The 72,089-nt window shown below is 33.4% G+C and overlaps 3 protein-coding genes and 2 long non-coding RNA genes across 9 annotated transcripts in view; 2 read left to right on the top strand and 3 right to left on the bottom strand.

Moving 5' to 3' along the window:
* Positions 1–9,928: 9,928 nt before the first annotated feature.
* LOC111639528 lies at positions 9,929–10,574 on the top strand. The gene is made up of 2 exons (XR_002759091.1): positions 9,929–10,131; positions 10,203–10,574. It is a non-coding gene; the product is annotated as an uncharacterized LOC111639528 (long non-coding RNA).
* Positions 10,575–12,341: 1,767 nt separating this feature from the next.
* LOC111639523 lies at positions 12,342–12,802 on the bottom strand. Its single transcript, XR_002759086.1, has 2 exons — positions 12,665–12,802; positions 12,342–12,596 (listed from the first exon to the last, which is right to left on the bottom strand). It is a non-coding gene; the product is annotated as an uncharacterized LOC111639523 (long non-coding RNA).
* Positions 12,803–19,859: 7,057 nt separating this feature from the next.
* On the bottom strand, positions 19,860–35,485 carry LOC111639537. The gene is made up of 4 exons (XM_023385423.1): positions 35,457–35,485; positions 28,883–28,948; positions 28,666–28,813; positions 19,860–20,365 (listed from the first exon to the last, which is right to left on the bottom strand). The coding sequence occupies exons 3-4, from the start codon at positions 28,736–28,738 to the stop codon at positions 19,938–19,940; spliced, it is 501 nt and encodes a 166-aa protein (XP_023241191.1). The 5' UTR covers positions 28,739–28,813; positions 28,883–28,948; positions 35,457–35,485; the 3' UTR covers positions 19,860–19,937.
* Positions 35,486–47,201: 11,716 nt separating this feature from the next.
* On the bottom strand, positions 47,202–49,243 carry LOC111639541. 2 transcript variants are annotated; one of them, XM_023385427.1, is made up of 2 exons: positions 49,152–49,243; positions 47,202–47,712 (listed from the first exon to the last, which is right to left on the bottom strand). In XM_023385427.1, exons 1-2 carry the CDS (start codon positions 49,222–49,224, stop codon positions 47,279–47,281), a joined length of 507 nt encoding a protein of 168 aa, XP_023241195.1. In that variant the 5' UTR covers positions 49,225–49,243; the 3' UTR covers positions 47,202–47,278. The 2 variants fall into 2 exon arrangements, with proteins under 2 accessions (XP_023241195.1, XP_023241196.1); XM_023385428.1 differs by having other exon boundaries at positions 47,202–47,692; positions 49,152–49,199.
* A 9,354-nt stretch (positions 49,244–58,597) lies between these two features.
* Positions 58,598–72,089, top strand: part of LOC111639534 — a 25,781-nt gene continuing 12,289 nt past the window's right edge. For 2 of the 4 annotated variants that reach the window (XM_023385420.1, XM_023385419.1), the window contains exon 1: positions 71,609–72,089. This exon is cut by the window's right edge and continues 58 nt beyond it. In XM_023385420.1, coding sequence (XP_023241188.1) covers positions 71,644–72,089 — 446 coding nt within the window. In that variant the 5' untranslated portion in view covers positions 71,609–71,643. Of the gene's footprint in view, positions 58,734–58,870; positions 58,958–69,990; positions 70,315–70,450; positions 70,601–71,608 lie in introns of those variants that run through there. The other 2 variants (XM_023385421.1, XR_002759093.1) reach the window with 2 other exon arrangements.

The raw sequence follows: 72,089 nt of genomic DNA, 5'->3' as shown, positions 1-72,089 counted from the left end.
TAGGATTTTTGGATCGGTCTGAGAATCGTCTGAGAATCGTCCATTTTCTTGATGTCGATTGAACTGTGAATAATCGAATGCATGGAGCTTCCTGCTCGGCCAGTGACATTTCGGTAAATGATTTGGCCGAAAGTCAATATTCGGCTTTTAGCGAATAGCGAATGTGTGGATGCATAAATAATTGTTTCTGCTGAAAAGTTACGCAACTCGTGACTGGATTTGTATTTTACTGTCATATATTGTGTTCTTGTTTATTCTAATCGTGCGATTTTATATTGTCTTCTTATCTGGTTTTTTTATAACGTTACCTGTATTAATTAACAAATAATTATTTCGAAAAATAGAAAGAAATGAGCTTTAGCTACGAAATAGGTCTTAATATCATATCATTTATTACAAGATAATGCTTTTGAATATAGTATATAAGAAAGAATATTAAAAATACTGTATTTTAAAATAAATTTTTTATTTACATAAATGCATTAAAAATTAAAAAAATTAAATTTCTTAAGGTCAAGACGCATCTCAGACTATTGGAACAGCGCCAATATAATATCATCCATAAGAAAGACAGCAAAGAGGATAATAAAAATTATACACCCATAAGCTTACTCCCAATCATATACAGTATATTTGCGAAGATTATCAACAACAGATTACAAAACACATTAGATGATGCACAACCGTAGAAAAAAGGTTGGCTTTAGAAATGGTTTCAGTACAATGGATCATATATAAACATAGAGAGAATTATTAAATGAATATATAATACTATTGGCCCTGGCCTTCACCGACATTGAACGGCTTTCGATTCCATATATTACAGAGCAATAACAGAGGCTTTAACCATACATAGAATCTGTAGCCAACATATATAGAGAAACAAAAGCTAAAGTCAGAATATATGATGACACTCCAGAATTTCCCACTACCAAAGGTATTTGATAAGAAGAGTCAATATTCTCCAAGCCCTTCACGGTAACCCTAGAAAATGTATTGTGTAAAATAGACTGGAAGAACAAAGGCCTATCTACAGATAAAGAACACCTCAACCATCTAAGATTCGCTGACGATATCGTCTTGATAGCTAAAGATCCTGCAGAAAAAACTATTTACTAACGTCAGCGTCATTTGTTACTGCGTTGGTTTCCTTTGGATTCTTACATACATTTGTATTGAATTGTTAGACATATTTATTACAGACATAAAGGAAAAAATACAAAGAAAAGAAGTTAATAGCAAGACATCGATACTGGAACTGTCGTCGATTGTATATTTTATTAAAAGTATCGATAAAATATTCAAAACTATTCATGCTCTGATCATAACTGTTTTCATTCCCATAATCAGCATCGTAATTATATATATGGTACTTTACGTATCGTTTACAATAGAATATCTGTTGATATGCTTTGCAATCTTTTGGCTGTGGACTGTTATAGTAATATATTTTCTTTACTTGACAAGAATTCCTTCGAACGTAAGTTACTTTCATTTTACAGAAAATTTGTGAATTCTTTGTCTCCCAACCTTATAGATTGTTTAACGAGAATTATATAATTAATACATTTCAGATGGAACGGTTTTTCACTTGCATAATGGACATTTATTTCCTTGACGATGACAATAACAAAATCGTAAGTATTCTTTTACAATTTATAAACTGAATTTTTTACTTCGATTTTCATTAAAATATGCCTGATTTTTATTATATTTTAAATCAAAAGTCGCGTAACGACAGTACAATGAAATGTGTTTTCTTTGTTCTCAGACGGAAGTATTAATGTCCATAGCGAGAGCCGAAGTGGGTTTTAGAAGCAAGAATTTCTTTTTCTTCGACAAACAAGCGGTTTTAAGTGTAAGTTTATTATCTCATTTACTATATTATTATTCAATATAGGATTTATTGTTTCTACTATTATTTATATATATATTGTAGAATGTATACAAGCATTCTTTATATAAAAAATCATGTATTTTGTTTCAGTATACTTTGGAATTCATCACACAATTAATTGGATTTATTATAATAAGAAGTAAATCTTTCATAAATTAGTACGTATCCCACCGAATATTTTACTGATTCTTTTTTCTTTTCACTTTGTAAATGAAAAATTCTGTTCGATGCTTATTGTTAAACTCAATTCATATTGGAGATTTTGAAATTAGACGTGTCGTNGAGAGGGAGCGGATTTAAGCTTAACCGGAAAAACGGCTTCTACTGTACTATTTTAGATGCGATTTTTTGTTTTCAACTACGTTTAGTCTTCATTGAGTACTTAGGTGTATTAAATTAATGACATTTCAGACATTTCGATTTTAAAAATGTTCGATCCGTTTTAAATTCGAATTTGTTATTGCATATTGGTTCGATTATAGAACAATTGTAAACGTTCCAAAAAATTAATCAAATTAGAGATAGTTCGTTTGATTCTCGGCAATTCTCTTCAGCGGTAGGTGTTATATGACAATTACTATGGTTATTGAAATATTGAATGTAAATGGGGTTTGCTTGCAAAACCTCCGCGGACAAAGTTGCGGGTAACAGCTAGTATATATATATTGAATTAGATATAGATATAGATATAGATATTGTAACATTATACAGCATTCTTTATATAAAAAATCATGTATTTTGTTTCAGTATACTTTGGAATTCATCACACAATTAATTGGATTTATTATAATAAGAAGTAAATCTTTCATAAATTAGTACGTATCCCACCGAATATTTTACTGATTCTTTTTTCTTTTCACTTTGTAAATGAAAAATTCTGTTCGATGCTTATTGTTAAACTCAATTCATATTGGAGATTTTGAAATTAGACGTGTCGTTCATATTTTCAAATAAACAGTGACTTTACGTCACCATATTCAATGCCCGTTTCTCGAGAGAGTTGAGGCTGGAATAGATTTTCAGCGGCTTCGATCTACGGCAACGGAATTCAAACGTTAAATTAATTGTAAGAAAGTTTTTTTTTATTATTTTTGATTCGCCAAAATGCAAAGATGCATTTTACTGTAAAAGAAGAAACGGGTGTGTTCTTATGATATACGATAACGCAATTGTTTCGTGTATTTAGAATCTATTTTAACCTCACACACGACGAACAATGGTCAGTTATTGAAAATGACTGTTCGAGACAATTGAAAAAGAAAGCAGAAAACCATATCTTTTCATAGCAGGAACAAGTTGGCAGAAATTCACAGCCATATCGACTGGAACTGATGAAATATTGGGTAGAAGAGTTAAGAAAACTGTTTAATATATTTTAAAGCGATTCGTTTATAAGCATTAATGTGGAGTATGAAACAAATGCGATGTTATTGTTCTTATTTGTTCGCCAGCGGATAAAAAACTGTACATAAACTTTGCACTATTTGAAAAGCGTGCGACCGATAGAAGTCTTTTGCACCATTCGGTGCAAAATTGTTGTTCTCAGCCCACAGAACAGAGAAATTGTTTCCGCATCTGCTAAACATGTATGCAAATTTGTTGATCCGTGATAGAAATTTCAAAATTGTAAAAAAGTGAAAGACGAACTCTACTTATTGCACTTTTGTGCTCGGAAGAGAAATGAACAACATCCACGTATCATTATTGTGATTTTTTAAATACAGAAGATGATAAATAGATGAAGATTTTTACAACTTCAATTACTTTAAAAATTACTTTCTGTAATGGGAAACAACAATTTTACTTTTTGATTGTTTATTAGTCTACAACTCGTGTAGTACCTATGTAAGTTTTAACACAAATAACAGATAAGAAAAAAAACATAGATAATAAATAGTACAGTAATATACTTTATGTATAATTAAGAAAAAACAGATAATAGTGAGATACAATTAGAAAGAGCGAAGGCACGTAGTACTGGGATATCAGTTATTAAAGATACTTTAATAGATATGAGAGTAGTCTTTTTAAGTACATGTAATTAGTGTAATAATGTACATACGAGTATAAGCGTTATTATTGTTAAAATACAGTAGATCCCCCTATAAAAGCGTTTCCTATAGTTATGATTCCTATAAAAATTGTGGCATTATCCGTAAACAACGGTAAAAATAACTCCTATAATACGTAAAACGTCATCGGGCAGCCGAACTACTTACCCGCCGTCCGTAGCGCCACGCTACGGAGAGATTTCTATCGTCTGGACAGTATTATATAAATTATATATAAATTAGGTACTGTACATATAATTATATATTAATTATATATAAATTAGGTACTGTATATATAATTATATATTAACTTAATTTATTGTAACTTTATTATAATTAAATATATATTTTTCGCCGTCTAGCGTCACGCTACGGCGAGTTAGGCGACCTATCGTCTGTTTAGTACTGTAATTTTATACATTTCTTGTGAAAGAAACATTTCTTATTTAACGGCCATAAAAATTATTTATATTAATAATGTCTCCAAAGGTCAACGAAGTTTTCGCAGAAAAATAATATCAGAAATCGCGGCCGCAATTTGATGCGCTGTTCCGCGACGAAACCAAGCTTTAGCAACGAGCGTAGTCAAAGGGTACACACTCGGTAAGTAATCCTACAATTTTTTGTTTATAACGTAGTTTATACGGATTATTTTAAAAAAAATATACGTATTTTGGAAATGTTGAGTCGAATTAGTCTAGAATCGATTAATTTTATGAAAGAAAACCTTTCAAACAGCCGTAGTCCGTAAACTATGATTCCTACAAAATTGATTCATAAAGAACGGAACGTATCTACCGTCTTATAGGGGGATCTACTGTATTGTGTTAAAAAATAATGAATATCTTGTCTCATTACAAAACTGTATTTTAGTGTATTATCTTTAGAGTCCCTGAAATAAATCAGGAAGAGACGTCTGTAAATATCGTTTACAGAAATTATATAAAAGGAAAATTTTATATCTTAATCCTATGGATGTATTCTTTACGTAAGCCGTGTACAAATACAAAGTTTATAGTAATGTTGTCGGGTTTAAAATAATCGGGTTGTAAACGGCAATATACCCTATATCTAACAAACATTTCTTAATAATGTTAATATAAAGTACCATGCTGCGACATCCGACAGTTCAAGCTAAGAATGTTTTTCTTCGTTGACTCTGTATACAATATTTTCGGATTATTTTTTACGGTTTTTTAAGACAATATTTGATGCTGAATATTTTGTATTTATGATATATTAATAGTAAAGATTATTAAAAATATAATTAATATATCCTTAATAATCCTTACTATTAGGGGAGACCGGGGCAACTTCGGCATACGGGGCAAGTTTGTCAAGCGCTTTTTTTAAAAAACAAATTAAAAGGAGACTTTGGTTATAGGTTAGGAAGTTGAGTTTTATTGGTGGCTTGTTGAGTGTAGTGTTTTTATTGTTCTCCAACAAGCGTAGTTGAATTATCAAGCAAATTTTCATTTTCGTTCAATTCCATATAATATTTTTTTTCCATTTATATTGAATTGGCAGGTTTTGTTATAATTCCATGATAACGAAAGTTACTTTTCCTGTTAGAAGGATGTAACTTCAACTTATTCACGTGGCCAGATCGTGGCTTGGCATTCTGTTCTCAGGGTTGTACTTAATGTTTCGAAATCATGACTAGCGGGGTAAGATCGGCAACATAAAGCCACATTAGAAGCAAAGGATAAAAATCAAACAGATGATAAATGAAAACATGTTTGCATTTGTTATTCATGTATATATGTCTTTGAACTTGCATTTCGTTGTAATAATATTAAATGGGTGTTGGATTTGTATTTCTTTGTTTTAATAGTGAATTCCAACTTATACATTGTTAATAACATAATTTTATATACGTGCCTATCTTGCCCCATTACTGTTGCCCCTATACCAGGGGCAACTTTAATAAAAATAATTAAAATAATTACAACTTTACAAAAAGAGAGAAGTTGCCGATCTTGCCCCTATACCCGGGGCAACTTCGTCAATTTCTCTCTTCTTGTAAAGTTGTAATTATTTTAATTATTTTTATTTCCAAACTGATTTTAACCAGTTCTATAGTAAGGTAACATTCCAATAGACAATATGCAAAGCTTTTTTTCAGTTTACAGCAGTATTTATTACACAAAATTTAAGTAAAGCTTAACATGCCGATCTTGCCCCGGTCTCCCCTATATATCTATATCTATAAATGAAATGTTTGTTCGTCATACATTTCTATACCGTTCGACCAACTGCTAGATAATGGCGTTACTCATTACTCATTGAATGTCTATATATCAATTAACTTCCGTTTACATTGTATTTGCTAGATTTACATATAGGTCCGTCTGTTGACAAAACAATAAATAAATGGTAATTCTTACCTCGTTAATAACACATTGGCGGTTTTCGGATTGCTGGACTGTAATTTGAAAACATTCTAGACACATAGATTTCCACTGTTGTCTGATTCTGTCTCTCCTTCCTTAATCTATTAAAATTTATTTAAATTGAGTATTAATCATACGGTGTTGCTGCAGGGATGGAATTAAGATCTGCGATACTGTAAGTGAAATGGAGTTCTGCACACATATCTCAGGTGATATTATGTTGCGCGTGTCTGTCTTGCGTGCAGTTTGCTTGTGGCACGGATCCCTACGATGCGGCAACTGTAAATACAAGTAAAAATCTTTCAGTACTTGTTGTTTGTCGATCGTTGTACATTCAGTGATATTCTATATGCGATGGTGTTCCGGCACCGCAACACCATATATTTAAAAATCAAATGTGTGCAACAGGCTTTACATTTACTTAAAAAATATAATTTTTTGTTACTAATAGATGATATTCTTTTTGCAGTTTTTTAATAAATTCAACGTTCTTTATGACACGGGTCGAAGAACGAGAACGTTATTCTTTTAGTCTCGAATATAAAAGAAAATTCGTTATTGCTATTATTTATAAAATACGCTCTTCATGTAAATATTCGAGATAAAATTTTGAAATAATTAAATTTTATCATTTTACTTTCTGGTTTCTTGATTAGTATTCAGTAGTATTATCCGCTCGGCATATAGAAATGTTCAATATTAATTTTTTGTTTTGTCAATTACTACAAACACATTTGTACAGTGTAGAAAAGTGTACATCTGTGTTCGTAGACGTACTCAAATGGCCGGAAGGCCGAGCAGCTAAGGTATCAGCTTACTACTCTGTGAGCCTCGCAATATGATTTGAAAGTGTCGAAAAACTGCAGGAGTTTTTCGGGAGTGTCCATCCGGATACGTGATACTGTTGCACACTTGAAAACCCGGGTATTCGCCACGAGTTAATAGTCATTAGATAGGCAGTTAATTAAAAGTCAAAAAATGCATTTAGCACTCATATCGTTTCTCTTCAATTGTTATACAGTTGTCACATATTAAACTGTAGAAAACAAAAGTACAAATAAATTCCCGATATCAACAATAAAGTTATTAAAATTCTTGCTGATAATCCTGGCGTTGCTCAGGCAAAAAGTAACGATAGCGAAGATTAAGATTATTACATTACAGCCTATCTTACCTGTTTTCACAGAATGCAAGAATTAGGTCCCCCTGTTTCCAGACTGATTAAAAAAATTTTAGATGGATCTAAATACACGTAAGTCTTGCACGTTTCTTTCTCTTAACATTTCCATTGTTATTACTTCAATTGTTACTTACACTTTCGTCGTTAACAATTTAGTTGTTAACACTTCCATTGTTGAAGCCTTAATCCTGTCTCTCTCTCGGGTGGGGGGGGGGAATTTCGTATCAAATTAAAAGAAATTTAATTGTTTCCATTGTTAACACTTCCCTTGTTAAGGAATACACTTCTTTCATTTCTTGTGTACCCTACTAAATGTGGCAGCCTAGTAAAACGCAGTTAAAAACGCAAAAAAACCGCATCTAAACTAGTACAATAGAAGCCGAGTTCTTCAGTGTAAGCCTTAATCTTCTCCCTCTCTCCCGTGGGGGAATTTCGAAAAAGCGCTAGAACAAATCCTTCCTCTCGTTTCTCCAGTATTATCCGATTGACCGAGAACGCAAATTTTACTGAATTTCGTAATCTTTCGTTTATCTGACGCCATTTTAAGAACGCTTATTCAACGTCATCGGTTATATTAAATATGCGTGTTACAGTTTAGTTACGTAAACGTTAATTAGTATATTAAATAAGCAAATTTTATGAATTCACTTGACCGATAGAAAATATCATGTATGTATTTTACACGAAACAATCAAATATAGATCTTTCTATATTCAAACTGAGGAAAAGATCGTTTATTTCAAGAAATGTAACTGTTTTTATATAAAAAAAAATCTACCAAATAGCATATATATATATATATATATTATATACCGAATAGTATTATATAACTTTTTCTATGCCAAATATTAATATAAATTCAAATTGTATTTGAACTATTACAACATTATACATAGACAATGATAAAACAAAAGAACAATTAGAAGTTACATTTATTTATACTTACGATATCTACATCAACCTGTAAGAACCATGGTATTAACGATTTATTTTCAATTACTTTTGTCTTATTGTATATTTTACAGTAAGACATACTTGAACCTTTGCACTGAAACATTTAAAAACTGCAGTGAATTACTACACCTGGCTTGTATAAAGAAAGACAAAATAATAGGAAAAACAGCTTGATTGTATAAAGGGGCCCATACACCTTAAGTAAATCTTTTGAGGATTTATCGTGCATGCCAGACCTTGAGTAATTCCTGTTAGTGTGTGGGGGGAAATTTAACAGTTTTGGCGGAATGTACCGACCACCGGAGTAGAATAGAAAAGTCATTTGATTTTCCTGGCACAGTGTCAGACTGCACAGGCGGCCTTAACGTGTGTGTCGTTCAGTTGTAAGACCGCTGAGTAGTTAGAACGATGTCTCGTGAATGTTTGGAAGAATTATTTTCTATAACCTTATTAACTTTTATTATTTATAACCTAAAAAATTAATTTTTCAGGTTATAAATTATTTTCGGATTAAAAATTTCTCGAGCAAATTAAAATTATAAATATTTTTAATAATTAGAAAACTTCTCAATTCATTTCTTCCGTTATCATGAAACATCTCGATACTTTATATCATTTTCTTTTACATTTTAAAAAATTTATCGTTTTAATATCCAAGTAAATTAAAACACGACAACTTAAAATAAGGCAAAGTTTAATAAATTCTTTTTAATTATTAAATTATTAAATTAATTTGCGATAATAATGTTTACAATTTGTACTAATATCGGATGTACTTGAGAATTATTAATATATATATATTCATCTATAAAATTTAATCCATGAATTTTTTTGGTAGTAAAATCGACTTGCCATTGATCTTTCGCTGATATTGATAATTGATGCTTTTTAACAGAATCCATAGCCCAAGATTTCTCTTGAAAAATTACTTTTGTGATCTGAAATAATTCCATTAAAAATTATTCGTATGAAAAATTAATTTTGTGATCAGTGCTACCCAAACCTGCTACTACTATTTACACCATACACGTCTACGCATATGTTTTTTCCCGCGAGTTTTAATAGAATTTGTTTCCAAAAAATATCCAAGAACAGCCAGTATGTCATCAGATGCCATGCCGACTGACTGACAATGAAGTGACCTCTAAACCAACACTTGGCAAGTGAGAAGGGGTAAACACCCGAAACACAAATGTAGCACGGCGTACTAACTAAATAAAGATGGAAAACTTGCCATGTGTTGGTTAAGAGGTCACTTCATTGTGCCAGTATACAATATATAAATAACAACACGATTTCGACAGCAACAAGTAATATTAGAAAATAGAAACGGCAGTTGACATTGAAATAATTACAATTAAAAACATGATTAATTAAACTACTACAAACTTCTACTTTATTTCAGATGGTTAACGTCGAAGAGTCATTTGAAACATAATTGGATATACAGAAACATTATCTTTCAATAATTTGATAATGAAAAAAGACCCAATCATTAAGTGTCATATCTCTGTTTTCACAGTCAAATCCGATCAGCGATTTATATAAATTGCGTGCAATAACTTTTGTTTGTAGTCAGTTTCTTATTTTGTTGCAAGTTGTCTAACATGGAGAAAACGAAGATCCTGCTGTTGATCTGTCTGATTTACTTCAATGGTAAGTTTGTATGACGTTAATGTTCGATTTATGTAAAATAGTAGACCGAATCTGACACGCCTCATTCGTAGAATTTCCTTCCGTAACCAGTCAACAGATGTGTACTCGAGCCGAAGTGAGGAATGAATGCCATAATGATTGCATAATATTTAGAAGACCCATCTGTATAAAAATTCCTCGATGTGCCTGTCCGAATCTTCCTACCAAGGGAGGTTTACACAAGGAAAGACAATAAATGAACTCTACAATTCCTCCCCATATCAATTTCTTGTTCGCATTCGTTTTCCAATTGTTGTACTCCGCAATCGAATTTGATCTTTTTCTGTTTTAATTTAAGATTTAACTTTTTTGCTTCTTTAATTTTGTGTAAATATATTCCTTGCCGGAAGGCATGGCAGTGCAACAATTCTTATTAAATAAATAAACGAAATTTCTTTTTAAAAGTTCTAAACTTACTTGCGATTAACACGAAACTGTTTAATTGCATTAAATTGTTCTTTAACAAACACTTTTTTACGTATTTTCACTCATCATTTTAAGGAGAATTTGAATAAACGAAGGTTCTGCCAATAAGCTCTGATATATGTAAATATGATTTCATGCCATTACTAGACTCCTATAGAAACTAGTCAATTAGCATATAAGGAATAAGAAAGCAGTAAGATAAAATCTTGCATTACCGAAATTAACAGCTAATAAAAAGGTTTTACATATGATTGAAGCGATGTAAAAGTAATATATTCACGAACTCTGTTACTTCATTCATATGTCAGGCCCGAACCTCTAGTTTTTATTGTATTCTCTTTATCCTAATAAAACATCGATGTAAAAACTATTTCGTTTGTTTCGAAAGCGCAAAAACAGAGAAACTGTGTTGTTGAGAAAAAGACAATTCGGTATGTCGAATGTGTGAAATAAAGAAATCGTAAATAAGAAATCTCGACAGGAAAAAATTATAGCGACAAATTGCAGAGTGAAACCTGTTAGTCACAGTTGCATGCTTCACATCTTTCCCCTAATTACGGGTTACCACTCTAGGAGAAACCGCAATTAAGCACTTTAGAGAGTAACAGATCACATGGAAGTAAAGGAAGATGTCCATCTTTTCTGATCCAAATTCAAACCCTAGCAACCCCTAACCTAACCTAATCTATAGAAACAGAGCAGAAACCAATAGACTGAATCAATAAAATATTGGTTTGGGATCAGCAATAGTTTAAAAAAAACGTTTTTCCAACTGCAAATCCTCGTTGTTGCAAATCCATCACCATCCGAATAACACGGAAGAACGTTTTGAGAAGCTTTTAAAATCACTCTTCGGGAGCGTCAGTTCTGTCCATATTAGTCGTTGTCCTAGTCCATTATTCTTGTAATAGTTAAAAGTTAGTGTTTTCGATTAGTACTATGTTTTGTTATTCTGTGCTGTATTTACTCTTTCCTTTCTTAGGTTATTCATTTTCGGTTAGGGCTTGCTAGCTTAGGTTTGTATTTAATTTTATTAATTGGCCACTATTAACAGCCACTTGGCATACCTCTACTTCTACTAGCTTTTACGTGACTGCACTATAAATTGGTGTATACCACAACTCGGGTATTTTTTATACTGTGCGGTGGACTACGACCTTCCAGCCTGAAAATTTCACGCCAACATTAAACGTAGAAAGAGCAGTAACGCCATTCAGAGGCATCATTTTTTTTCTCTTCCACCTCCCTTCTTTCTTTACTCTTTTCCCCTTTTATTCTGCCGGCTAAGTACTTTGTCATTCGTAACGTATGATTCTCTTTCAGTACCACTGGTATCTTACCGGTACATCTGGGGAAAATGCACATTTTCCTTTAATCACAGAAAACAAGGTAATCGATACAGCTATCATTGGACTTCGTATTTGTTTGTTCAGTGGAAAGAGTTTCTACTAGGCTATCGACCTTTATTATACAATAAACAAGAATAAAAATGTAATTTTATAATGTTTTTTTAAATAACGAAATTAGATAACTGGTATGATATTAAAATGTGTTATTGTATAAAAGTAATATAAATAACGCGACAGACTCGTGACACTATAAATAACTTTGTGTTTACAACTCATCAATAAATCGATAATGCTTTAAATTGAAGAAAAGAAAAGAGTTTATTGCATGAATTTAAATATATCAGTTATAATATTAAAAATACTTAAATGTTATTACAGTATATCAAATACAAATTAAAATTAATGCAAGATTTTGTCGCAGAACGATGTTTATTCACTATTCATCGATTGAGAATGTCGTGTATTCGTTTGAAAGAATTACAGTTTGTCATACTTTAGTTTCTTGAACATTAACAAATTTAACAGGACAACGACAAGGCGGATTTACACTTCTACAAATTGGTACTTTACTATCCAAGCAATACGGTCTGCAAATTCCACGTACTTCTGCATCCGTACACTTTCTATAATCACTGATAACGATCGGAAGAACTAAAAAATAAATGAATTCAGTCGATAAGAGATTAGTTGAAGTAATTACAGTAATAAATGACACTCACCTGCGATACAAATCAAGTGGATCAACAGCAAAACCTTTGTCTTCTGCATATTATAACTTCACTGAAGCGACTGGCAGAGAGATTAATTAATGACTGACGATGTGTACTAAAATATTTTATCTGTCCTTTTATACTTTTTTCCGAGTTAAAAATATTTAGATTATTTAAAAAACGAAATACTAGACTATATTATTTGCATTAGAAAACATGTAATTAGAATCTTGCAAAACATTTTAAAGGTTAATTACTAAAGTAGTTAAATTTCAGGATATTAATTGATACGATGAAAACAATTTGATTCGAAATAATGTAATTATACTCTAAATTTGTTTTTCTCGGCTCTTTTATCCGTCGATATTACTGTTTGTTTTTACTCGGGTACGGCAAGTTTATGGTGGGGTCGACCGGATTTACTTCGGAAATTCTTAACGAATTCTATTGCTAAGACAACTTTGTGAGATTTCGAGATCCTTAGAATATATATCCATGTAATATATTGCTTATTTGCAAATTGGCAAATAAATATTAGGGGAAATTCGGATAAATATCGTATGGTAACTTTACTCTATTAGGCTACTTTCGTGGAAATTATTTCGTTGCTTAGAAGCGTAAATGCAAAAAACTTATAGATTTAAATACCATTAATGTCATATTTGTGACTATAGAGACATTTTATATTTGAATTATAAGTCACTTAATGTAATATGGAAGAATACGTTATTAAAGCTGCAAACAATATCTACTTAGAAGCATCAGTGGCACACCATCCATTTCTGCCGAATAGTCTGCCATTAATGCCGAATGGTCTGCCATTATTTCACTTATGAATAAGTAAAATACGCCGTACGTAAAACCCATTTATACGCTTTTAACATTTGTATTCACGTGACCTTCGTTAGTAAAATATTAGGAGGATTTTGCTTCAAAATTTTATTAAAAACATGGCTCTACTAAAAGCTCTTCATCCTACTTTAGAGTATTGAGAATTATGGAAATTTACATCCACCGACAAACTAATGTCTTATGGTTATGGAGGACAATGTTATTATTGTACGGATATTTTTTATTTACGACAATAATTTTATTGTTTATTCCCATCGAAGCGACGAAATACTTCACTAAATTTTATTAAATCCGGGAATTCGAAATTGCAGAATTTTACAAACAGTAAAGTGTTGTTTGGTGTTTGTCGTTCATTTTCTATTTTTACCGCGTGCATGAACTATGGCCCGGTTCTTATTAACAGCATCAAAAGAATCGACGATAAAATCAAACGCGCGAAGAATATGATGACAGATTTCCTCAGTTACGTCGATCTGATATTTCCTTTGTTAATTTGGGGATGATTTTGTGTTTTGTCGTTGCTTACAAAGGTCTCACAGGAACAAAGGAACATAAGTAAAGAACACCTCAACCATCTCAGATTCGCTAACGATATCGTCCTGATATCTAAAGATTCTGAGGAACTACAAGAAGTAATTTGTGATTTAAACGCAGATAGTAATGAAATTGGCCTTAAAATGAACTTGGCGATAATAAAAATTAAATTCAAAAACGAGTAGACAATCAAGACATAATAATAAATGACACTACACTAAAAACAATAGATGAGTATATATATCTGGGAGAAGTAATACAGTAGAACCTCGAAAACTCGGCCTAATGTGGACCGAAGGGTGGCCGAGTTTGTGAAAATGCCGGGTTATCGGGAATGGGGTTAAAAAAAATAAGTACGAGTGTTTCCTCAGAAAATACTGTACTGTACTTGTATGTATTGTTTACTTGAGAATATAACAGAGAATAAACTGCCCAAATACCCTTAAACAAAGGAAAAGTACGTCCTTTATGAAGGCATAGAGCCTTTACTACATGAAAATGAAAATTAATGAATACACTGTGTACAGTAATTTACCTGATAAGACAGACCTCAGAAAAATACTTTATGAGAGCTTTTATACTTTTATAAAGCTGTCTATAATGAAAATTAATTAACTAAGGATTTTTTTGCCCTGCCAGGGTGTGGCCGAGTTATCCGGAGTGCCGGGTTATCGAGAGCCGAGTTTTCGAGGTTCTACTGTACCCAAATCTGGCTCACTACTTCCAGAAGTCAACAGGACAATGAAACTGGTATGGTCTAATATGCTAGTTTACCGTAATCTTCAAGTTTGAATGCCAATCCACCTGAAGAAGTTTACAATTTATCATTTTAAATTATGTTTCCGAATCTTTATGCTAATCTGGGGATATTGAAAGAAACTACGCTAACACATAGACACACATATCCACGGAATTTTTCTCGTTCTTTTATCATCATGAGTTCGGGAGGTCTCAAAACATAGAGATTTGTGTGAGAAGCCAGAGACGTAGAACTATGTCTATTCCGCTTACTTGACACGCGATCGCAAGATCGGCTCACTAAAACTTTTTCTAGGAGGGCTTTATATAATGTTAAAAGAAGGATCTAGCGGATGAATCCTAGATCTCGTTAGGATCCTTGACACCAGTTAATCAGTTATTTTACACGCGGATTAACACGAGTTATCCTTAACTTGTGAATAGGAGGAGCGAAGGAAATCTAAATACAATTGAATATGAATAACCAATATTAACAGTTTAATTGAAATGTAGCCTAGCTTTTGGTTCTTTGATATATTTGTTTCTATTTTGTATTGTACTTGTTCTGCTTATGATTTTTTTATATTCCACACTGAATATGTTTTCCTTTATATATTGTGGAGTACAAGTTGACCCCCCTATAATACTGTTGATAATTTCGTTTTATAAGAATTCCATGTTGTACGAATCACTTAGATTTTTCAAATACGTGTGCCGAGCTGTGAATGGCTCAGGTATTTGTAAATTCTATGTGACTCGTACAACATGGAATTCTTATAAAACGGAATTATCAACAGTGTTATAGGGGGGGTCGACTTGTATTTGAATTGTAGTTTATTACTTTTTGGATTTTGCTTGGTTTTTGATATTGTTTAAATTCTAGTATTTCTTTTCTTCGTTTTATCACTATATCAAGGTAGTTTGTTTCTGTATTTGTTTCGTTTTCTATCTTAAATTTAGTTTCTTTATTTAGTTTATTTATCTTGTATTCTATTTCCTCTATTCTTACCATTGTTTTGTCGTATAAAGTAATTATGTCGTCTACATATCTTTTATAAAATTTTATGCCTGTGATATTGATTTCTTGGTCTATGACTTTATGTATATCATGACAAGCTCTGCCAATTTCGGACCTATAACTGATCCCATGCTAATTCCTACTTTTTGTGTATCAAATTTACCATTTGTGATGAAATAATTACTCCTGTTAGCGAATTCTATTAGGNTGGATTCAATACAAGAAATGCCATTTATTTTATGTTTAATAATATTATTTGCAATGTTGTCTAAAATTAACGCTATCAATATACTACAAGTATTTCAAGCGAAAATAATTATTCTTGACTCAGCTTTTAAAACACTGTAATTGATACTGTTATTGTACAAATAGAAGATAGATTTAAAAATATACCAAATATTATTACTGATTTCAAATTAATCACTGATATAAAAACATTAGAAAAACATGAATTAGAAAAATGTTCCAAAAGCTTTGTAAAGTTTTATAACAAAGATGTAGATGAAAACTTAATCCAGGGATTTGATTTTGAATGAAAGGGATGTAAATAACGCGCAAGACATAATGCAATACATTCTAAATAATAATTATAATGAGTTATTTCTAAATGTATTAACTGTGTTAAAACTTTTCTTCACGTTGCCAGTTACTATAGCAAGTGCTGAGCGCTCTTTCAGAAAATTAAAATTAATAAAGAATTATCTTCGATCAAGCAAAAACAAAATCACGCTTTATATAAACACGCATTAGTAATATATGTTATTCATTAGATCTTCAAGTTATATTTCAATCATCAAATTAACAACAATCTATTCACATACAGTATATACTCTATACTATAGAGTATATAATCTGTATGTAACACGTAGACGACATTCGTGTTAAAACTTGTCAATTTAAAAATATATATTACATTTACTTAGTTGTTGCGATAATGATATAGCGCATCTATTTTACACTATATCAGTACTGAGGCAGGTAGTACAGTACAGTACAGTAGATAGCGCTTGCGTGGAATCGAAAGTGTTACTCTGTGAAAAGTCTATACAAGTAAGTAAGTATACAAGTATGTATTTTCCACATCTACCAACTCGTGTTTTCTTTCATTTCTGAATGGTAGTTCTAATAAATGTTCTTCAGTAACCGAGTTAATAAAATCACTAAACTCTGGTAGTTCGTGTGTCATGGGATTCGGCATGGCCAATGGTTACTAACTTCACATGGCCAGCCCGGCCACGTAGAGTTTTTTGAGTTTCCTTCACGTTAGTAACATCTAGAATCCAGCTTTCCATAAAAGTCTTCCGGGGATGTATCTCCCTCGGCAGATCGCTCATGTGTCGCGTTGCCCTAACCAAATAAACTAAATTAATTCTAACCAGCGATTATTTGTTGTGACATCGTAACAATGCCGGGCTACAACTTTTCGTCACAATGTTTTCAATTCTTTTAGTGGTTGTCATGCCCCTCTACATTATACTTCTCCTTTAACAATAGAGTCGTGCCGGTTATCTGACTCTATTTAGAGGGAAAATTTGGAATTGAAGTAACGTGACTTCCGATTTTCATTGGAATGCTCCTAAGTGTTCCATATTTGGTCTCGACTTTTATCTATCTAAGTCCTTTCTCGAGATTAAGGAAGGACAGAAAGACACACAGTGGACGACAGTCGGAATTTATAGGTCTACAATTTTGCATTCCAATAATTTTTCTATAAATGCAATATTTACTACAGTATACTTACCACGTAGTTTATACAATTTGTTGCAAAAATTTAAACACTTTATTATCACATAAAAGTGTGAGAGTCGAATTTAGGGAATAAATTGTTAAATAAATTTTTTGTTCAGGGAGGAAAAGTTTAAAGAAATAAACAACAAACCGATATAAAAAAAGAACATAAAAATCTTTTCCCACAAACTTAGTTCCTTGTCAAGTATGATACATCGAATGTGTCACCCGAAATCTCGAAAAGACTATTGGTCAATGGTGAAAAAACAGTCCTAATAAGGCAGTGGAAAAAACCCAACGAGACCCCCTTTATAAAAAGGAGGGGTCGATGCGTAAGAGTCAGACTCTAGGAGTTTGGTGCACTGTGAATCTTATGTGAACGGATTAGCCGCTACCCGGAACTAATCAATCGCCGCTGTTCGGAAGGACTACGCCTAAACCGACTAACAACGTTCGAAAGAACTTTGTGAAGTCTAGAGACTCGAGGACGAAATGACTAATCGACAATTTATAACAAGGTATTTATCCTCGCGCGAAATATGTGAGCTCTCTCTCTCTCAGGAATACGGGTAACCGAGAAGAAAATAGATATTTTAATTGAATCGATTGTATATAGCTTAATTCGAACAATAAACGGGCATTATGTATAGATTATGTAGAGTGTAATTCTTGTGATTCTCTCTACGCCTTCATCCCGGAACTAAAAGTCCACAAACGCAACCGTTCGCGTAACCAAATAAACGGCCGATAAATTTTTCCTGTGTCTGTTACAGGACATAGTGGTGTCATCATGACAGGGTGCCAAAGAGGTGCCGACTCTGCAGTCACAAAAGGAATTATTCTAAATTTTTAAAAGATTTTTTTTATTGTACTGCAATTTGAAAAAATTGTAGACCTATAATTTCCCAGTGTTATTCGTCAGTCTGTCTTTTCTTAATCTGGAGAATGGAATCAGATAGATGTAAACATATATGGAAACCTTAGGGGCAATAAGCCCCGATATTAATACTGGTATACTTGAAAAGTGATCCGTGTTGGACAGGTTGTAATGGCCTTAAGTTGTAAGTTGCTAAAAAACTTCATAAAAAATTGTTTAAAGAAGCAATTATTTATTGTGACATCATCACAATATCGGGCAGTAATTTTTAATCTTATTTTTAATATATTTAATTTAAAATATATGCATTCCGCCTCAAATTAGCAATGGCTTGCTCCTGTACAGTACAGTACAACATACTTTTCCTTTAACAATAGAGTTTTGCCGATCATGTATTAACTGCTTTCAGGGGAAAGTTTTGAACTAAAATAACGTGACTTACGGTTTGCATCGAAAGTTAGTTAATTAGTAGGTCTAGTCGTTGGCCATCCTCTCTTCCGAAAGAAGGTCAACCCCTTCCGCAACAGTCCCTTCTTTCTATCGGAGCAGTGTTATGGTAGCATACGAATAAGAAAATTACGAGGCTATTTTCGAGGATGCCGAGTTTAAATATTTGGTTCGTTTTTCGCTAAATTTGATTGGTTGGCCGGTTACAGTTTGATACTCGGCAGTGAGTGAAACAGTTTCTTAGAGTTAACATCTTCGATTTTTTTAAGATATCGTGTTTTCAATTGGTGTCTAATAGACCAATAAATTCGGCCATTTCGCACAGTATCGCATTAAACGTGGCAATGGTAGGCTGAAATTACCCAACTCTTTATATGATTTCGTTTCAATGTTCCTTATGTTATAGCATTTGATTTAGGCTATATAACTACAAAGGTTATCTTACGTAACGGTTTATCGCACCGAGTGACCAATTTAACACATTTTAAATTAAAAATTGTTGGAATAATTGGTTCATCAATAAAATATAATGCATCAAAACTGTCGCAAATGGGTACTATACCTATACTGTACAGTACAGTACATGTCTATTCCCGTATGTGTGATTCATTTGATTCAGCGACAGTCACGTCGCAGCAAAAATAAGACCGATTGAAATTTTTTAATAGCTGCGATTGTTTAGTCACACTTGTATTAGAAACAATGAGTTTTATTTTTGCGACTGGAAAATCGCGCGACAAGAAATCACAAGTGGAGGCCTAGCCTTATGTAAGATAACCTTTATAGTTATATAAATCAAATACTATAATATAATATAATAGAAAAATTAGAAGTACGAAATAATCTTAATGTTTGTTTTTATATTTTGCCCGAGAAACGTCGGCCTCATCTGCTAGCTATTTGTAAGCCAGTATAGATAATTGTTAATTTCTTGTTACTAAATGGCATATAAATAATTTCTAAACGCGAAATAAAATATAAAATAACAAAACTTACAAAAGTTATGCCTTTAATATATCAGTAACACTAGTTACATCATATTTTAAGTAACTGAACATTGCTTTATAAAAAACGATGAAAGTGACTTTTTATTCCACTTTTGCAGATGTTGATGGATTCTCGAGATCGTCTTTGGATTCAGAGATTAAACTTTGACATTTTTCTTTCGATTTCACAAAGTTATTATATTTTCGTCTGTAATTTTTTAGCTTATATTTCATTTCTAAGTTTCTGAGCTTCCGTTGAAGTTCATTACATAAATCCTTCGGCATAGTTGAAAATAATTTCAAATGTGATAATAGAACTGAACAACATTTCTTTTTCTCCTCTACTGTATCATCCGAATTTTCTGGCTGTAAACACTCGGATTTCAGATTTTCAAAATTTTTTATTAATTCGTCGTAATCCAACCCGTCTTCTCTGGGTATTGGAGTTGAACATAGAAGAGGGGGTGATGCTGGTTCAGTTAGACTCAACACATCTAATTTTCCTTCTGACTGAAGTGTAGAAACGTCAACTGAAAAGCAAATACTCCACTTTAATTGTTTGAGAATTGTTTCATATTATTATTTATATTGTTATTATTAATTTCGTTATAAATGTCTAGCTATTGTTATATTTTATTCTACTTTTGTTCTAAAATAAAATTTGAAGTATAAATAAAACAAAATCATTTGTGTTCGTTTTTATAAGAGAGAAAAAGAATGGCGATCGATAGGTTAAAATAAAATCTGGTAACAGATGGCGCTCACTCAATTTTAATTTTTTGCAGGGAAAGTTATACAACTCGTTGCTAGATTTTTATTCCTTCCAAAAAGTAGGTTTCTGGAATTTACGAGTTATTGAAGCGAGACCATCGGTGTTATCAATGCCCATTTTAACGAAGGTTAACGAAATTACTGTATATTTTACGTTCATCGTTAACTGTGTACAGTACAGTACATATACTTTAAACATGGGCATATGTCAGGACAGTTGTCCCTTCTTCTGCCACTCGTACGCACATAAACTTACATGTAAGAGATATGCATATATGTGTACAATACATAGATTATACTGTACTTAAAAGCATTTTAGCTAAAGTCGTATAGAAACTACGACACGTTCGTCTCGCTAATCCTAATTCCGTTTAATTGAAACCAACTCTGTGTTTATTCTAATGTCTCAATCAAAAATGTGGTTCCAACGTTTAGTATGCCGAAAATCATACATTAATTATATAAAAGTATACACCTAAATATAAAAAAATACATCGTTCGAACTCTGCAACGTTCGAAGTATGAGATACTGTACGCCTGTCTTTGTCATTAGTTTTTTCGATTTCTTTCGCTTTATATATAAAACTTCTAATCTAAACTAAAATTGTAAATATGATCATTATTCCATACAGCATTGCAATACCTTTACTGTATTGCTGTGTAGCAAAAGTAAAAGATATTCAGTATGATAAGAAAAAATAAGACAGAGATAGGAAGTAAATCACAATCGGAAAAATCGTTGTCCTTAATTGCAGTGAAAGTCAATAAACTGACTAATAAAAAATGTCACTAGTACACTATAACAAAAAAATTTATTAACAAAAAGAAAACGTCGCACAAAGGCATATAACAGTAAGAATTATGAAATTAAATTGTGCTGATTGAAGGTATTTAAAAAAATCAATGTTAATAAATAATTTTCTCGCATTTTATGCTGTCAGAGTTTTTCTACCAACGTCCCAGCTATTCCCCATTCAAAAGGAAGACAAGTATGTATTGTCCGTTATACAACAAAAGAAACAAAGAAAACGACAAAGAACCAAAATGGTTTTACAACTAGATTTAAGTGAACGGAAGATCGATCGAGCCAAGTAAAGTACACATGGTAATCAATCGCTCGATCACTGGCATACGAACAAGTTTTGTACAGAATAAATTATTATTAGATACTTTTACTTACAACTATCATCGTCGTCACTTAATAACATCGAGTGTGCTGTAAGGAATGCGGTATCACTATCTTCGGTCATCATTTCGGCGATTTTTCGGTCTTCAGTTTTTCCTCTCTCTGCTATTGTTATTTTGACAAGAAATGGTAGCGCTTCCTCTATTTAAAGCAATTGGTTAGTACCGACGTCACTGGTAAAGATGCGTCAAAACAGACACATTGTTTATCTTAGATTACACAACGCTGGTTTTGGGCGCCACAGTTTGAAAAGCATCGTTCTCCTGTCTGATGACCTTTCAGAAAGGTCAGAAGTCACCAGAAAGAAAAGTGAGATATAAATTTTATGATTAATGTTGCGAAATGACGAATATTTATCATTTAGTCACACATTTAAGCAAAGATTATTCATCCGATTTTTCATAGCCAAGTGACTTAGGTAAGTGACTAACGTGAACTTTTAAAAATGAGATTCGAATAACAGTTGCTCTCTTTGTCTCCTCGAAAATGCATTTTTAAAAATTGTATTTTTAAAAATATTATTAACGAGTTACGTAACTTTTCCTGCAACAGTTAAAACTAAGTGTGGCGCCGTCTGTTACGATATTTTGCTTAAAAACTTTTTATATTATTAATTATTATAAAATGACAAAAAGCTTAATTTCGAGGGTAGCGACGAGTTTTATAATTTTTGTTCTTTTTAATTTTCCAATGCTAATGACCAGGAAAATCTTCGTCAAGTCCGACTCCACTCGAGATACACACACGACTCTATATTTCCAAGCCCTTCGAACTTTAACCATCAAAATTTAACAGCATCGATCCCTCTAATATATACAAATCTCTTTGCAAAATTGCAGAAATTGTCGAGAAAATACACGAGAGTTATTAAGCTTCAAATCGGCATCAAATATATAGGAAAAAACCCATTGTTTGGCATTTCTCGACGTTTCGAGGTGCTCCGAGTCTAAAAATGTATGAATCTTGGAGGGTTATTTTTTGATCGATCGCCATACTTTCTCTGTTACATTCACTGAATTGATAAAACTGCTTGTATCGTAGAGTACACTACAGTACACTTCGTTTAGTAAACAATAGAAGAAATCCATACGTTGAAACTACTTTATATAAGAGCAAATGATCAAGTTACACTTTATTAAGTTAAAAATATTTTAATATGATATTAAAAGCACTTTAGGTAATGATGTTTATCTTATCGGATGTAATTTTATACTGTATGTCGTTATCACATCGGAAATGAAACTCCCTTCCTTCAATTTAAATATAACAACGGAATTAATCGGTTGTGTATAAAGTTAAATCGTTAATCCGGCATTTTTTTTCTGCCTACAAAACTTCTAATTTTGGCAATTTGACGTCATTAAAGCCCTTTCGAGTTAATTCTTTTTAAACTTTTGTACGAACGGAAAAATCGTCTCTTCGTCCAAATGCCTCCTTGATAGACAGATCCGATGTTTAGAGGATTCAGAAGTACCCCGTGCTCGATTAATGCTTGACCTTTGACGTCCAGAAAGACCTTAAATTTATCGAAAAATGTGGAAGACTCCGCATTTTTCTTTGTCTTCTTTGTCGAGTGGCAAGAAAAAGTGTATTTATTATCTTAGAGCTTTTATGGAACCCGAGGGTAGAAGGAGCCTCCTCTCTCCTCGGAGGGCCCCTTTGCCATACTTTTGCATTTAGATTTCTTTATTAATTAAAAAATCCTCATATATTGTAAGTAAAAATTACAATATATGAGGCTTAAATCTAAATACAAATGAATATGAGTAACTAATGTTAACCAAAACATTTTGATCTGATAAACAAAGCATTTAATAAATCAAAATATACAAGTATACAAAAGAATGAACCTAAACCTAAACTACGACTTAACCTAAACTTATTCTAAAGCTGGCACGTGAGAGACAATTCACATCAATCTATCTCTGATCATATTATCTTCACGAGGTCCTTGGAATATTTCATTGAATGAGGGTCCTCTTCAACTCTGGTTATTCTTCTTCTAACAGTTTCTTTGGAAATGTCCCTTTTATTTGCTCTCTAGTAACGTGTACAAAACTCATGCGACTGATCATGACTGGGCATGGGAAAGGAAATCAACTTCTTTTCAAAATCGAAAGTTTCTTCCGCATTTTTTGTAATTATGTTTATAAGAAAATAATCAGTTTTCAATGCGGAGAGATGGCGTGATCCTAATACTGCTTTTAGAAAATTGCTAAGAATAATATCGATTTTGTTAATGACGGTCTATAGCAATAACTATAATGCACTACCTGTACAGCACTTTGATTATTACATGCTTTGAGTCATTCACATTCTTTAAAAGTTTTAAAATTTACCGTCCAAAATGATAAATACAGTAAAACCTCGATTATCCGGACAAATTGGGGATGAAGGTAGTCCGGATAAGGAAAAATCCGGATAATCGAAACAAACATTTTAATTTGTCTTTTAATGATAATACAATACGTTTTTTTTTTTTTCGATGACATATCGGTAATATTAAAAGTAAATACTGTATTTAAATAGTGATCAAATTTTCAAGAAACAAACGTTCGTATTCAATTTGGACTAATACTGACCAACGCTAACAGGAAACAAAAAGAAATCTTAATTTTATTCTTTTGACGCAACCATTCAGTATTAATTTATTAATTCTTCATGGAATATTCTAATTTGGATGCAATTCGTCCTTATCTGAACGTTTTACGCGTCGTTGGTGTATTTATACCCAAGCGCCAGGATTATTTATGGGTTAAAGCGCTTCTATTTGATACATACTTTATAACAATAATTTCTATTTTCGTCTTTTATCCGGATCAATTATCAAAGATTTTTATAAATTTGCATATTGATGATTTTTGTGGCATTCCCGTTTTATGGGATATCTACGGAACGCATTTACGCTTCGCATTATTCGGTGCACTTTTAATGTCCGTTTCATTTATTTACCTGCTTAATACAAATGCATTTCACATAATAAAGGCGATCAAAATCCTGGACAAAAACGTAAAATGCGCAAAGAAAATTCACCAAAAATTATTGCTTTATCAAGACGCGATTTTACTTTATTTCAGCCTTGTCTATTGCGCGTTTGTTAGTTGGTACTTTGTACGTGTATTACAGGAACGTTTACAAATACTCAAAATTACTGTGGCAAGAAAGTTTCTGTACCTTTCATGTTTTATTTGGCGTTTTTATCAACGTCAGCGTAAGTTGTTTTAGAGGGGGGATTCATTTTGATTCTTACTTACATCTCTATTCAATTGTAGACACATTTATTATATACATAAAGGAAAAAATACAAAGGGACGAAGTAGATAGCAAAACATCGCTACTGGAACTGTCGTCGATTGTATATTTTATTAAAAGTATCGATAAAATATGCAAAACTGTTCACGTTTTGATGATAACAGTTTTCCTTCCCATAATGAGCATCGTAAGTATATATGTGGTACTTTACGTATCGTTTACAATAGAATATCTGTTGACATGCTTTATAATCTTTTCGACGTGGATTGCTTTTAAAATATGTTTTCTTTACTTGACAAGAATTCCTCCGAACGTAAGTTACTTTTATTTTATAGAAATTTTATAAATTGTATGTCTCCTATCCACGTGAATTGTTTAAGAAAAATTATGTAATTAATACATTTCAGATGGAACGGTTTTTCACTTGCATAATGGATATTTATTTCCGCGACGATGACAATAAAAAAAATTGTAAATAATCTTTCATAATTTATAAATTAACTTTTTTCGTCGACTTGCATGATGTTTGAATTTTATTATATTTTAAGTCAAAACTCGCGTAACGACAGTACAATGAAATTTGTTTTCTTTGTTTTCAGACGGAAGTATTAATGTCCATAGCGATTGCCGAAGTGGTATTCAGAAGCAACAACTTCTTTTTCTTCGACAAGCAAACGGTTTGAAATGTAAGTTTAATATATCACATATTATATTATAACAACGTATAGATTGCTTTTATTATTATTATTATTGTTATTATTATTATTATTATTATTATTATTATTATATACTAGCTGCAAGGACCCGCTTCGCTGGGTTTTTATTTGTGGGCAAAAAGTAACGATAGTGAAGATTAAGATAATTACATTATAGCGAATCTTACCCGTTTTCACAGACTGCATGAATTAGGTTTTCCGTTTACAGACTAATTAGAGAACTTTTACGTCCAGTCACACGAACTATTTTCAATTTGATCAATTTTCTGGAACGTTTACAATCGTTCTATAATCGAACCAATTCGAATTCGAACAAATTTGAAAAAATTCGAACAAAACATTCGAAATAGAAAACCACTTTTAACCACTTTCAGCCCCATATCTCCCGCACCCTTATAGCTATCGAGACGCTACCACCATAGTGCACGAATGGAGACTTGCGGCTACCAACACATACAAACAGCATTCATGTGCAATGTGTAGTTTTGGCGGAAAAGTGAAATAAAATATAGGGACACACACGTCCATTTTTATATATAGATATAGATATAGATATTGTAATATATATACAAGCATTTTTATATAAAAAATCGTATATTTTGTTTCAGTATACTGTGGAATTCATCACACAATTAATTAGATTTATTATAACAAGTAGAAAATCTATTATAAATTAATACGTATCTTACCGAATATTTTACTGATTTTGTTGACTTCGTAAACAAAAATTATGTTTGATGCCAAGTGTATGCAATTGTATTAAATCAAGTAATATAATTTAACATAATATAATAGAAAGTTTAGAAGTACGAAATAATTTTAATGTTTGTTTTTATATTTTGCCCGAGGAACGTCGACCTAATCTGCTAGCTATTTAATAAGCCAGTATAGATAATTGTTCATTTCTTGTTACTAAATGGCATATAAATAATTTCTAAGCACGAAATAAAATACAAAATAACAAAACTTATAAAAGTTATACCTTTAATATATCAGTAACACTAGTTACAACATATTTTAAGTAACTGAACATTGCTTTATAAAGAACGATGAAAGTGACTTTTTATTCCACTTTTGCAGATGTTGATGGATTCTCGAGATCGTCTTTGGATTCAGAGATTACACTTTGACGTCTTTCTTTCGATTTCACAAAGTTATTATATTTTCGTCTGTAATTTTTCAACTTATATTTCATTTCTAAGTTTCTGAGCTTGCGTTGGAGTTCATGACATAAATCCATCGGCATAGTTGAAAATAATTTTAAATGTGATAATAGAACCGAACAACGTTTCTTTTTCTCCTCTACTGTATCATCCGAATTTTCTGGGTGTAAACACTCGGATTTCAGATCTTCAAAATTTTGTATGACTTCGTCGAAATCCAACCCGTCTTCTCTGGGTATTGGGGTTGAACATAGAGTAGGAGGTGATGCTGGTTCAGTTAGACTCAACACTTCCAATTTTCCTTCTGACTGAAGTATAGAAACGTCAACTGAAAAGCAAATACTCCACTTTAATTGTTTGAAAATTGTTTCATATTATTATTTATATTGTTATTATTAATTTTGCTATAAATTTCTAGCCATTGTTATATTTTATTCTACTTTTGTTCTAAAATAAAATTTGAAGTATAAATAAATAAAATCATTTGTGTTAGTTTTTTTTAACAGAGGGAAAAAATGGCGATCGATCGATTAAAATTAAATCTTGTAACAGATGGCGCACGCTCAATTTTAATTTTTTGCTGGGAAAGTTATACAATTCGTTGCTAGATTTTTCTTCCTTCTAAAAGTAGGTATCTGGAATTTACGAGTTATTCAAACGAGACCATCGGTGTTATTAATATCCATTTTAACGAAGGTTAACGAAATTACTGTATATTTTAAGTTCATCGTTAACTGTGTACAGTACAGTGCGTATGCTTTAAACATGGGCATATGTCAGGACAGTTGTCCCTTCTTCTGCCACTCGTACGCAAACTTACATGTAAGAAATATGTATATATGTGTACAACACATAGATTATACTGTTCTTAAAAGCATTTTAGCTAAAGTCGTATAGAAACTATTACACGTTCGTCTCGCTAATCCGAACTACGCTTAATTGAAACCAACTCTGTGTTTATTTTAATGTCTCAATCAAAAATGTGGTTCGAACATTTAGTATGCCGAAAATCATACATTAATTAAATAAAAGTATACACCTAAACATAAAAAATACATCGTTCGAACTCTGCAACGTTCGAAGAATGAGATACTGTACGCCTGTCTTTGTCATTACTTTTTTCGATTTCTTTCGCTTTATATATAACTTCTAATCTAAACTGAAATTGTAAAATAGATGATTTTTCCATACAGCATTGCAATACTTTCCCTGTATTGCTGTGTAGCAAAAGTAAAAGATATTCAGTATAATAAGAAAAAATATGACAGAGAGAAGAAGTAAATCACAACCGAAAAAATCATTGTCCTTAATTGCAGTGAAAATCAATACACTGACTAATAGAAAATGTCACTAGTACACTATAACAAAAGAAATTATTAACAAAGAGAAAACGTCGCACAAAGGCATATAACAGGAAGAATTATGAAATTAAATTGTGCTTATTGAAGGTATTTAAAAAAATCAATGTTAATGAATAATTTTCTCGCATTTTATGCTGTCAGAGTTTTTCTACCAACGTCTCAGCTATTCCCTATTCAAAAGGTTGACAAGAATGTATTGTCCCTTATACAATTAAAAGAATCAAAGAAAACGAGAACGAATCAGAATTGTTTTACCACTAGATTTAAGTTAACGGAAGATCGATCGAGCCAAGTAAAGTACACATGATGATCAATCGCTCGATCACTGGCATACGAACAAGTTTTGTACAGAATAAATTATTATTAGATACTTTTACTTACAACTTTCATCGTCGTCACTTAATAACATCGAGTGTGCTGTAAGGAATGCGGTATCACTTTCTTCGGTCATCATTTCGGCGATTTTTCGATCTTCAGTTTTTTCTTCTCTCTTCTATTGTTATTTTGACAAGAAACGGTAGCGTTTCCTCTATTTAAAGCAATTGGTTAGTACCGACGTCACTGGTAAAGATGCGTCAAAAAATGACACATTGTTTACCTTAGATTACACAACGCTGGTTTTGCGGGCCACAGTTTGAATAGCATCGTTCCCCTGTCTGATGACCTTTCAAAAAGGTCAGAATTCACCAGAAAAAAAATGTGAAGTATAAATTTTATGATTGATGTTGCGAAATGACGAATATTTATCATTTAGTCACATATTTAAGCAAAGATTATTCATCCGATTGTTCATAGCCAAGTGACTTAGGTAAGTGACTAACGTAAACTTTTAAAATTGAGATTCGAATAACAGTTGCTCTCTTTGTCTCCTCAAAAATGCATTTTTTTTAAATTGTATTTTTAAAAAAATTTAGTAACAAGTTGCGTAACTTTCCGGCAACAGTTAAAACTGAGTGTGGCGTATTTTGCTTAAAAACTTTTTATATTATTAATTATTATAAAATGACAAAAAGCTTAATTTCGAGGGTAGCGACGAGTTTTATTATTTTTGTTCTTTTTAATTTTCCAATGCTAATAACGAGTAAAATTTTCGTCAAGTCCGACTCCACTCGAGATACACACACGACTCTATATTTCCAAGCCCTTCGAACTTTAACCATCAAAATTTAACAGCATCGATTCCTCTAATATATACAAATCTTTCTGCAAAATTGCAGAAATTGTCGACAAAAGACACGAGAGTTATTAAGCTTCAAAGCGGCATCAAATATACAGGAAAAAACCCATTGTTTGGCATTTCTCGACGTTTCGAGGTGCTCCGAGTCTAAAAATGTAAAAGTCTTGGAGGATTATTTTTTGATCGATCGCCATAGTTTCTCTGTTACATTAACTGATTTGATAAAACTGCTTGTATAGTACAGTACACTACAGTACACTTCGTTTAGTAAACAATAGAAGAAATCCATACGTTGAAACTACTATATATAAGAGCAAATGGTCAAATTACACTTTATTAAGTTAAAAATATTTTAATGTGATATTAAAAGCATTTTAGGTAATGATGTTTACCATAGCGGATGTAATTTTGTACTGTATGTCATTATCACACCGGAAATGAAACTCCCTTCTTTCAATTTAAATATAACAAACGGAAGAAATCGGTTGTGTATAAAATTAAATCGTTAATACGGCATTTCTTCTCTTTTCTGCCTACAATTTTATGTCATTAAAGCCTTTTCGTGTTAATTATTTTTAAACTTTTGTACGAACGGAAAAATCGTCCCAATGCCTCTTTGATAGACAGATCCGGTGTTTAGAGGACTCAGAAGGACTCCGTGCTCGATTAATGCTTGATCTTTGACGTCCAGAAAGGCCTTGAATTTATCGAAAAATGTGGAGTCTACTTTGTCGAGTGGCAAGAAAAAGTATATTTATTATCCGAGAGCTTTTATGGAACCCGCGGGTAGAAGGAGCCTCCTCTCTCCTCGGAGGGCCCCTTTTTCATATTTTTGCATTTAGATTTCTTTATTAATTAAAAAAGGTCTTTAAATATTTTTCGTTTGTAAAAATTACAATATATGAGGCTTTAAAAATAGAGTTTATAGGTTAAGGAAATCTAAATACAAATCAATATGAATAACTAATATTAACCAAAACATTTTTATATGATAAACAAAACATTTAATAAATCAAAATACAGTGGTACCTCAGGATACGAAATTAATCCGTTCCGAAACTGAGATCGTATCGTGAAAATGTCGTAAGGTAAGTCATTTTTCCCCATACGATTACATGTAAAACCAAATAATTCGTTTCAACACTCAAATTAAAGCTAAGTAGTACAGTACATTAAAACAAAATAACTATAGTAAGGAAAACACTGAAAAATGCATTTTGTAATCGTAAATGTATAAATAACCATAATAGAATAATAATTGATAAAAAAAATGTAGTTTTATTTGCACTTTACCTTTGAGGATAGACGACGGTGGAGGTGTAAACTGGTGGCGGAAGAGAGGGAGAAACTTAACTACTAAAACTTAACGTATATAACATAATGTAACAATAACTTAAAAATATCTTAGAAAAGATTTTAAAAAAAAGTTATTGTAGTTTTATATATATTTTTTTTTTAATTTTTATTCACTGATTTTTGCTTTCTTTCCTTCACTTCCACCAGCACTTTCACTGGATAGAGGTCGCTTAGTAAAATATCTATCCAAAGATGTTTGGCTTTGCCTACTTTTTAAAATGTTTCTTAGGCAAATGTCATTACTCCGTGCAGCAATAAGGCCAGTGTGAACGTTTTCGGGATGTTTCTTTTCAATAAAATCAGTCACTTTCTGATAATACCTCAAGATTTCCTTTATCGAGCGAGATCCTTCCACGACGAAGAAAACGCGCAGACTGAGACCAATGAACAGAGGTGAATAAAAATGGCGCTGCGAACTAATGTAACGTCGTATGGTGAGTTTTTGTTCGTATTGTGGAGCAAAAATATGTTCGAATTTCATGTCGTATCTTGAAAATTTCGGATGTTGGGACATTCGTATCCTGAGGTACTGTACCACTGTATAAAAGTATACAAAAGAATGAACCTAAACTTAAACCTGAACTACGACTTAACCTAAACTTATTCTAAACCTGACACATGAGAGAGAGAGTTCACATCTATCTATCTCTGATCATATTACCTTCACCAGGTCTTTTGAATATTTCTCTGAATGAAAGTCCTCTTCTACTCTGGGTATTCTTCTTCTAACATTTTATTGTTATATATTAATAACTTTCATTTAACTGATTCGTATAACGGGCATGTATGACGTACACTTTGTACGACGATTGACTTTATCTTAAGGCAACCTCTTTTTGACGAACTGCCCCGAATAGGGGGAAAACGTCCCTTTTATTTGCTCTCTAGTAACGTGTACAAAACTCATGCCACTCATCATAAGCGGGCCTGGGAAAGGAAATCAACTTCCTTTCAAAATCGAAAGTATTATCCGTTTTTTGTAATTATGTTTATAAAAAAATAATCAGTTTTCAATGCGGAGAGATGGCGTGATCCTAATACTGCTTTTAGAAAATTGCTAAGGATAATATCGATTTTGTTAATGACGGTCTATAGCAATAACTATAATGCACAACCTGTACAGCACTTTAATTATTACATACTTTTAGTCATTCACATTCAATAAGGTTTTAAAATTTACTGTCCAAAATGATAAATATAACCTAATGCTTTGGATTCTGATAAAACCGTGTTGTCGTTTACAAAATCAAATGAAATTATTCGTATAGAAACGGCAGTTAGCATCGAAAAAAAAAATATGTGTACAGTTCAATATCAAGACAGAAAATACAGAGAGAAAATACAAAATGAGATAGACAGACTGTTAGCCAACTGAATAAAAAGATGAATAATCTGCCAAGTGTTTGAAACAAGTCACTTTATTGTGTCTGTATGAAGCAATAACTTAATGCATTTTGAAATTAGACTACCATTTAATTTCCATTATGTCAATCAATATTCGCATATTTCTATCGTAGCTAATGAAATTAAACAGGAAGCAAGGGAATACGTATTAACTTCACGTGGATAATAAACACGTAGAACATCGACGAAACGAAGAGAAATTTTAATTTTATTCTTTTGAGGCTACCATTCAGTATTAATTATTCATGGAATATTATATTTTGGATGCAATTCGTCCTTATCTGAACGTTTTACGCGTCGTTGGTGTATTTATTCCCAAGCGCCAGGATTATTTATGGGTTAAAGCGCTTCTATTTGATACATACTTTATAACAATAATTTCTATTTTCGTCATTTATCCGGATTATTTATCAAAGCTTTTTATAAATTTGCATATTGACGAATTCTGTGGCATTCCCGTTTTATGGAATATCTACGGAACGCATTTACGCTTCGCATTATTCGGTGCACTTTTACAGTCCGTTTCATTTATTTACCTGCTTAATACAAATGCATTTCACATAATAAAGGCGATCAAAATCTTGGACGAAAAGGTAAAATGCGCAAAGAAAATTCAGCAAAAATTATTGCATTATCAAGACGTGATTGTAATGTATTTGAGCTTTGTCCATGTATTTGCGTGTTTGTTATTTGGCACTTTGTACGTGTATTACAGGAACGCTAACGGTTACTCAAAATTACTGTGGCAAGAAAGTTTCTGTACCTTTCATGTTTTATTTGGCGTTTTTACCAACGTCAGCGTCATTTGTTATAGCACGGGTTTCCTTTGGATTGTTACTTACATTTCTATTCAATTGTTAGACACATTTATTATAGACATAAAGGAAAAAATACAAAGAAAAGAAGTTAATAGCAAGACATCGATACTGGAACTGTCATCGATTGTATATTTTATTAAAAGCATCGATAAAATATGCAAAACTTTTCATGTTTTGATGATAACAGTTTTCATTCCCATAATCAGCATCGTAATTATATATATGGTACTTTACGTAACGATTACAATCGATTCTCTGTTGATATGCTTTTCAATATTTTGGATATGAACTGTTACAGTAATATATTTTCTTTCCTTGACAAGAATTCCTTCGAACGTAAGATACTTTCATTTTACAGAAATTCTGTAAATTGTATGTCTCCTAACCACATGAATTGTTTAAGAAGAATTATGTAATTAATACATTTCAGATGAAACGGTTTTTCACTTGCATAATGGATATTTATTTCCACTACGATGACAATAAAAAAATCGTAAATATTTTTTCATAATTTATAAATTAACTTTTTTCGTCGACTTGCATGAAAATATGTTTGAATTTTATTATATTTTAAATCAAAACTCGCGTAACGACGGTACAATGAAATTTGTTTTCTTTGTTTTCAGACGGAAGTATTAATGTCCATAGCGAGCGCCGAAGTGGGATTCAGAAGCAACAATTTCTTTTTCTTCGACAAGCAAACGGTTTTAAATGTAAGTTTATATATCATATATTATATTGTAACAACGTATAGATTGTTTCTACTATTATTATTATTTATATAAATATATTGTAACATGTATACAAGCATTTTTATATAAAAATCATGTATTTTGTTTCAGTATACTGTCGAATTCATCACACAATTAATTTCATTTTTGATAATAAGAAGTAAATCTATTATAAATTAATACGTATCCCACCGAATGTTTCACTGATTTGTGACTTCGTAAACGAAAAATTCTGTTCGATGCTCATTGCCAATCTCAATTAATATTGGAGATTTTGAAATTAGACGTGACGTTTATATTGTCAAATCTACGGTGACGTTACGTCTTATTATTCGATACGTGTATCTCGAGAGAGTTGGTGCTGGAGTAGGTTTTCGCCGGATTTGATCTACTGCAACGAAATTCAAACGTTAAGTTGATTTTAAGAAAGTTGTTCGTTAATTATTTTGGATTCACCGAAATGCAAAGATGCATTTTACTATCAAAGAAGAAACGGGAGTGTACTTATGTGTTATGACAACGCAATTGTTTCGTGTATTTAGAATCCACTCTAACTTCACACAAGAAGAACAATGCTCAGTTATAGAATTGTCAAATTTCTATATTTTTTCATTTCAAATTTCTATATTTTTTCGAAATTTCAAAATTGTAACAAAGTGAAAGTCGAACTCTACTTATCGCACTTTTGTTCTCGGAAGCAAAATGTACAAGATCCACGTATCATCATTGTGAATTGTATGATACACAGGATGATAAATAGATAAAGATTATACTACTTTAATTAAAGAAGATCCTTGTACCTTGGGACACCTTGTACTTTGGGACAAGCTCGTCATTTGAAAAATAATACATTGAGTAGTAGTAAGTAGCGATATCTAGTAGCTATTTCATTACAACATTCAGAATGCATGGTAAAGTCGGCCATTTTGACTCGTTTTACCGCTGTGATACGTCGTGTGATTTTTATAGGTGTTTGTTTTTTACAATCCATTTAGATCTTGGTTTTAATCGAAATATTTTCAGGTGAATAATTTAATTAAGGTACAGTTAGTTGATAATTACATTCGTAACTACTTATTTTAATAAATAACATTGGATTTCTGTAATTCAAAAATTATAACCATACTTTGTTATAAACGAGAGAAAATTGTACCTTAAGACAATGGATTTTTTATACCTTGGTACAGTCCCAAGACACAAGGCATTGCTTCTCTCAACTATTTATTTAATATTATTTTTACTTTTGTTATTATGTTTCTGTTGGCCGCGAAAAAAAATGAAGTGAATAAAAATGCTAAATCTGTTAAAAAGCGAGTTTTTAAGAAGAAAAAAGTTGAAGTCAGTAGCTATGAGGATGTAACTTCTGCGATCTTAGAGAGTGGCGATTCATGTGATGAAGTTCAAGAGGAAAATAATTGTGTGGGGTGCGATGAAAATTATTTTACTACTTCGAACACAGAAGGCTGGATTCAATGAGTTACCTTTCGATTCTGGGTGCACGAAGATTGCACCTTTTTTGAAAATTACTGTCAGAAATGCGATATTAATTGAAAAAAAATTAGTAAGTAGTAATGTTTGTGACCGATATTTGTAATAACTATTGTTTTTCTTAAAACAAAAATAAGATTATCTTTAGTTTTCAATAATTTAAATGCCTTCTATAGAACAATTAAGCATTATACTTACCTGCATTTCCAGCATATGAAACATTTTTGTTAACTGATAAAGCTAATATTGTTATAAAGGGAGCGACTTGGAAAAACGATGTTTTCTTCATCAGGCGGAAGTTAAGATTTACAAAAACGTTAGAATTGGTTTAAAGATACAAACATTGGTGTCCCGATATACAATAATGGATTGTACCTAAAGACAAATATCTGTAAGTAATTATTTGACATTTTCTCATAAATTAAATAGCATAGGGTCACGTGTTTCGCCATAAATAGTGATGTTATCAATTACTAATAGAAATATTCAACAGTCATAGCTAAAAATCAATTTGAACTTAAATTATGAAAGTTTAAAAAAAAGTGTTCCAAAGCACAAGGATCGCCCCTATATATTGTTGTGAATAATCGGTCCATTATTAACATATAATGACCAGAACAAGACTGTATACTGCATCAAAACTGTCGCAAGTGGGTACTAAACATGTCAATTCCCGTCTGTGTGATTTATTTTTTCAGCGACAGTCGCGTCGCAGCGAAAATAAGACCGATTGCAATTTTTTAATAGCTGCAATTACTTAGTCGCGAGTGTATGCACTTGTATTAAATCAAATAATATAATATAATATAATATAATAGAAAGGTTAGAAGCACGAAATAATCTTAATGTTTGTTTTTATATTTTGCCCGACAAACGTCGGCCTCATCTGCTACCTATTTAATAAGCCAGTATAGATAATTGTTCATTTCTTGTTACTAAATGGCATATAAATAATTTCTAAGCACGAAATAAAATATAAAATAACAAAACTTACAAAAGTTATACCTTTAATATATCAGTAACACTAGTTACAACATATCTTAAATAGCCGAACATTGCCTCATAAAGAACGATAAAAGTGACTTTTTATTCCACTTTTGCAGATGTTGATGGATTCTCGAGATCGTCTTTGGATTCAGAGATTAAAGTTTGACGTCTTTCTTTCGATTTCACAAAGTTATTATATTTTCGTCTGTAATTTTTCAACTTAAATTTCATTTCTAAGTTTCTGAGCTTGCGTTGGAGTTCATTACATAAATCCTTCGGCATAGTTGAAAGTAATTTCAAATGTGATAATAGAACAGAACAATGTTTCTTTTTCTCCACTTCTGTATCATCCGAATTTTCTGGGTGTAAACACTCGGATTTCAGATCTTCAAAATTTTGTATGAGTTCGTCGAAATCCAACCCGTCTTCTCTGGGTAATGCGGTTGAACAAAGAGTAGGAGGTGATGCTGGTTCAGTTAGACTCAACACTTCCAATTTTCCTTCTGACTGAAGTATAGAAACGTCAACTGAAAAGCAAATACTCCACTTTAATTGTTTGAAAATTGTTTCATATTATTATTTATATTGTTATTATTAATTTTGCTATAAATTTCTAGCCATTGTTATATTTTATTCTACTTTTGTTCTAAAATAAAATTTAAAGTATAAATAAATAAAATCATTTGTGTTAGTTTTTTTAACAGAGGGAAAAAATGGCGATCGATCGATTAAAATAAAATCTTGTAACAGATGGCGCATGCTCAATTTTAATTTTTGCTGAGAAAGTTATACAACTCGTTATTAGATTTTTATTCCTTCCAAAAAGTAGGTTTCTGGAATTTACGAGTTATTGAAGCGAGACCATCGGTGTTATCAATGTCCATTTTAACGAAGGTTAACGAAATTACTGTATATTTTAAGTTCACCGTTAACTGTGTACGGTACAGTGCAAATGCTTTAAACATGGGCATATATGAGGACAATTATCTGTTCTTCTGCCACTCGTACGCACATGAACTTACATGTAAGAGATATGTATATATGTGTACAACACATAGAGTATACTGTAGTTAAAAGCGTTTTCGCTGAAGTCGTATAGGAAGTATTACACGTTCGTCTCGCTAATTCTAACTCCGTTTAATTGAAACCAACTTTGTGTTTATTCTAATGTCTCGATCGAAAATTTGGTCGGAACACTTATTATGCCGAAAATCATACATTAATTATATAAAAGTATACACCTAAATATAAAAAATACATCGTTCAAACTCTGGAACGTTTGAAGTATGATATACTGTACGCCTGTCTTTGTCATTAGTTGTTTCGATTTCTTTTGCTTTATATATAACTTCTAATCTAAACTGAAATTGTAAAATAGATGATTTTTCCACACAGCATTGCAATACCTTCATCACTGTATTGCTGCGTAGCAAAAGTAAAAGATATTCAGTATGATAAAGAAATAAGACAGAGATCAATAAACTGATTATAGAAAATGTCACTAGTACACTATAACAAAAAAAAAATTATTAACAAAAGGAAATGTCGCACAAAGACATATAACAAGAAAAATTATAAAATTAAATTCTGCTTATTAAAGGTATTTAACAGAAGCGTTGCGCAATATCAATGTTAATAAATAATTTTCTCGCATTTTATGCTGTCAGAGTCTTTCTACCAACGTCTCAGCTATTCCCGATTCAAAAGGTTGGCAAATATGCATTGTCCCTTATACAATAAAAACAAACAAAGAAAACGATAACAAATAGGAATTTAATCGATCATAAATAAAATGTTATAACTACATTTAAGTAAACGAAAGATCGATCGAGCCAAGTAAAGTACACATGGTGATCAATCGTTCGATCACTGGCATACGAACAAGTTTTGTACAGAATAAATTATTATTTGATACTTTTACTTTCAACTTTCATCGTCGTCACTTAATAACATCGAGTGTGCTGTAAGGAATGCGGTATCACTTTCTTCGGTCATCATTTCGGCGATTTTCCGATCTTCAGTTTTTTCCTCTCTCTGCTATTGTTATTTTGACAAGAAATGCTTCCTCTAAATCGCTTTCTCTATTTAAAGCAGTTGGTTAGTACCGACATCACTGGTAAAGATACGTCAAAGAATAACACATTGTTTATCTTAGATTACACAACGCTGGTTTTGCGGGTCACAGTTTGAATAGCATCGTTCTCCTGTCTGATGACCTTTTAGAAAGGTCAGAAGTCACTAGAAAGAAAATGTGAAGTATAAAATTTTTTATTGACGTTGCGAAATGACGAATATTTATCATTTAGTCACACATTTAAGCAAAGATTATTCATCCGATTTTTCATAGCCAAGTGACTTAGGTAAGTGACTAACGTGAACTTTTAAAAGTGAGATTCGAATAACAGTTGCTCTTTTTGTCTCCTCAAAAATGCATTTTTTTAAATTGCATTTTTAAAAAAATTTAGTGACGAGTTGCGTAACTTTTCCGGCAACAGTTAAAACTGAATGTGACGTATTTTGCTTAAAAACTTTTTATATTATTAATTATTATAAAATGACAAAAAGCTTAATTTCGAGGGTAGCGACGAGTTTTATTATTTTTGTTCTTTTTAATTTTCCAATGCTAATAACGAGTAAAATTTTCGTCAAGTCCGACTCCACTCGAGATACACACACGACTCTATCTTTCCAAGCCCTTCGAACTTTAACCATCAAAATTTAACAGCATCGATCCCTCTAATATATACAAATCTCTCTGCAAAATTGCAGAAATTGTCGACAAAAGACACGAGAGTTATTAAACTTCAAAGCGCCATCAAATATACAGAAAAAACCATATTGTTTGGCATTTCTCGAGGTTTCGAGGTGCTCCGAGTCTAAAAATGTAAAAGTCTTGGAGGGTTATTTTTTGATCGATCGCCATACTTTCTCTGTTACATTCACTGAATTGATAAAACTGCTTGTATTGTAGAGTACACTACAGTACACTTCGTTTAGTAAACAATAGAAGAAATCCATACGTTGACACTACTTTATATTAGAGCAAATGGTCAAATTACACTTTATTAAGTTAAAAATGTTTTAATATGATATTCAAAGCATTTTAGGTAATGATGTTTACTAGTGTTGTAACGAATAGTATATTCGGCTTGAGGCCGAATACCGAATATTCGGCTATTCGGCCAAACTATTCGGCTTGATTAACGCACGTACGAAAATTGGCGCGCAAATTGCATTATAGCAAAGATCCTGCTCTCTATTGGCCCGCTGTCACTACGCTTCGCCAATCGCGTTAATTCTAAGCAGTTGTAGCGGACAGACAAGAGCTTCACGGCAGTATGTGATAAATGATGATATCAAATGTGGATAACAACGAAATGATCTACACGTGTATATAACGGAAAAAGAAGAGAGAAGGATTGCGAAGTGAAAATGTGAAAATAAATATGAAATTGAGTTAACATAATCGAACAATTCGAGGCAGCTTATTGGCGCGAAATTCGCGGCGTCAATGCCATACAATTGTTGTCATAGACTTCGGAAAGCTAAACGCTTGTAATGAAAGTCATTTATCGTGCACGGGCGAAAGCCTGGGGCCGTTCGGGCTACCAAGCTGTCTGGAATCTGTGAAATCATAACCGTGACTTATATCGACGTTCTATTTGTCTCTTTTTTCCGTTATCACCAGGCTATGAGTCACGTAATTGTAAAATGGAAACTCTACGACGGAAAAGTGACGAATCGAAAGTATCGTGAGCGTGTATTATGATGTATGCACAGGCATACGTGGATTAGAGCGATAGAGGAAAGAGAAAGGGAAGAGAAAAGACGAGCGCTTAAAAAAAAGGATAGGCAGGGTCAGACCCTCAGATGTGCGAGGATTCTCCAACGATAGACGTGTACAGTACTGTACGTGTGCTGATCTTTGTAATTACAAATTGTGAATACATGTGACTAATATTATTTTCTTTTTTATTTTGTGCATGTTACAAGTTATAAATAAATATAAACAAACAACACTAACTCGATAAAATTAAATCTAAATACCAAAACGATTAATTTACTGTGTTTTTGTTATTTATTACCCCTGTTTTTAGGTATTCGATATTCGGCCGAATAGTGAAAAATAGGCCGAATAGGCCGAATACCGAATAAGAACCGAATATTCGTTACATCACTAATGTTTACCATAGCAGATGTAATTTTTGTACTGTATGTCATTACTCCCTTCTTTCAATTTAAATATAACAAACGAAATTAATCGGTTGTGTATAAAATTAAATCGTTAATACGACATTTCTTTTTTTTCTGCCTACAAAACTTCTAATTTTGGCAATTTGACGTCATTTGAACACCCTTTCAAGTTAATTCTTTTTAAACTTTTGTACGAACGGAAAAATCGTCTCTTCCTCCAAATGCCTTCTCGATAGACAGACCCGGTGTTTAGAGAACTCAGAAGGACCCCGTGCACGATTAATGCTTCACCTTTGACGTCCAGAAAGGTCTTGAATTTATCGAAAAATGTGGTCTTCTATCTCGAGTGGCAAGAAAAAGTTAATTTATAAAAAAGTATGTTTATTATCCGAGAGCTTTTATGGAACCCGAGGGTAGAAGGAGCCTCCTCTCTCCTCGGAGGGCTTCTTCGCCATACTTTTGCATTTAAATTTCTTTATTAATTAAAAAAAGTCTTTAAAAGTCTTTAATAATAGAGTTTATAGGTTAAGGAAATCTAAATACAAATGAATATGAATAACCAATAATTACCAAACCATTTTTATATGATAAACATAACATTTAATAAATTAAAATATAAAATTATACAAAAGAATGAACCTAAACCTAAACCTGAACTACGACTTAACCTAAACTTATTCTTAACCTGACACGTGACAGAGAGAGTTCACATCAATCTATCTCTGAACATATTACCTTCACCAGGTCTTTGGAATATTTCTCTGAATGAGGGTCCTAACTCTGGGTATTCTTCTTCTAATAGTTTCTTTGGAAACGTCCCTTTTATTTGCTCTCTAGTAATGTGTACAAAACTCATGCCACTCATCATGAGCGGGCCTGGGAAAGGAAATCAACTTCCTTTCGAAATCGAAAGTTTCATCCGTTTTTTGTAATTATGTTTATAAAAAATAATCAGTTTTTAATGCGGAGAGATGGCATGATCCTAATACTGCTTTTAGAAAATTGCTAAGAATAATATCGATTTTGTTAATGATGGTCTATAGCAATAACTATAATGCACAACCTGTACAGCACTTTAATTATTACATGCTTTTAGTCATTCACATTCTTTAAAAGTTTTAAAATTTACTGTCCAAAATGTTAAATATAATTTAATGCATTCGATTCTGATGAAACCGTGTTGTAATTTACAAAACCAAATAAAATTATTTGAATAGAAACGGCAGTTAGCATCGAAAAAAGAAAATATGTGTACAGTTCAATATCAAGAGAGAAAATACAGAGAAAAGATACAAAATGAGATAGACAGACTGTTAGCCAACTGAATAAAAAGATGAATAATCTGCCAAGTGTTTGAAAAAAGTCACTTTATTGTGTCTGTATGAAGCAATAACTTAATGCATTTTGAAATTAGACTACCATAAAATTTCCATTATGTCAATCAATATTTGCATATTTTTATCGTAGCTAATGAAAGTAAACAGTTGGCAAGGGAATACGTATTAACTTCGAGTGGATAATAGACACGTAGAACATCGAGGGAACGAAGAGAAATTTTAATTTTATTCTTTTGAGGCTACCATTCAGTATTAATTATTCATGGAATATTCTATTTTGGATGCAATTCGTCCTTATCTTAACGTTTTACGCGTCATTGGTGTATTTATACCCAAGCGCCAGAATTATTTTTGGGTTAAAGCGCTTCTATTTGATATATACTTTATAACAATAATTTCTATTTTCGTCATTTATCCGGGTCATTTATCCGGATTATTTATTAAAGCTTTTTTTTATCAATGCAGACCCATATTTCAAACATTTTGTGTTCACGGATGGTTCGAATATTGAGGACAATGTAGGAGCATCTGTAGTTTACTCAATTCATGGAAATTCGAACTTTAAACATCATTTGGGCTTCAAACTTGCCAACTATTGCACGATACCAGAAGCAGAGCTATACGCAATCTATCGTGCACTCACCTATATTCAGAAGTCAAATACGATTAAAGGCAACATTCGTATATGTACAGACAGTCAGACTGCCTTGAACAGAATCAACCGCAATTACACCAAGTGTCAGACAACCAAATTAATTCACGAATTAATTCATAATCTTACAAATGTAAACATTTCCTTTTCCTGGGTCAGAGGACATAGTGGCGTTCAAGGGAACGAAGAAGCAGATAGGATTGCAAAGCTCTATGCCAACTCTTCAGAAAATAAAATTTACACAAGTATAACGAAAACGAATATAAAAAATCTTGTGGAACAGACTGCAAAACAACTGTGGCAGATGGAGTGGATCAGCAGTGACACAGGAAGATTGACATTTGGCTTTCTTCCTGATATTCAGGAACGTTTAGCCATGAAACACTTGCGCATCAACTACTTTTCCAGCCAAATTTTAACAGTTCACGGTAATTTTAGACAATATTTACACAGATTTGGTTTCAGTGAAGTGGACACATGTGATTGTAATAACTCTTCGACTCAAAATGTGGAACATTTTATTTTCAACTGCGAGAAGTTTAAACAAAAACGTAAAAGGCTAATGTACAGTGCTTTACATCATGGGTTTAACTGGCCTTGTCCCCTCTCCAAACTGATTTTTAATCGAGGGATTTTTAAAGAGCTGATGAAATTCGTCATAGAGACAAAAGCTCACAACGTGAGTTTCAGCAGGACATAATTCTCCAGGCAAGCCAAATCATACTCTTATATACGTAAAAGTTTCGAAGACTTTTCTTCATCATTGTATACATATGTGTTTCAAGTGTTTAGTGTTTAATGTCTGTGCAAACTTTAAATGCCAAAAATTATGGACATCCTGCAACGTAACCTCTGCAATGTGCCAACATGTACATAATTGTAAACTTTTATGTTTTTCGAAAGTTAATTTTGATGTTATTTTATTTTTGATTGACAGAATTTTTATTTAATTACAATTTTTATCTACTTGTCTGCATTTTTCAAACTGATATAATTATGTATTGCTTTTTGCAACTTCCTGTAAGCTTCAGGAAGACTCATTGTACATATGTTTTATCTTTCTGTAGTTATTTATTTTGTAAATAAATGCCGGTGCAGATGCCATGGCCTCCCCTTTCATCTCTTTTCTTATCTCACTTTTTTTTCACCTTCGCCTCTTCTCTTAAACTCTTTTCTATCTTGTCTTCACCCCCAGGCAATACCTATGAGTAGTCCTGGGTCTTCATCCCCTATGCTACAAAATATATACAAAATATAACGCTATGTAAACTTGACGAGTTAACTCGTCAATGGGTTAAGAGCGATATACTAATNCCCCTTTCTTATCTCACTTTTTTTTCACCTTCACCTCTTCTCTTAAACTCTTTTCTATCTTGTCTTCACCCCCAGGCAATACCTATGAGTAGTCCTGGGTCTTCATCCCCTATGCTACAAAATATATACAAAATATATCAAAGCTTTTTATAAAATCGCAAGTTGGTGATTTTCGTGGCATTCCCGTTTTATGGGATATCAACGGAACGCATTTACGCTTCGTATTATTCGGTGCACTTTTAATGTCTGTTTTATTTATTTACCTGCTTAATACAAATGCAATACACATAATAAAGGCAATCAAAATCCTAAACGAAAACGTAATATGCGCAAAAAAAATTCACCAAAAATTACTGCTTTATCAAGACCTGATTGAACTCTATTTCAGCCTTGTCTATTGCGTGTTTATTAGTTGGCACTTTGTACGTGTATTACAGGAACGCTTCCGGTTACTCAAAATTACTGTGGCAAGAAAGTTTCTGTACCTTTCATGTTTTATTTGGCGTTTCTATCAATGTCAGCGTAAATTGTTTTAGCGGGGGATTCATTTTGATTCTTACTTATTGATTACTTATTACTTGATTACTTTGATTATTATTCACTCTATTCAATTGTTACACACATTTATTATGGACATAAAAGAAAAAATACAAAGGGGCGAATTCGATAGCAAGACATCGCTACAGAAACTGTCGTCGATTGTATATTTTATTAAAAGTATTGATAAAATATGCAAAACTATTCATGTTTTGATAATAACAGTTTTCATTCCCAAAATCAGAATCGTAAGTATATGTGTGGTACTTTACGTATCGTTTACAATAGAATATCTGTTGATATGCTTTTCAATATTTTGGATATAAACTGTTATAGTAACATGTTTTTTTCATTTACTATTGAACACAAGACTGTGTTATTATTATAACACTTGGCGTTTATCCACTTTATTCAGTTGATACGGGCACTTTTACACGTTTTGGGCGTATAGACCCTCATCAGTCAACTGATAAGAAGAAACATTTACATTAGATTATTACATTTTGTAAAAATTATATAACGATTCTAAAACATGTAACTTTCAAGACATACCATTAAAAATGCAATGACACTCGTACAGCACAAGTTATTATTCACTGCTGTTAGGATAAGTTGATAACATTGATAACATAAATCTACATATATTAAATTAAAAAATAAAACGCTGTATAATTATACACGCTTATACTGATAACGCACAGAACTATACTAATTTTTGTTTACTCTTGTTTCTTACTGTTAAATAGCCGTGACACATCCTTTATCTTCTTACTAAAGTTGATAAATATATAGGCAGAATCCTTTTTAATGATTAATGAATATATTTGTTGGTTTCTCACAACATTTCATTTGCACATAAAAAAATCAGATAAACCTCACTTTGCATATTATAACAATTTCGTTTCCTGGGCATTACACGCCAAGTGTTTTAATAATAACACAGTCTTGTGTTCAATAGTAAATAAATACGAAAACACGGTTTCAAAAAACGAATGTTTTTTTTACTTGACAAGAATTCTTTCGAACGTAAGTTACTTTTATTCTATAGAAATTCTGTGAATTGTATGTCTCCTAACCACGTGAATTGTTTAAGAAGAATTATGTAATTAATACATTTCAGATGGAACGGTTTTTCACTTGTATAATGGACATTTCCTTGACGATGACAATAAAAAAATTGTAAATATTCTTTTATAATTTATAAATTATGTTTCTTCGCCGATTTGCATGAAAATATGTTTGAATTTTATTATATTTTAAGTCAAAACTCGCGTAACGACAGTACAATGAAATGTGTTTTCTTTGTTTTCTGCCGGAAGTATTAATGTTCATATCGAGAGCCGAAGTGGGATTCAGAAGCAACAACTTCTTTTTCTTCGACAAGCAAACGGTTTTAAATGTAAGTTTAATATCTCATATATTATATTATAACAACGTATAGATTGTTTCTATTATTATTATTATTATATATACTAGCTGCAAGGACCCGCTTCGCTGGGCAAAAAGTAACGATAGTGAAGATTAAGATAATTACATTATAGCCAATCTTACCCGTTTTCACAGAATGCAAGAATTAGGTCCCCCGTTTCCAGACTAATTAGAGAACTTTTACCTCCAGTCAAACGAACTATTTTCAATTTGATCAATTTTCTGGAACGTTTACAATCGTTCTATAATCGAACCAATTCGAATTCGAATTCGAACAAATTTGAAAAAATTCGAACATAACATTCGAAATAGAAAACCACTTTCAACCACTTTAGGCCCCATATCCCCCGCACCCTTGTAGCTATCGAGACGCAACCCCCATAGTGCACGAATGGAGACTTGCGGCTACCAACATATACAAACAGCATTCATGTGCGATGTATAGTTTTGGCGGAAAAGTGAAATATAGGGAGACACATGTCCATATATATATATATATCTAAATATATAAAATTGCTTGTCCTGACAGACTGACTCACTCATTCACTGACTGAGTGATTCATTATCGCCCAGAGCAAACCGCTTAATTTAGAGAGGTGAAATTTGGTAGATAGTTAGAATACGTCATGGAAACGCACACTAAGAAGGGATTTTTCGAAATTCCCCCGCGGGGGGAAAAAGAGAGAATTAAGGGTTAACCGGAAAAACGGCTTCTACTGTACTATTTTAGATGCGATTTTTTGTTTTCAACTACGTTTAGTCTTCATTGAGTACTTAGGTGTATTAAATTAATGACATTTCAGACATTTCGATTTTAAAAATGTTCGATCCGTTTTAAATTCGAATTTGTTATTGCATATTGGTTCGATTATAGAACAATTGTAAACGTTCCAAAAAATTAATCAAATTAGAGATAGTTCGTTTGATTCTCGGCAATTCTCTTCAGCGGTAGGTGTTATATGACAATTACTATGGTTATTGAAATATTAAATGTAAAGGGGGTTTGCTTGCAAAACCTCCGCGGACAAAGTTGCGGGTAACAGCTAGTATATATATATTGAATTAGATATAGATATAGATATAGATATTGTAACATTATACAAGCATTTTTATATAAAAAAATTATGTATTTTGTTTCAGTATACTGTGGAATTCATCACACAATTAATTGGATTTATTCTAATAAGAAGAAAATCTATTATAAATTAATACGTATCTTACCGAATATTTCACTAATTTTGTTGACTTCGTAAACAAAAATTATGTCTGATGCCAAGTGTATGCAATTGTATTAAATTAAATAATATAATTTAATATAATAGAAAGATTAGAAGCATGAAATAATCTTAATGTTTGTTTTTATATTTTGCCCGAGGAACGTCGACCTAATCTGCTAGCTATTTAATAAGCCAGTATAGATAATTGTTCATTTCTTGTTACTAAATGGCATATAAATAATTTCTAAGCACGAAATAAAATATAAAATAACAAAACTTACAAAAGTTATGCCTTTAATATATCAGTAACATTAGTTACAACATTGCCTTATAAAGAACGATGAAAGTAACTTTTTATTCTACTTTTGCAGATGTTGATGGCTTCTCGAGATCGTCTTTGGATTCAGAGATTAAACTTTGACGTCTTTCTTTCGATTTCACAAAGTTATTATATTTTCGTCTGTAACTTTTCAGCTTATATTTCATTTCTAAGTTTCTGAGCTTGCGTTGGAGTTCATTACATAAATCCTTCGGCATAGTTGAAAGTAATTTCAAATGTGATAATAGAACCGAACAACGTTTTTTTTTCTCTACTTCTGTATCATCCGAATTTTCTGAGTGTAAACACTCGGATTTCTGATCTTCAAAATGTTTTATGAATTCGTCGTAATCGAACGAAAATGAATCTTCTCTGTGTATTGGTGTTGGACATAAAGTAGGAGGTGATTCTGGTTCAGTTAGACTCAACACATCTAATTTTCCTTCTGCCTGAAGTATAGAAACGTCAACTGAAAAGCAAATACTCCACATTAATTGTTTGAGAATTGTTTCATATTATTATTTATATTGTTATTATTAATTTCGTTATAAATGTCTAGCTATTCTTATATTTTATTCTACTTTTGTTCTAAAATAATATTTGAAGTATAAATAATATCATTTGTGTTAGTTTTTTAAGAGAGGGAAAGAATGGCGATCGATCGATTAAAATAAAATCTGGCTACAGATAACGCACACTCAATTTTAATTTTTTGCTGGGAAAGTTATACAACTCGTTGCTAGATTTTTATTCCTTCCAAAAAGTAGGTTTCTGGAATTTACGAGTTATTGAAGCGAGACCATCGGTGTTATCAATGTCCATTTTAACGAAGGTTAACGAAATTACTGTATATTTTAAGTTCATCGTTAACTGTGTACGGTACAGTGCAAATGCTTTAAACATGGGCATATATGAGGACAATTATCTGTTCTTCTGCCACTCGTACGCACATGAACTTACATGTAAGAGATGTGTATATATGTGTACAACACATAGAGTATACTGTAGTTAAAAGCGTTTTCGCTGAAGTCGTATAGAAACTATTACACCTTCGTCTCGCTAATCCTAATTCCGTTTAATTGAAACCAACTCTGTGTTTATTCTAATGTCTCAATCAAAAATGTGGTTCGAACATTTAGTATGCCGAAAATCATACATTAATTAAATAAAAGTATACACCTAAATATAAAAAATACATCGTTCGAACTCTGCAACGTTCGAAGAATGAGATACTGTACGCCTGTCTTTGTCATTCGTTTTTTCGATTTCTTTTGCTTTATTCTAATTTTCTAATCTAAACTGAAATTGTAAAATACATGATTTTTTCATACAGCATTTCCATACCTTCACTGTATTGCTGTGTAGCAAAAGTAAAAGATATTCAGTATGATAAGAAAAAATAAGACAGAGATAGGAAGTAAATCACAATCGGAAAAATCATTGTCCTTAATTGCAGTGAAAGTCAATAAACTGACTAATAGAAAATGTCACTAGTACACTATAACAAAAGAAATTAACAAAGAGAAATCGTCATACAAAGACATAAAACAAGAAGAATTATAAAATTAAATTCTGCTTATTAAAGGTATTTAACAGAAGCGTTGCGCAATATCAATGTTAATAAATAATTTTCTCGCATTTTATGCTGTCAGAGTTTTTATACCAACGTCCCAGCTATTCCCCATTCAAAAGGTTGACAAGTATGTATTGTCCCTTATACAATAAATAGACAAAGGAAACGAAAACGAATATGAATTAAATCGATCATCAGCGAATTGTTATAACTAGATTTAAGTGAACGAAAGATCGATCGAGCCAAGTAAAGTACACATGGTGATCAATCGTTCGATCACTGGCATACCAACAAGTTTTATACAGAATAAATTATTATTAGATACTTTTACTTACAACTATCATCGTCGTCACTTAATAACATCGAGTGTGCTGTAAGGAATGCGGTATCACTTTCTTCGGTCATCATTTTTGCGATTTTACGGTCTTCAGTTTTTTCCTCTTTCTTCTATTGTTATTTTGACAAGAAATGGTAGCGCTTCCTCTATTTAAAGCAATTGGATAGTACTGACGTCACTGGTAAAGATGCGTCAAAGAATGACACATTGTTTATCTTAGATTACAGAACGCTGGTTTTGCGGGCCACAGTTTGAATAGCATCGTTTTCCTGTCTGATGACCTTTTAGAAAGGTCAGAAGTCACTAGAAAGAAAATGTAAAGTATAAGTTATATTTCATGATTGACGTTGCGAAATGACGAATATTTATCATTTAGTCACACATTTAAGCAAAGATTATTCATCCGATTTTTCATAGCCAAGTGACTTATGTGAGTAACGTGAACTTTTAAAAGTGAGATTCGAATAACAGTTGCTCTCTTCGTCTCCTCAGAAATGCATTTTTTTAAAAATTTAGTAACGAGGTGCGTAACTTTTCCGGCAACAGTTAAAACTGCGTGTGGCGTATTTTGCTTAAAAACTTTTTATATTATTAATTATTCTAAAATGAAAAAAGCTTAATTTCGAGGGTAGCGAAGAGTTTTATTATTTTTGTTCTTTTTAATTTTCCAATGCTAATAACGAGTAAAATCTTTTTCAAGTCCGACTCCACTCGAGATACACACACGACTCTATCTTTCCAAGCCCTTCGAACTTTAACCATCAAAATTTAACAGCATCGATCCCTCTAATATATACAAATCTCTCTGCAAAATTGCAGAAATTGTCGACAAAAGACACGAGAGTTATTAAGCTTCAAATCGGCATCAAATATACAGGAAAAAACTCATTGTTTGGCATTTCTCGACGTTTCGAGGTGCTCTGAGTGTAAAAATGTAAAAATCTTGGAGGGTTATTTTTTGATCGATCGCCATACTTTCTCTGTTACATTCACTGAACTGATAAAACTGCTTGTATTGTAGAGTACACTACAGTACACTTCGTTTAGTAAACAATAGAAGAAATCCATACGTTGAAACTACTATATATAAGAGCAAATGGTTAAATTACTCTTTATTAAGTTAAAAATATTTTAATATGATATTAAAAGCATTATAAGTAATGATGTTTACCATAGCAAATGTAATATTGTACTGTATGTCATAACTTCTAACTACTGAAGCACCCATAACTTCTGACGAATTAAGATTTATTTCTCTTCTGTCGGAATTAGAGAAACTCTTCTCCATTTGTTTGTCCCTTTTTTCGGACCAAATCTATACGATTTTTCAAGAAGGACAGGGACACCTCCGACGTTTTCGTCCAGCTGAGCTCCACGCTGCCCTGAAACTGCATTTCCCCCGACCGGAATTGCTGCTAGATGTCCGCTACTTCCGTAGCGGTCTTCTAATTATTAAAACTCGGGATCACCAAGCCGCAGAGGCGGCTCTTCGTATTCCCGATATTGCCGGAATACCAGTCCGCGGCCGTCTGGCCCCGGATTGTGCCCAAACCGCTTATCTCCTTCTTGGGGTGGACCGGTCGATCACAGTCCAAGAAATTTACGAAATTCTTTCGGACTCCCACTTTCCAATCCTAGAGATACGTCGTTTTACACGACGGAACGGGGATAGCATCGAGTTTAGCTTTACGGTTTACTTCTCAGTGGCCAGTGCTTCCCCGTTGGAATCCGTTACTATCCATTACCAACGATACTACTGTGAGCGATATATTCCTCGCCCACGCCAATGCAGGCGATGCCTCAATTTTGGCCACTCGTCCACGACATGCCGCGGCCGCCGCAAATGTATTACTTGCGGGGCTGACCATGACACAGTCACATGTACTGCCGCTGCTGCCGGCTGTGTGCGTTGCGGAGGAGAACACTCTGCGGATTCTCCCCGCTGCCCAGCCTATCAGCAAGAGGCATGCCTGCTAAAATTCAGCGCCATCCAGCGCTGTTCTTATCTAGAAGCCAAGCGCTCGCAGAGCAACTCCCCAAAATCATACGCAAGAGTGGTCTCTAATTCACCTCAAAACCGTCCGACAGGACCCCTCGTTGTGAAAAACAGCCAGCTCTTTCTACTATTGGATAGACAGGAGACATTTTGACCCTAACCAATCGTATTTCCCAATTGGAATCCGTTGTGGAGAAGTTATGCGCAAAAGTTAAGTCTTCTTTGCTCGATCATTCAGCCTACCCCGCTCAACCCAACTCAGGGTTCTCTCCGTGAGCCGAGTCTGGACAAGGAACTGACCGTGTCTACGTCAAATAAGCGCTCTTCCTATCCGGCAGGCCCTTTGACTCCTGCCAAACTCCAAAAAAGAAGAAAGGACCTAAACCTCGTCCCACCGATCCATTAATGGCATCCGACTCAGAAGGTCAAAATTCGGACATGGACCACACGTACTCCACGGTGTCCACAAGTGTAACTCCCATAGAAGACCCCTGCTTTGCCTCCCCAGCCGAGAAGGCTAAACTTCGCCGCCACTAGCCCAATTCCCCCAAGCACAATGTCTAACCCCTCAAGCAATTTGCAAAATCTCCGCTTGATACATTGGAACGCAAGAGGTGTTCGTTCTAAACGTGATCTTCTTTTGGCGGCTTCTTGGCTACGTACCGTGGATATCATCCTGGTACAGGAGACGTGACTAACTCCTGAAGTGGTGTTTTCCATTCCAGGATTCACTCTCTTCCACCAGGATCGCACCTCTGCTCAGGGAGGGATCTTCTAACAGCGGTCTCTCACCGCCCACCCGCCAGCTGCCCCCTGGTCCCAAGATCTCCGGCATCGAATATCAAGAAACCTTGGTATACTTTTTATGGGCTCCTCTCTCTCTTGTTAATGTATATTTCCCACACGGCATCTTTTCGGCTGTTTCTCTGGACCCCCTTTGCGGAGCAGTCACCACCCTCGCATACTGTGCGGGAACTAGAACGCTCATCATCCCTATTGGAATAACGAGTGCAAACGCCCAGATATTGCGGGCCGCACCCTCTTCGATTGGTTCTCATCCGCGAACTTATGCTGTTGGAACTCTGGGGAACCAACTTATTTCCACTCAAACGGTTCATTAGCTATAGACCTGACCTTCTGCTCCCCGGACCTATTAGGTTCCGCCTTATGAAGCCCTTGCGTGGACACCCTAACCAGTGACCACGCTCCTATTTCGATCACTCTATCAATCTCGGGCACCCCTAACCCGACGTCTACCCCTCGTCTACACTTTTCAACAAACTGGAGTCGTTATTCAAATAAACTCGATCAGCTTTGGACTACCGAGGAATTAATTCCCACTTCGTATAACGCCTTTGTAGACACTATCCGTGAGACGGTCTCCTCTAATACTATAATTCGCTCCTTCCCTCCTCGGGTCAACCCCCGTGGTAGACCCCTGTATGCAGTCGCCTTAGAGCGCTTAAACGTCGCGCGTTCCGTCTAGCCTGCAGGAGGGCGTCTCACTCCTGGTGGGATAAATATAAACAATTAGGAGCGAAACTCCGTCGGAAGACCTGTCAGGCTCGTCGGGAGTGGTGGGGTCGTTTGTGTGCCTCTCCCCCTCTCCATCCACACTCTATCGTATCTTTCGTCGACTGAGATCCCCGCCGGCGATCACGGCCACCTAACATATAATCCAAACGACGGACTACCTACTCAGTACCATCCAGCAGGCTGAAGCCTTTGCATCCTTTTTTGGGCGTACCCGCCCAAGGGGCACTTTTGTTCCCCTTGATGATCTCCGGCTAGGGGCCCCAAAGTTTTACGATTCCCCCTTTCATCTCCTTGAACTCCGCCGGGCTATACACCGTCTTCAGAACACTACACTGGGCCCAGATGGAGTAAGATCACACGCCTTACGGTTTTTCCCAAAAGTGGGCCTCTCGGCCCTCCTCAATCTCTTAAACGATCTCTGGGCCTCAGGGTCCTGCCTCCCAGACTGGACCTCTTCTACCGTTGTTCCGATTATTAATTAAACCGGGTCGCCCAGCAATGATATGCGCCTCTTATAGACCGATCTCTCTTACCTCTCACGTCGCAAAACTATTTGAACGGCTAATCCTCTATCGAATCCATAAATCGACCTTTCATTCTGATATCCTCCACCAACACCACTTTGGCTTTCTCCTTTACCGAGGGGTAGAAGAGGCCCTTATTACGTTACACCACCATATAGCTGTGTCCCGAGCAAGAAAGCACTGGGTATACCTAGTCGCACTCGACGTAGAAGGGGCATATGACTCAGTGTGCCAAGAAGGACTCCTAGCTAAATTAGAATTTTTCGGTATGGGAGGGAGACTCTTGTCCTATCTTAAATCGTTCCTATTACATCGTTTTTTTCGCGTCCGTTGGCGCAGAGTGCTGTCACCTCCTCACGCCTTTATCCAAGGCGTCCCCCAGGGGAGCGTTCTTGCCCCCATTCTATTTACATTATACATGGCGGACCTTTGGACCGCTCTCCCCCCAATGTCACTGCCGTCCATTACGCGGACGATCTATACATTCTCACTTCGAGTACAAGGCCTTCTCAAGCAGCTCACAAAGCTCAATTAGCCCTGGACCACCTTGAACATTGGGCAACCACATGCAGTTTATCTTTTTCCGCCACTAGAAGCTCTCCCGTCGATTTTTCTGCCAAACTCCACTGCCCTCCACTTACTTTGTCTCTTAACTCAGGTAATATCCCTCAGCGCCCTTCTTTCCGCATCCTCGGTCTTCATTTTTTGCATAACTTCACGCCCACGAGACTTTCTTAATAACCAAAGTGACTCGTGCCCGTTCCCTCCTCAAATTTTTTGCTTCTGGTACAGTAGAACCTCGAAAACTCGTCCCTCGATAACTTAGCACTCCGGATAACTGGTCCACACCTTGGCAGGGCGAAAAAATCCTTAGTTAATTAATTTTCATTATAGACAGCTTTATAAAAGTATAAAAGCTCTCATAAAGTATTTTTCTGAGGTCTGTCTTATCAGGTAAATTACTGTACACAGTGTATTCATTAATTTTCATTTTCATGTAGTGGCTCTATGCCTTCATAAAGGACGTACTTTTCCTTTGTTTAAGGGTATTTGGGCAGTTTATTCTCTGTTATATTCTGTACAAGTAAATACTGTACAAGTACAGTACAGTATTTTCTGAGGAAATACTCGTACTTATTTTTTTTAACCCCATTCCCGATAACTCGGCATTTTCACAAACTCGGCCACCCTTCGGTCCACATTAGGTCGAGTTTTCGAGGTTCTACTGTAGTAACGGTGCCAGGAGAGTCGACCACTTCCGCTTAATCTGTACCGTCCTTAGCCCGATGGAGGAATTTGGCGCTCCTCTCCTGAAAGGGACCCCCCAACCAGTATCCGTCGCATCGAAAAACCCATTCACGAAGCCCTTCGCACAGCCTTGGGTGTGCCCAAGTCTACTCCGCTTTTATCTTTATATGCCGAGTCTGGCTATATTCCACTCCAGTCTAGACTGCGTCAGAAAGCTATATCGCACGTCATCACTCACCTCTCAAGAGGCCACTATAGCCCTCTCTACAAAATTTTCAGCACAGCCTCCAGTCTAGACTACTACCACTGGCGCCCTTTCCAGGTCCCGTATGCCTCTAGGGTTCTCTCGCTGATTCGTCAGGAAGGTCTACCCATCTCTCACCTATACCGGCAAAAACACGTACCCCGTAAACATCCAACCTATAATTCGTCTTGGCGACTTTCCAAACGCTTCCAGCCAACCGCCGGCAGCCTTGAATGCCCTTTTAAATCATTTACATTCCACAATCTGGCGGGATTGGACTCTCTTTGGGGCAGATGCCTCAAAATCACACCTACGGACGGCCTTCGGTGTTGTTTTTCCGGCTCATACGGCCAAGGAAACTTGGTCGCTACACACGAGCTGCAGCGTCTTCGGTGCGGAGGCTCTTGGCATCCAACGGACAGTTAATCTCAGCGTCCGTCTTAACACTCTGACGGCCATCGTCTCAGATGGCAAATCAGTTCTCCAGGCAGTCGCCAATGTTAATTTTTCCTCTCCAGCGGTTATTATTGACCTAGTTGCAACCATCAGCTCTCACCCAACACCTCTTGAAATCGGGTGGACCCCTGGTCACGTTGGCATCCACATAAATGAAGAGGCAGACCAAGCCGCTAGCCATGACACTCCCATCGGCTTTTGGTGGAGACCTCTCATGGCAAGTAAGCTCATACGCCAGATGCGGGAATCGATCATCCGCAACTACACCGATACCTGGTCTACCATTCTTCGGGAAAAAGGTCGCGACCATCTCCGACCTTTCGCCCCTTGGATATACCATCACGCCTCGTCTCGCCACACAGAAACCCTATTGGCTAGACTTCGAACAGATACGACTCCCCTGAACAACTTCCTCTAATCTCGACGCCAATGCGCCTCGCCAGATTGCCCCCACTGTGGCTCGCCAGAAACTTCCATACACTATTGGCTTGTCTGCCCGCAATACACCGGGCCCGCCAAGAGCTAAGCCGCTTTTTAACCTTGAACCTCACGATCGTCCGTACCTTAACTCCGATATACTGGCCTCATACCGGCCTTCCTCCTCGCCAACATATCAAAATCTTGGAGCGTTTTGTTCACCGTACCAACCGCTTTACCTAATTCAAGGCAAAGTGATTCGGAGAAAAAGCCAGTAGGCTAGAGTCTCCATATTAATAGGAAAGAAAGAAAGAAGAAAAGAAGAAGAAATCGGTTGTGTATAAAATAAAATCGTTAATACGATATTTTTCTTTTCTGCCTACAAAATTTCTAATTTTGGCAATTTAACGTCATTTGAAAGCCCTTTCAAGTTAACTCTTTTTAAACTTTTGTACGAACGGAAAAATTGTCTCTTCATCCAAATGCCTCTTTGATAGACAGATCCGGTGTTTAGAGGACTCAGAAGGACCCCGTGCTCGATTAATGCTTGACCTTTGACGTCCAGAAAGGCCTTGAATTTATCGAAAAATGTGAAGTCTTCTTTGTCGAGTGGCAAGAAGAAGTATATTTATTATCCGAGAGCTTTTATGGAATCCGAGGATAGAAGGAGCCTCCTCTCTCCTCGGAGAACCCCTTTGCCATTCTTTTGCATTTAGATTTCTTTATTAATTAAAAAAGGTCTGTAAATATTTTTTGTATGTAAAAATTACAATATATGAGGCTTTAATAATAGAGTTTATAGGTTAAGGAAATCTAAATACAAATGAATATCAATAACCAATATTAACCAAACCATTTTTATATGATAAACAAAACATTTAATAAATCAAAATATACTCTTACAAAATATACAAAATATATTTTTTTGTATACTTTCATGTATACAAAAGAATGAACCTAAACCTGAACTACGACTTAACCTAAACTTATTCTAAACCTGGCACGTGAGAGAGAGAGTTCACATCTATCTATCTCTGAGCATATTACCTTCACCAGGTCTTTTGAATATTTTGCTGAATGAGGGTCCTCTTTAACTCTGGGTATTTTTCTTCTAACAGTTTCTTCAGAAAGTCTTTTAAATAACTTCTCTTTTAACTATCTTGTCGTATACTTCGTTTATTGCTATATATTTATAACTTTCATTTAACTGATTCGAATAACGGGCATGTATGACGTACACTTTGTATGACGATTGCCTTTATTTTAAGGCAATTTCTTTTCGACGGACTGTCCTGAATGGGGGGGAAAAACGTCCCTTTTATTTGCTCTCTAGTAACGTGTACAAAACTCATGCGACTCATCATGAGTGGGCCTGGGAAAGGAAATCAACTTCCTTTCAAAATCGTAACTTTCGTCCGATTTTTGTAATTATGTTTATTAAAAAATAATTAGTTTTCAATGCGGAGAGATGGCGTGATCCTAATACTGCTTTTAGAAAATTGCTAAGAATAATATCCATTTTGTTAATGACGGTCTCTAGCAATAATTATAATGCACTACCTGTACAGCACTTTTATTATTACATGCTTTTAGTCATTCACATTCTTTAAAAGTTTTAAAATTTACTGTCCAAAATGATAAATATAATTTAATGCATTCGATTCTGATAAAACCGTGTTGTAATTTACAAAATCAAATGAAATTATTTGTATAGAAACGGCAGTTAGCATCGAAAAAGAAAATGTGTGTACAGTTCAATATAGAGAGAGAAAATACAGAGAAAAGATACAAAATAAGATAGACAGACTGTTAGCCAACTCAATAAAAAGATGAATAATCTGCCAAGTGTTTCAAAAAAATCACTTTATAGTGTCTGTATGAAGCAATAACTTAATGCATTTTGAAATTAGACTACCATTTAATTTCCATTATGTCAATCAATATTCGCATATTTTTATCGTAGCTAATGAAAGTAAACAAGAAGCAAGGGAATACGTATTAACCTCACGTGGATAATAGACACGTAGAACATCGAGGAAACAAAGAGAGATTTTAATTTTATTCTTTTGAAGCTACCATTTAGTATTAATTATTCATGGAATATTCTCTTTTGGATGTAATTCGTCCTTATCTGAACGTTTTACGCGTCGTTGGTGTATTTATTCGCAAGCGCCAAGATTATTTATGGGTTAAAGCGCTTCTATTTGATACATACTTTATAATAATAATTTCTATTTTTGTCGTTTATCCGGATCAATTATCAAAGATTTTTATAAATTCGCAAGTTAATGATTTCTGTGGCATTCCCGTTTTATGGAATATCTACGGAAAGCATTTACGCTTCGTATTATTCGGTGCACTTTTAATGTCCGTTTCATTTATTTACCTGCTTAATACAAATGCATTTCACATAATAAAGGCGATCAAAATCTTGGACGAAAACGTAAAATGCGCAAAAAAAATTTACCAAAAATTACTGTATTATCAAGACGTGATTATACTTACTTTCAGCCTTGTCCAACTGATTGCGTGTTTGTTAGTTGGCACTTTGTACGTGTATTATAGGAACGCTTACGGATACTCTAAATTATTCTGGCAAGAAAGTTTCTGTACCTTTCATGTTTTATTTGGCGTTTTTATCAACGTCGGCGTAAATAGTTTTGGCGGGGGATTCATTTTGATTCTTACTTACATATCTATTCAATTGTTAGACACATTTATTATAGACATAAAGGAAAAAATACAAAGGGACGAAGTGGATAGCAAAACATCGCTACAGGAACTGTCGTCGATTGTATATTTTATTAAAAGCATCGATAAAATATGCAAAACTTTTCATGTTTTGATGATAACAGTTTTTACTCCCATAATCAGCATGGTAATTATATATATGGCAGTTTACGTAACGATTACAATCGAATCTCTGTTGATATGCTTTGCAATATTTTGGATATGGATTGTTACAGTAATATATTTTCTTTACTTGACAAGAATTCCTTCGAATGTAAGTTACTTTTATTTTATAGAAATTCTGGAAATTGTATCTCCTAACCACATGAATTGTTTAAGAAGAATTATATAATTAATACATTTCAGATGGAACGGTTTTTCACTTGCATAATGGATATTTATTTCCACGACGATGACAATAAAAAAATTGTAAATAAATATTTTTCCATAATTTATAAATTAACTTTTTTCGTCGACTTGCATGAAAATATGTTTGAATTTTATTACATTTTAAATCAAAACTCGCGTAACGACGGTACAATGAAATTTGTTTTCTTTGTTTTCAGACGGAAGTATTAATGTCCATAGCGAGCGCCGAAGTGGGATTTAGAAGCAACAATTTCATTTTCTTCGACAAGCAAACGGTTTTAAATGTAAGTTTAATATATCATATAGGCCTATTATATTATAACAACGTATATATTGTTTTTACTATTATTATTATTATTATATATATATTGTAGCATGTACAGAAGAATTTATATATAAAAAATCATGTATTTTGTTTCAGTATACTTTGGAATTCATCACACAATTAATTGGATTTATTATAATAAGAAGTAAATCTTGTGACTTCGTAAACGAAAAATTCTGTTCGATGCTCATTGCCAATCTCAATTAATATTGGAGATTTTAAATTAGACGTGACGTTCATATTGTCAAATCTACAGTGACGTTACGTCTTCATATTCAATACCCGTATCTCGATAGATTTGAGGCTGGAGTAGATTTTCAGCGGCTTCGATCTACTGCAACGGAATTCAAACGTTAAGTTGATTGTAAGAAAGTTCTTCGTTAATTATTTGGGATTCACCGAAATGCAAAGATGCATTTCACTATCAAGGAGAAATAGGAGTGTTCTTACGTGTTACGACAAAGCAATTGTTGCGTGTATTTAGAATCCACTCTAACTTCACACACGAAGAACAATGCTCAGTTATAGAATATAACTATTCGAGACAATAGGGTTGTGGATTTGGCAGAAGCAGTCAGGAAGAATTCCACTAAGCATTATGTGAAAAAATTGAAATGGATTATTAGTAAACAAGTGAAAAGATTGAATAGAGAGAGCCCTAATACCTTCCAGGTATGGGACCAGATAGAAATACCAAAGAAAATCAAAGAAGTGCTTGAGAAAGGCCCTAACTTTGTCTCAGATGTGGTAAATAGTTGGGAAACCTCCATACAGGAAATTGAGAGAGGGATAGTTGGCATGGATCCTTTAGATAAGGAATTCTTTAGATGGAAGACTGTCATCATTAACCGGCCAAAGAAAAAAGCAACTGGTATTAGCAATAGAGACATATGGCTTACGAAGGAGTGGTTAAGAACGAATGATCTAGTGATGACCAAAGCAGACAAAACTAAACATTTAGTTGTCATGAAGAGACATACGTTTGACAAGGAATTACATGCTTACATCAGGAAAACCGAATGTGAAATAGTTGACGACAAAATAATTGGATCTCTGGACAGAAGGGTCAAGAAGTTAGAACGCTCAAGTCTCGCTGCCGTTTTGCCTTTTCTGAAGAAATGTCACAATCCAAGTTCAGGAGCTCCAAGATTGTTTGCGTTTGCTAAGACGCACAAAACTGGAAATGAATTAAGACCAGTGGTAGAGAAGTGTAGGGGGCTCACCTTTATCTTAGAAAAAAGGCTACATGAATATTTATCCTCACAGATAGAAGACGATGGACTGGTGGCAAAAGATCCTCTTGTCGTAGTGAAGGAAATGCAAAATATTTCTTTAACGGAAGACGAAGTGGCGACCGTTTTGGATTATGAAAGTATGTATCCTTCAGTAAGGATTGAATCATGTGTGGAGGCATTATTGGATTTCATGTACAACAACAACCCTCAGTTGCTTAGTTACACTCAAGACCTAGAAGAACTCGCTAGCCTGGGATGCTATCAATCTTGTTTTACCTTTTGTGCTCGAATTTACAGGCAGAAAAGAGGGTTCCGATGGGAAGTCCCCTCTCTTGAATTCTTTGCGAGTTAGTAGTTAGAAGAGAAGTTCTACGAAATTTTAAGGAAGATGTCATACATTTCGTCAGATATGTGGATGACATTTTTATATTATGGAGAAATAATAGCAAGATACATGAATTTTTGAATAAAATCAATAATAACAAAGATGGTCTTAGATTAAAGTTAGAGCAAAAAAGTTCCTTGAGTGTGCACTTCTTGGACATTAATATCAAGTTCATGGGAGATCATTTGTCCACCAGCGTATATATTAAACCTACTCACACCCCGCTATATATACCAGCACAGTCCATGGATCCATATCGATATAAAATGGCTGCTTTTCAAACTTTGATAAGAAGAGCCTATTTGTATTGTGATAGAATCGGTGACAGGAATAAAGAAATTGACAGAATATTGCAAGTAGCTCAGACCCTAGGCTACAAGAAAAGCACCATTGTAAGATTACTCAGAAAATATGAAAAGAACAATGAGAAACAAAGCTTAAATACCGCTCCCAATAGACGCTTGAAGTTTACTTATAACCGTAATTTGAACAGTATTATGAAAGAAGTTGCTAATAAGAAACAAGCAAGAATAGTTTTAAAAAGAGCCCCAAATTTATATAAGATATTGAGAAATGATAAAGATAGAATAAAAACACAAGAAAAACCAGGTGTCTATAAAGTTCCTTATGAAAACATCCAACTAGATGTTAAGAAAGACTACATCGGCGTCACCAACAGGAGCTTAGGAGTAAGACTAAAAGAACATCGGTATAACGTAAAAAAAGGATCCAATGCCACTGTTTTGTCGCAAATGTCGCAAGTCCAAGGTTCGGTGGTGAAATGGGACGAGGCAACAATTATAAAACCAGTGTCTTCCCCCACTTTATCAATGACGGCGGAGAAGATTGAAATATATAGGAGTAGGCTACGTGAGGGATGTTTAAATGCGAGAGATGCTGAGAGCCTGTCGTCGGCGTGGAAATACATGATTAAAAAGTTCACTGAAAACTCAAGCTAGAATTAGTTTATTGGAAGATTTATTATTTTTTTTATTTTTTAGTTTATTTTGTGTTATTTTTATATATTCTCTTGTATATTTTAATTTTATTTTGTGTTATTTTTATATTTTCTTCCGTTTCTCTTGTATATTTTTAAAATTTTTGTTCTAAATTTTGGTTTAAATATTTATATTCTATACATGGAACGTATCTGTTCCATTTTCGTTTTTTTAGACCTGAGGGTGGCCTGTTAATCAGGTTGAAAGCGTTTGTGTTTAAAATATATTTCTCAGCAACAAATTAAGGTGTTTTAATTTATGTTATATTCGAGATAATTGAAAAACAAAGCAGGAAACCATATCTTTTCACAGCACGAAGAACTTGGCAGAAATTGACAGCCATCTCGTCTAGAGCTGAAGAAATATTGGACAAAAGAGTTAACAAAACCGTTTAATATACTTTAAAGCGATTCGTTTATAAGCATTAATTAAATAATATTAAACACAGGAGAATGTTATTTCTGACTCATAACTACAAGTCCCATTTGTAGGAATGTGGAGTATGAAACGAATGCGATCTTATTGTCCTTATTTGTTTACCAGCGAATAAAAAACTGTACATAAACTTTGCTTCATTCGAAAAGAGTGCAACCGATAGAAGTCTTTGCATCATTTGGTGCAAAACTTTTGTTCGTTGCAAACAGAACAGTGAAATTGTTTCTGCATCGGCTAAACCTGTAGGCAACTATGTTAATCTGTGATCGAAATTTCAAAATTGTAACAAACTGAAAGTCGAACTCTACTTATCGCACTTTTGTTCTCAGAAGCAAAATGTACAAGATCCACGTATCATCATTGTGAATTGTATGATACACAGGATGATAAATAGATAAAGATTTATACTACTTTAATTACTTTAAAAATCACTTTCTCTAATGGGAAACAACAATTTTACTTGTTAATTGTTTATTAGAGTCTACAAGTTGTGTACCACTTACGTAAGTTTTAACACAAGTAACATATGAGAAAACACATAAATAATACTAATATAGCTTATATATAATTAAGAAAATGCATACATAATGATATACAATTAGAACGAGCGAAGGCACGTAGCTCTGGGATATCAGTTATTAAAGATATTTTAATACATATGAGAAGAGTGTGTTTTTAAGTACAGTACATGTAATTAGTATAATGATGTATGTAAGAGTATAGGCGTTACTATTGTTAAAATATTAAGTGCAAACAAAATAATCAATATATTGTCTGATTAGAAAACTGTATTTTTGTGTATTATCTTCAGAGTTCCTGAAACAAATCACGTAGAGACGTCTGAAAATATTGTCTACAGAAATTATAGAGAGCAGTTTTATATCTTATTCCTATGAATGTATTCTTTATATAAGTCGTCTTTAGATACAAAGTTTATAGTAATGTAATCTGGTTTAAAATAATCGGGTTGTAAACGGCAATATAGGCTATATATAACAAAAATTTTTTAATAATTTTAATATATAACATGCTGCAACAACCGACAGTGTTCAAGCGAAGAATGTTTTTCTTCGTTGACTCTGTATACAAGTTTTCGGATTATTTTTTACTGTTCTTTAAGACAATTTTTGATGCTCTATATTAATAATATAGATAATTAAAAGTATAATTAATGTATTTTTAATAATCATTACTATTACTATCTAAAGAAAACAATGGAATAGTTATTAAAATAATTTTAATTAATTACTTTTATTCTTTTATATATTTAAAACCGTTATTATGTAGGCATTAAACTTATATGGAGATATTTTTTCTCCATGACATCAAAATTTCTTGGTAAGAAAAACAATTAAATAATACATTTCTACAGTACAATTAAGATTTACCACGGTAGATTCTAGTAATTCTTATTTATCGACACCTTCGCCTGCCAGAATTTTGATCGGAAATTCTGCAAAGGTTATTGTAATCCTTTATATAAGTTACATGCTCGATACGTTTATATTTTATGTCTGTCTTCCTCCCCTATTGTTTTGATAAAAGTATTACAAGTAAGAAAGTCGTTAGTTAATTAATGAGTTTCTTAATTAATTGTAAAATTATATAAAATGGATAGAAACATCTGTTTTCTTAATAATTAGCACTGTGAGCCCAGCGCTGCTCAGGCAAAAAATAACAACAGCAAAGATTAAGATTATTGGTTATTTCGTACTTCTAATTTTTCTATTATATTAATTCCTTTCTTAAACTCGAAAACGGAGTTAGATACATGAAAGTCGAGACGAGAAATAGAAATGGTAAGAGAAAGAGCACAAGACTAACTATTGTATATATTAACTTCCGATTTGTACCGTAAGTCACGTTATTTCAATTCAAAAATTTTTTCTCTGAATGGAGTTCGATGCATAACCGGCGCGGTTCTATCGTTAACAGGAAAGTTACGATGTACTGTACAGGAGCAAAAGACTACTAAACTTCACTAGGCAAGTGCTATGTACTGTACTACCTGTCGTAGTGACGCATCCATTTCGCTCTATATCATTGTTGCAGTGATTCAGTGATTATGATATATATATATATTTATTTATTTATTTATTTAAATTTTATCTTTTTCTGTAAGAATTATATTTAGTTAATTATTTTCTTAAATTTTATGCCAATAGATAGCGCTACATGTAAAGCCATCAATCGAATACAGCGAGAAATTAATCGATTTAAAAAAATCCAATCCATAATTTCGGGTGGTTTATACGACATGATCTATGCTAGGAGTAATTAAACATAACTGCCGAGTTTCGTAGCAATTGGCCGAACGGTCTCGGTGTGTATAGCGAACAAACAAACAATCATTCTCATTTAAATTTATAGATCACATTATAGATGTTAGCCTGGTGGAACTACAGTTTTATAACACGAAACATAATAATAATCTAAATTTTATCGTAATAATTTTAAATTAATAATGTAATTTTCCAATAATTAGTGGTATCCAATACTATACTAACTGTTGGCCTGCTTTCTATACTTTCAAGCTCTGCAATTAAATCTTGAAGTATTAAATTTTACATCTATTATTTCGGAATCAAGCTTCATGTTATAGGATGAGAGATTTATATAAATAGCGTGCCAGAACCATATTTATTCTTATTCGTTTCCTCAAACATTTCGCATTCTCTGGTAACTCGCGTAACTGATATGGAAAAAATAAAGATTCTATTGTTGATTTGTCTGATTTACGTCACTGGTAAGTTTGTATGACGTAATTATTCGATTTAAATAAAATAATAAATCGAATCTTACATGTCTCGTTCGTAGAATTTTCTTCCGTAACGAGTCAACAGATGTGTCCTGAATCAACACTGAGGAAGAATGGAGAGTGCTATAATGGTTGCGTTATACGTAGAAATCACTTGTGTATAAGAATTCCACCTTGCACCTGTCTGAAGCGCAGGCAGCACGGTAAATAAATTCTGGAATTCCTCGCTTTATCAATTTTTTGTTCGCATTCATCTTCCTATTGTTGTACTCCGCAGTCGAGTTCTATCTTTTTTAATTTAAGTTTTACTTTAATGTTTTCGTTTCTGTAATTTTTTAAAATATATTTCTTGCCCACGGGCATGGCCGACTGCAACAATTGTTATTAAATAAATAAATGAAATTTCCTGTTCAAAGCTGTTGTAAACCTCAAATTGTGTAATTACAATACATTATTTTACTCTTCATATTAATGACAATTTCAGTAAACGAAGTAGTCCAATATGCTCCGGCGTCTGCGTGTGGCAGTACAAACTATTTCTGCTTATTTTGAATGCGGTGGAAAAAATTATTAATATACGGAAGTTTTTATTATCGTAAAACATACCGAACGTGGTAATTATAACTTCATGTCATCCGGATTGTGCTAAAAAGCAATTACTTATGGCGACACCATCACAATGCTAGGCTGCAACTTATTTACATTTTATTGCCCAAATCAATAGATTTTAGTACAGTGTCTTGCCTCGTATATCATACTGTTCCTGCTAACAAGAGAGACGTGTCTGTCACTTCTCTTACACCATCCTGCAGAAAATTTTTGTATTAAAACAACGTGACTTCTAGTACGAACCGGAAGTTCATATACAGTTAATAGGGCTTTTGGCCTATCTGGTCTGGACTTTGATGTATCTAACTCCGATCTCGAGATTAAGGAAGGACAGAAGTAAGATTTAAGCCAGTAGGAATTTACTTCTACAATTTAAAAATTCAAATCCAATGATTTGTTGCAAAACAAATAATTCATTTCTCGTGAGTAATTTGATTTTAATGATAGATTAAACCCTTTACATCGGTCTGGTCTACAATATTACAAGGCAATGTACCGTACGGCACCTTTGGCATTTTCACATTTAGGTCATACCGATACTTGTAGCAAACATCATTTCTACAATAATTTAATCTTCGCACTCAAATTTCAAACAGAACATTTATCCAAATATTTCCTAATAAACTTTTATATGGTATTTCAAACTTAATGCTAAGTTATTTCTCTGTTATTTAAGAATTAATTCGGATATTTTAATACAAGAGACTTGCATAAATACAGCGAGAAAAAGTAACGTGTTGGCAGTCTCGTGTTACTTAAAACCGATATGAAAAATAATGAGGTTCTTCATTTTTATTTCTCTGATCTACATTTACATATAGGTTTTATGATGTCCTGCTCGGGGATGGCATATTTAGTAGCACCGAGCGGTGTCCACAAACTTACAATAAAAAGTTCATGGCGTTCAGTATCTGCGGCGGTATAACCATATTATACCTATAGTGCATCGCACCTTAATTTACTAGTGTGATCATTATGGGTATGTGCATAAGGTCTAGTACAAAGTGGTGTTACACTGAAGTCGGTAGAACTTGCTGATACGCTCACGCAGGTACAGCAAGGAGTGGTGGTGAGACCGCCGAGGAAGAGATGTTCAAATAAATATAGTAACTTTTTAGCAGATTTTCACTATTTGCCATTGAAATTCCTGGTCCTATATTCAAATTCAACTAAAATTACGATCTTCTGTGTAGTTTGTTATAAAAAGTACAGAGTACTCTTACAATGTTACACAGGACCTACGTAGATGCGCGACTTCCAGCAAGTTCTTAATCGAATTATACACTAAACAACAATCAAGTGTAATGATCTAAATACAAGATAGTTTTCATTGTACATAGGTATCTGCTTAACGAATGTACGATCTTTCAAGCCGAAATGTGGGCTATAAAAATGTTCATTGAATATACTAACAGCAACTTCAATAATAACAAGATAAACATCTATACGGATTCGTTCTCATCGGTTCAAACCATTAAAAACAGAAATCTACACCCAATTGCCGAAAAAATAAGAGAGCTGATANAACCCTTTACATCGGTCTGGTCTACAATATTAGAAGGCAATGTACCGTACAGCACCTTTGGCATTTTCACATTTAGGCCATACCGATACTTGTAGCAAACATCATTTCTACAATAATTTAATCTTCGCACTCAAATTTGAAACGGTACATTTACCCAAATATTTCCTAATAAACTTTTATATGGTATTTCAAACTTAACGGTAAGTTATTCCTCTGTTATTTAAGAATTAATTCCGATATTTTAGTACAAGAGAATGGTATAAGTACACCGAGATAAAGTAACGTGTTGGCAGTCTCGTGTTACTTAAAACCGATATGAAAAATAATGAGGTTCTTTATTTTTATTTCTCTGATCTACATTTACATATAGGTTTTTATAGGTTGTAAAGGTTTTTATGGTGTCCTGCTCTGGGATGGCATATTTAGTAGCACCAAGAGCTGTCCACAAACGTCTTCTTGTGATTTTAACTTACAATAAAAAGTTGATAGCATTCAGTATCTGGGGCGGTATAACCATACTATACCTGTAGTGCATCGCACTTTAATTTATTAGTGTGACCATTATGGGTATGTGCATAAAGTCTAGTACAAACTGGTGTTACACTGAAGTCGGTAGAACTTGCTGGTACGCTCACGCAAATACAGCAAGGAGTGGTGGTGAGATCGCCGGGGAAGAGATGTTCAAATAAATATAGTAACTTTTTAGCAGATTTTCACTATTTGCCATTGAAATTCCTGGTCCTGTATCCAAATTCAACTAAAATTACGATTTTCTGTGTAGCTTGTTATAAAAAGAACAGAGTACTCTTATAACGTTACGCAGGACCTACGTAGATGCGCAACTTCCAGCAAGTTTTTAATCGAATTATACACTAAACAACAATCAAGTGTAATGATCTAAATACAAAAAAAAAAAAAAAAAAATGTACATAGGTATCATTTAACATAGCAACTGCTGTTTGGGCTTGTTTTTGTCAAATTGATATCGAAGAATATTAAAGAAATTTTATTTTTATAAAGCGTGTGAAATTTTTCCGTTAAGTTTATTATAAGCAAGAAACATTCTACACTTTAATAAATGATTTTTCTGACGTAATAGTCTGTCATACGTCAATTTAACACTAAAGTTTTTAGCGCGTGTTTTATTTAAAAATATTTACTAAATAATGGAGAATAATGCTTAAGAAAACACTTCGGAATATCATTATAATTAGAATTTTGTTACAAAAATTTATTTCTAATCCAATCGTGTAAGTTACACCGTTTGATGTTTTGCTGTAGTTTTATAAAAGATATATCGAGAGGAATTAAACTGTTTACAATACAGAACTTGCCAATAACACTATATTATGACAATATTATTATTATTATACAGTTATTATGAAAATATATTTGTTCAAATTAAACGCTGATAATGTTATTTACGGCTTTTTATTCAGAAAAAGAAAATAACAATCCCGGAACGATAGAAACTGTTAAAACGGACAAAATAAAAATCAATAAGACAACATTTTTATAAATATTCTTTAGACTTTTAAAATCATTAAAAATTCTCCGTATTTCTAACGTCAAAACAGGTTTACAACGGGGTAGTGGTGAGAGATCCTTCCTTGTGACCGAAGACACCCTTACTTCTATAACTGGAGCAGTTAAAGAGAACAATGGAATAGTCTTTAAAAACTATTTTAATTAATTACTTTTATTCTTTAAAACCATTGTAATGTAAGCATTATAGTTATATGGAGTTATTTTCTCTCGATAAGATCAGAAATTTCTTAGTAACAAAAACAATGGATAAAAGGAACAGGATCTTCCTTTTATCCATATCGGTTAGGACGGTAACCTGACTATAAAAATTAATAATCGATCTCGTCCTATTTATATTTTTATTTTACACGTAAACATTCAAATTATTTGTAAATAAGCGTATACTTTTTTCAAATATAGAAGCTTTAATTACCGATATTCTTAAATTACACAAATGTTTTTCTATAATAACACCGTTAATTATAAATTATTAATGAGATATCTCGTTTTAAATTTCGTTAGATTTGAAAATAATAAACCGATTGAAATTGTTTTTCCAAGAATGTTCTATTAGAAAGCCCGTTATAGGTTTGGCTAGGACCAAAATGGAGAGGACGGGTGGTGGGGGACGAGAGCGGAATTTATCCCGTTGGACCACAAAGATTTAAACACAAAATACTTGTTTTGTGAAAAATTTCTGGTTCTGTTTACGCTCTAAAACCGTCTTAATATGCCTGTTATTAGCGTAAATTTTTCATACAAGAATGACTCACAAGTTCTCAATAGGATTTATGTCCGGGCATCTCGCTGGCTACTTCATAACTTGAATATTATGATCATGGAACCACTTAGTTCTTGAGTGTGAACAATGAGTACTGGCATTGTACAGTTGAAAAATTCAAACAGGTCCTACAATTTTTATAGGTAATAAATTATTTTTTAGTACTTCTCGATAACTTTCAGACGTCTGTCTACTAGTTAAAATCGCTAAATTTGATAAACTATTAAATCCAAAGCAGCCCCATACCATAATAGTACCACCACCGTGTTGCCTGCTAGAAAACTATGCTTCTCTTTCCTAAAATCATGCCAGTAACTGCACTTAACGGAATGCGGTAAACAGGATTTCGTAAGGTCCACGACTACCCTTTCAACAGTGACAATATTTATTTACAAAACAAATCGTACAAGTACACTTAAGAGCTACACGTACTCTCGCTGCTATCACCCGACGACGACAAAAAAAAATACTCTCTCTCTCCCAGAATCCCCTGCCGGAAAAAACTATCCCGTCCAACGTATTTTGTGTACGAGACTCTGGGAGAACTCACTAGAGGAATGGCGCCATCTCTCGAGTCCGTGATAAACTAACCGTCGCCGCTGAAGAGAAAACGTGGAATTTTCGAACAAATTTACAATTAAACCACTTACAATAGAAAATGCCAACAACACATTCTAACAATTCGTTATGTATTGTTAGAATATATTGTTAAGAACACGTGACGTATTACGATCCAGTCATATTTCCATCGAACTGTAAATAACCGAATGCATGGCCAGTGCTCGGTCAGTGACATTTCGGCAAATGATTTGGCCAAAGGTCAATATTCGGCTTTTAGCGAATAACGAATGTGTGGATGCGTTCCATAAACATAAATATTTGTTTCAGCTGGAAAGATATGCAAATCGTAGAAGGATTTGTATTTTACTGTCATATATTGTGTTCTTGTGTACTCTAATCGTGTGATTTTATATTGACTTTTACCTCGTTTTCGAGCGTCATTATCGTCGAGGTTTTCATTAATTTCCACGCTTATTTTTGTTGTTTTGCTTTTAATATAAAGGTTTGTGATTGGACCGATTGTTTCTTGTTCTTTATAACATTACCTGTATTAACTAGCAAATAAATATTTCGAAAAAAAGAAAAACAATGACCTTTAGCTACTGAATAGGTCTTAATATCGTATCCTTTATTTCAAGATGATGTTTCTGAACACTGGAAAATTATAAGTAGATGTTGGACTTATTTGTTATCCTACTTTTTTCCGGTTGTCGTGCAGGAAAAGTAGTGTTTACCCCGAGATGGTGAAATGAAATTACATTGTCTTTGCTTGCAGAAAGGAAAGAGGAGTAAGTATTAACGACGGGAGAAATATACAGTTATAAAATATCGCTTCTGCTTATGATTCTAATCTAAATTGACAACGTGAATACATAGAACGAATAAAATTATTTTTATTTATTCTATACATTTACGTTTAAGTATAAACATACAAATAAAATAAATGTATTGTTAGATAATTTTTTTCAATGATTATTAAATGCTTATTTAAAAAAAAATAAGCATTTTTCAATATGGAGAGATGGCTTGATCATATTACTGCTTTTAGAAAATTGCTAAGAGTAATATCGATTTTGTTAATAATAGTCTACGGAAATAACTATGATACACTACTTGTACAGTCCATTAATTATTACATGCTTTTAGTCATTCATATTCTTTAAAAGTTTTAATATTTACTGTCCAAAATGATAAATATAACTTAATGCATTTTGAAATTAGATTATTATTAAGTTTCCATTATGTTAATCAATATTCGCATATTTTTATCGCAGCTAATAAAAAGAAAGCAATGGAATAAGTATTAACCTTGCGTGGGTAATATTAATAGGTACGTAGAACATCGAGACAACGAAGAGAAATGTTCATTTTATTATTTCGAGGCTACTCTTCAGGCTACCAGTCAGTATAAGTCTAGTAATTATTCATGGAATATTCTATTTTGGATGCAATTCGTCCTTATCTAAACGTTTTACGCGTTATTGGTGTATTTATACCGAAGCGCAAGGATTATTTATGGGTTAAAGCGCTTCTATTTAATACATACTTTATAACAATAATTTCCATTTTATTCTTGTTTCCCGATCAATTATCAAAGATTTTTATAAATTCGCATATTGATGATTTCTGTGGCATACCCGTTTTATGGGATATCTACGGAAGGAATTCACGCTTCGCAGTATTCATTGCACTTTTAATATCTCCGTTATTTCTTTACCTGTATAATACAAATGCATTTCACATAATAAAGACGATCAAAATCCTGGATGAAAACGTAAAATGCGTGAAGAAAATTCAACAAAAATTACTGCATTATCAAGACTTGGTTGTAATGTATTTCAGCTTCGTCCAAATATTTGTGTGTCTGTTAGTTGGCACTTTGTACGTGTATTACAGGAACGCTTACGGATACTCAAATTTACTATGGCAAGAAAGTTTCTGTACTTTTCATTTATTATTCGGTGTTCTCACCAATGTCAGCGTCATTTGTTATAGCGCGGGATTCATTTGGATTCTTACATACATCTCTATTCAATTGTTAGATACATTTATTATAGACATAAAGGAAAAAATACAAAAAAAAGAAGTTAATAGCAAGACATCGCTACTGGAACTGTCTTCGATTGTATATTTTATTAAAAGTATCGATAAAATATTCAAAACTATTCATTCGTTGTTCATAACAGTTTTCATTCCCATAATCAGCATAGTAATTATATATATGGTAGTTTACGTAACGATTACAATCGAATCTCTGTTGATATGCTTTTCAATATT

The sequence above is a fragment of the Centruroides sculpturatus genome, unplaced genomic scaffold (assembly GCF_000671375.1).
Source record: "Centruroides sculpturatus isolate CEXI.00-Female unplaced genomic scaffold, Cexi_2.0 scaffold1018, whole genome shotgun sequence".
NCBI lineage: Eukaryota > Metazoa > Arthropoda > Arachnida > Scorpiones > Buthidae > Centruroides > Centruroides sculpturatus.
Note: the sequence above shows the minus strand (reverse complement) of the source record. Positions and strands in the feature narration are given on the sequence as shown.

Excerpts from the sequence above, each read along its gene's own strand:
- LOC111639537 (XM_023385423.1), bottom strand. The coding sequence starts at position 28,738 with ATGATGACCGAAGAAAGTGATACCGCATTCCTTACAGCACACTCGATG. Across the intron at positions 20,366-28,665 it reads AAGTGACGACGATGAAAGTT|TTGACGTTTCTACACTTCAG; the intron begins GTAAGTAAAAGT and ends TTTGCTTTTCAG.
- LOC111639541 (XM_023385427.1), bottom strand. The coding sequence starts at position 49,224 with ATGATGACCGAAGAAAGTGATACCGCATTCCTTACAGCACACTCGATG. Across the intron at positions 47,713-49,151 it reads AAGTGACGACGATGATAGTT|TTGACGTTTCTATACTTCAG; the intron begins GTAAGTAAAAGT and ends TTTGCTTTTCAG.